This window comes from Hippoglossus stenolepis, chromosome 5 (genome assembly GCF_022539355.2).
Source record: "Hippoglossus stenolepis isolate QCI-W04-F060 chromosome 5, HSTE1.2, whole genome shotgun sequence".
Taxonomy (NCBI): Eukaryota; Metazoa; Chordata; class Actinopteri; order Pleuronectiformes; family Pleuronectidae; genus Hippoglossus; species Hippoglossus stenolepis.
Genome location: NC_061487.1, coordinates 1038428 through 1099375, shown reverse-complemented (window position 1 = coordinate 1099375; position 60948 = coordinate 1038428). Strand labels below are relative to the sequence as shown.

General features: G+C 40.6%; 2 protein-coding genes across 2 annotated transcripts; one reads left to right on the top strand and one right to left on the bottom strand.

The window, feature by feature from the left end:
* Positions 1-1914: 1914 nt before the first annotated feature.
* Positions 1915-36433, top strand: pard6a (par-6 family cell polarity regulator alpha). Its single transcript, XM_035157734.2, has 6 exons — positions 1915-2300; positions 15284-15506; positions 27985-28274; positions 28416-28541; positions 29553-29752; positions 30417-36433. The coding sequence occupies exons 1-6, from the start codon at positions 2172-2174 to the stop codon at positions 30727-30729; spliced, it is 1281 nt and encodes a 426-aa protein (XP_035013625.2). The 5' UTR covers positions 1915-2171; the 3' UTR covers positions 30730-36433.
* A 2808-nt stretch (positions 36434-39241) lies between these two features.
* LOC118110231 (spexin prohormone 1-like) lies at positions 39242-42900 on the bottom strand. Its single transcript, XM_035157921.2, has 5 exons — positions 42820-42900; positions 41735-41809; positions 41598-41646; positions 40765-40842; positions 39242-39333 (listed from the first exon to the last, which is right to left on the bottom strand). The coding sequence occupies exons 1-5, from the start codon at positions 42898-42900 to the stop codon at positions 39242-39244; spliced, it is 375 nt and encodes a 124-aa protein (XP_035013812.1).
* Between the last annotated feature and the right edge of the window lie 18048 nt (positions 42901-60948).

The following is a 60948-nucleotide window of genomic DNA, read 5'->3' as shown; positions in this document are numbered from 1 at the left end:
GTGAATGTTAGTGAAGGAATCGTACATTATTTTCCTGATGGATAGTGATCTGTCTGTGGTCATGAAACCAACATCCAACCCCATGTATAGCAAGTTGTTCAGCCCCCTCTGGAACCCCATAAATTCCATTGCCACTAGTTGGTTGCTTCTGAAACCTAAAGTATAACAGTTTCTGATCAGCAATCATTTACACAGATATTTTATTTTTACATATAAATACTCCATGAAGAATTACCTCAACCAATTCAAAGTCTCAATTCCCTTACTGTGGTCTTGAAAGGAGTGGGTTGACTATTTGCTACTGTATCCTGGAAAGAAAAAAAATATTTTTATTGTATCACAGTAAAATTTGAAGAATGGATATGGTATATTAGTTGGCTCTCCAGATGATGTTTCCTGGAGGATGCACTTTATGATTTTGTCCTGTTGATGTTGGGAGGCAAGCTGAGGCCGGTTGACTGCATGGCATAAAAATGTATCTGCATAGGAATTTGTACATTGATCAGTTTTGTCCAATCAGCTATGTCTATGTATGCAATTCCAGTAAAAACTGTGGCTGTAGTTATCAGTAAATATCTTTTTGCCATCCCTCTTCTTGACATGACACTCACTTCTTGAATGTCCATTTATGCAGTTCCATTGAAATTTATTTTGGCTAGAAATTGTTTTAATTGTTTTCTCCTCTATGAAACCGCCATGTTGATTTAATAATTTCATTAAAGTTCTTTCAGCTTGGATTCGTACACCAGCCACTTTTTTTCTGCCCATCCTCTTGTAGTTTCTTCATTGAAGCCTCCTTTTCCAGAACCAGGACCAGATTCTGTGCCAGAAAATTGGTGGTGCTGGTTGGTGAATAGCTCATGTCTGCAAGGTGCAGTGCTTTGACCGAACTGTTTGCGTCCATGTTTCAGATGGTGAGCCTGTGTACACTCATCCTGTTTTGATCTTGCAGCCTGCATTTTGGAACTAGGGGGGTATATATTTTGTGTGTGTTTGTGGATTTTGGATTAAACAAGATTCATAATGAGGGTGTACCTGTTTAATTATTTTCCTTATAGAAAATGTTTTAGGTAAATTACTAGGTATAGAACTACAATAAGTACTCTAACCTGCACTTATTGGGCAGTTCTAAGACATTTAGGCTCTTTGAGGTTGGGGCAACTTGTACGTGTTTAGTTTAAACCATAGCTCCTAGTCCCCATGTTGATACCCTCAATTGCGCTTGATGATGTACCATAGCTGTGTCAATGCGTGTTAGAAAAGAGTTATGTAAAGAAAATGCACTGTATGAGAGTGTGTGTTTGTGAATAGATGAATGTGATCTGCAATGGTCAACAAAACCACTTGCTATATTACTGCATTCCATTTTACACCCATGAAGGGGTTTGGGGTTCAGTTCACACATAAACTCCAAATCTGAAGAAAAGTGGGTTTCCCTCTTAGGTAGCAGCTAAAAAAAATGTATATGATGAGTTTAAGTTAAGTTTTGCTTTTTCTTCAACATGTTTGTTATTGCAGTGCTCATCCAATTATTTGCATGTATTGTAAAGGAGTATCTGTAGTGATGACTCGACAGTTAAAAGCAAATGCTGAATATGCTAAAATAATTTTATTTGCATTGAAAATGTTTGAGATGTTTCAAGAGAAATTGTATTTCAGTTTGGTCCATTTTCTACTTTTAATATGTAAGTAATCCAAAAGTATTCACGTAAGATCACTTTGTGTTTTTATAATCAAATGCATTGTGTTGTTAATCACAAACATTGGCGTGCCATTTCTTTTGAGTGACAAGGTTTGAAAATAGTCTGACCCAACCCTGAGAAGGAACGTACAGTAACAGTGGTATGTCCCGCCCCCGCTGGTTGTGTCGTCCAGTCCGGGCAGGTGGGAGGAGTAGAACGGGTTACACTGGCACCTCACATTCCAGACTGGATTTACCGGACTCCACCTGTCGCGAGCTCGCGCTCTGTTGTTTAGTGTCTTTATCGCAAGCGGACAAAACAGCCACTCTGACATCGGACTGCACGAGACACACATACTGGAACGAGAGCTGTCTGTGTCGACATGAGAATAACAAGCGCTCCAGCTCCCGCCACCTGTTTTACGTTCTGAATGTTTTTTTTTATTTTACCCGACGACAGAGGAGGGAACAACAAGCAAAATTCTGGTTGATGGTTTTATCCGCAGTGCCTCAGCCAACCAGCCAGCCGGGGAGCAGTATGTCAAGCAGGCAGCAGCAGCAGCAGCAGCAGCGGACGCCGTTAAAAGTCACCGACAGCGTGGTGGAGGTCAAGAGCAAAGTGAGTACCAATCTAACGGGCATGTTTTTATCGTTAATTTAAGCGGTAACGAGAGGATATGGGTCTGGTTTAATGGTGTACGAGTGTACCGACACGACCGACATAACCGTCTGCTGTCGTTCAATCATCCGCCGTGATGTCTCTCTCTTCAAGCAAACACACTTACGCCTTAGCGCCCCACAGCTGTAATTCAGAGGAGATATTGTCCTGTACGTCGTGTGGTGCAACTGACAGGCGGCCTGGGTGTTGCCTGCACCGGGAGCAGGCTGCCACATCCTAACCACTGCCCAACCACAGCCGAGCCTGCTGTTTCCGCCGCGCCGCTCAGTTCCGCATTCATCCCCCCCCCCATGAAATCACTCTGCTGTTAAACCTCCTCCTCTCACTGTTTGGATGGTCCCTTTCCTCCTTTGCTCTCATCCAATTAATTTTCCCAGGAGGTTATGCTACTCTATTACTGCAGCATATCCCATCTACAAATACAAACTCATCTGCATGCCAAGTGTCCTTGGGCAGGATGCTGAACCCCGAATGGCCCCTCAAAGACATAAGTGCTGCCCATCATATGAATGAGTAAGTGACTGGCAAACTGTACTGTAAAGCGCTCTGAGTGGTCATCAAGACTAGAAAAGCATTATATATAAATATTATGTATATATATATATATATATATATATGTGTATATATATACACTACCGTTCAAAGGTTTGGGGTCACTTAGAAATGTCCTTATTTTTCAAAGAAAAGCACTGTTTTTGTCAATGAAGATAACATTAAATTAATCAGAAATACACTCTATACATTGTTAATGTGGTAAATGACTATTCTAGGTGGAAACGTCTGGTTTTTAATGAAATATCTACATAGGTGTATAGAGGCCCATTTCCAGCAACTATCACTCCAGTGTTCTAATGGTACATTGTGTTTGCTAATCGCCTTAGAAGACTAATGGATGATTAGAAAACCCTTGAAAACCCTTGTGCAATTATGTTAGCACAGCTGAAAACTGTTTTGCTGGTGAGAGAAGCTATAAAACTGGCCTTCCTTTGAGCTAGTTGAGTATCTGGAGCATCACATTTGTGGGTTCGATTATACTCTCAAAATGGCCAGAAAAAGAGAACTTTCATGTGAAACTCGCCAGTCTATTCTTGTTCTTAGAAATGAAGGCTATTCCATGCGAGAAATTGAGAAGAAACTGAAAATTTCCTACAACGGTGTGTACTACTCCCTTCAGAGAACAGCACAAACGGGCTCTAACCAGAGTAGAAAGAGAAGTGGGAGGCCCCGGTGTACAACTCAGCAAGAAGACAAGTATATTAGAGTCTCTAGTTTGAGAAATAGACGCCTCACAGGTCCTCAACTGGCAGCTTCTTCAAATGGTACCCGCAAAACGCCAGTGTCAACGTCTACAGTGAAGAGGCGACTCCGGGATGCTGGCCTTCTAGGCAGAGTGGCAAAGAAAAAGCCATATCTGAGACTGGCCAATAAAAAGAAAAGATTGATATGGGCAAAGAACACAGACATTGGACAGAGGAAGATTGGAAAAAGTGTTATGGACAGACGAATCAAAGTTTGAGGTGTTTGGATCACACAGAAGAACATTTGTGAGACGCAGAACAGGTGAAAAGATGCTGGAAGAGTGCCTGACGCCATCTGTCAAGCATGGTGGAGGTAATGTGATGGTCTGGGGCTGCTTTGGTGCTGGTAAAGTGGGAGTTTTGTACAAGGTAAAAGGGATTTTAAATAAGGAAGGCTATCACTCCATTTTGCAACGCCATGCCATACCCTGTGGACAGCGCTTGATTGGAGCCAATTTCCTCCTACAACAGGACAATGACCCAAAGCACACCTCCAAATTATGCAAGAACTATTTAGGGAAGAAGCAGGCAGCTGGTATGCTGTCTGTAATGGAGTGGCCAGCGCAGTCACCAGATCTCAACCCCATTGAGCTGTTGTGGGAGCAGCTTGACCGTATGGTATGCAAGAAGTGCCCATCAAGCCAATCCAACTTGTGGGAGGTGCTTCAGGAAGCGTGGGGTGAAATTTCTACAGATTACCTCAACAAATTAACAGCTAGAATGCCAAAGGTCTGCAATGCTGTAATTGCTGCAAATGGAGCATTCTTTGACGAAAGCAAAGTTTGAAGAACAAAATTAATATTTCCAATAAAAATCATTATTTCTAACCTTGTCAATGTCTTGACTATATTTTCTATTCATTTTGCAACTCATTTGATAAATAAAAGTGTGAGTTTTCATGGAAAACACGAAATTGTCTGGGTGACCCCAAACTTTTGAACGGTAGTGTATATATATATATATATATGTATATATATATATATGGTGTGTGTATATATATACCATTTACCATTTATTGTATATCTCTGTAACAGCATCACGATTACATAAGTGGTCAGCAGTGTTTGGAGTCAAACATTTAAAACTTGGTAGAGTCGTTTAAGATATTTATAGTAACCCATCAATACATACAGACTTAGAAAATTTGAACATGAATGTAACTGTAAATCTAGATGAATAGATGGAATCTGAGGAAAAATGTAAAAGATGGAAGAAGCTCCTCATATAAAACCTTTATAGTTCTTGTATAGGCATGTAATGGGGTTTCATCCTGCTTGCAGACATGCACTGAACTCTGCAGTTCCTTCCTATTTTGTCTGGAGGAGGTCCATGTGTGGAGGCAAATGTCGCAGTTTTTGCGGACTTGCCTGGCCTCCTGGTACGCGTAGAAGACACCAACGAAGATGATGACAATCAAATCATGTGATCTCCGCAGCAGAGTTAATACATCACTTCCTGCCTCTGCCTGCTGCACCTCTCGCCTGAAAAATGTGGAGGATTCGTTGCTGTTTTGAACCTGTCTGTGCAGAGAACCTCCTGCTTTGCATGTGTGAAAGGCAAACTGCGGGTAAACTCTGTAGCCAATTCTTCAGATTTTACCCGCCGGTCTGTCTGAAAATGGCTTGATTCAGTACTTTCAGTGTGGAGCATCTAAATCTATACTTGGCCATAAGCTATATGTGGCAACTGTATCTTGTGGATGTGGAAACAGACTTTTCAACCCCGGTTTCTATCACTTTCTGGCTTCACCTTCTTTACCTGATGAAGCTATCTTCTTTTGAGTTCTTTTGGGTTTCCACAGTAACTTTGGTTGTTCCACTACCTGGGGAAAGCTATTGAAAGCTACCAGGGAAAACAGCAGTGCGGTCCTCAATCTATTTTGGTGGTGCAGTATCAGATATTTTGTTTTTGCCATATATTTTTTGTCTAATTGAAAAGACAGAAGAGAAACTGACCCACTAGGAACAAATCTTGTGATATTATTTGTAATATCAGCATGTACTTCTTAATGACGTGAATGAAGTGAAATTATAAGAAATGTTGCCACTCTAAACTTATTTCAAAATTTAGAAAAATTAACTAGGATTGCGTTTCCTATAGGGCTGCACGATATATCGAAAATGTATATGTCATCGCAATATCAACATGCACGATATGCTTATCGCAAAAGACTGCTTGAAAGTGGAGGTTTATTTACATTGTCTTCACTCAGTTCTCTTACATTTACTCTTATTCTGTTGTTATTCGTCGGTGGAGAAGGTTTTTACACCTTTACTGATGGTTTGTTTAATTTAGTTTTTTGTTCACCAGGATTAAGGCTTGTTCTTCAGTAACAACAGACACAGAGGAGCTGATATCCAGTTTGTTCAGTGAGTAAACTCTTATTATGTGTTATGTAACATTTTAATGCAGGGGCGGGAACCCTTTTTCTATCAAGGGCCATTTAAATCGTTCATAACTTCCTTAGAGGCCCATACTAAATTATTGTTTATCATTAACACATATCACACCAGGGCTCCAGACTTAGTTTTTACATTGGTTGCCCTTGTGAATCTAACTTTTTCATTCAGGTGCACCAGCACGTAATTTAGGTGCATCCAAAAATTTTCCCATTTCCCAAATCAATTCATTTCCGATGCACAAGGTTTCGATTCGATATCAATTCAGTATAGTACCATACCATTTTACTTGGATATGACTAACTGTGCAAGGAAACCTCACTTGGTGCATTATTAAAACTATTAAGGTAGGCCTGTCATAATTCTTTTGGACAACATATATTGTCCCAGAATATATTGTGACAAATTATATTATTGTCATCATTTTTAAACCATTTTATACCACTGATATACTGATAATGTAATAGCATAATCGTGCAAGTTCACGCTTTCAAAGAGCAATGAACTTAACTCTTAAGAATATTCAGTCTGACATTTGAATTAGAATAAAAAAAAGTATTTAAATATCCTATATATATATATATATTATGTAAAATAAGCCCCACACAACCAAAACAATATATAAAATCGACTCTCTGGCTCTGTTTTGTAAAATTGCTCTTGAATAAATAGCCCTTAGGATAAATAGATATTTTTGGCCATTTAAGTTTTCTTTTTTTATAATTTTGGCTGTGTTATGCATATGGCTTGAAATTTTCCGATGGTGTGTATTTTTTTGGCATTTTCTGAAATCTGATGCAGAACTCATGTTGTGACGGAACTAATGTTTAACGTCGGAATCTTTTTTTAGTGCGTTCCGCACAATTTGTTTACTGTTCCAGTAAACAAATTGTGCTCTCACCGTAGCTATAGTGTTCGGTCAGCGACGTGTATGAAATGGACAGATTTGACAGGGACGAAAAGGAAAACAAGCGATGCTTCCGAGACAAACAAGACACAGTGTTCAAAAATCAAGTTGAAAAGAAAGTATGACGAATCCTATCTTGCTCTTCGGTTCACAGTGAATCCGGTAGGAGTTGAGGAGCGACCAGTGTGTATTTTATGTCTGAAAACTCTGGCAGCTGACAGTATGAGACACAACAAATTAAGAAAAGACTTACAAAAGCATTACACCCCAGTCACATTAATAAGCCACTCAAGTTTTTTCAGAGAAAACTTGATGAATATCGTCAGCAGGAAGACTGCGTTAGAACATAAAATCATGCATTCCACGTTTTTATGCTTTCATTCTGAGGTCCTGGCTTTATTATTTAACAGTGTGTGTGTGTGAGTGAGTGAGAGGGGTGTGTGTGTGTGTGTGTGTGTGAGTGAGAGGGGGGTGTGTGTGTGTGTGTGAGTGAGAGGGGGCTGTGCGTGTGTGTGTGTGTGTGCAGTTATGACGGTATCCAGAAGTAGACAAATAAGAGAAATTATATTGTGTAATATTATAATTCGTCTCTCTCCCTCTGTCTCTCTCACACACATGCATACATCATCACCAAGCTTTCAGTGTGTGTGTGTGTGTGTGTGTTTGTTTGTGTGTAAATGGTAAATCATCTGTATTTATATGCACTTTTATAGTCTTGATGACCACTCAAAGCGATTTACAGTACAGTTTGTGTGCTGTTATAATCTAAAACAAATATTGTCGCACTTCACAGATTTTTGGTCGCAAGTGCATGTGTATTTTTGGCGGGGAGGTTTTGTATTCATGAATTGCCTCACGGGCCGGATCAAACAATCTTGCAACCCGCATAGGACCCGGAGGCCGGATGTTCCCCACCCCTGTTTTAATGCAACAGTTAATTTCAGAAAATGTAATGACATCTTCGCAATAAAAAATAGGCACCAAATGTGAAAATGTACACATAGGGGATCAGCTGGTTCAGGTTTCTTCCATCTTATTTAGTCCAATTTATGCAGACTTTAAATTGTTTAGAGTTGTATACCTTTATTTTGTCAGCCCCTCTTCATATACAGCATTGCTGAGAATGCTTTGCTTTATTTTGTCTTGAGTGTGCATCTAGTGTTGACAACAACCACAGACTTTGCAGCCACGAGATGGGGCAGGACCTAATCGATTAGATACCTTGATCCATTGCAATTGTTCATCGTGCGGATAGAGGGTTCTAAGTAGCATGATTTCCATTCCCACCAGAAGGGTAAAGCGTATGTATAAACTCAGTTTATATACATGTTCACCCTCAAACTGCAAACAAATTCTTTGTCTGGAAACATTTTTGCCATTAACCGTGCCTACATGGAATGCTTAAGGTAGGGAGAGCGGCAGCAAGACCCCCAAAGGAAACAGAACAGAGCAGGCATCAGTGACAACAGAAATGACACTGAATAAATTAAACACAGTGTGAAAAGGGAGGAGCTGGGGTGGAGGTGGGTTGCAAAATAGATTGCAGAGGAAGCAGCATTGGTGGGCAGGTTGAAGCTGCTTAAATAAGGTGCCTTGTTTGAGCTTTGCCAATGAATGGGGTGGGTCCTGGCATTATGGAAGACATTGTGCATTATCCCACTCCCAAAGAATTGGTGTGTCTGCATGACTTCAGACCAGTTGTTCTAAAATTACACATAATGAAGACTAAGGCTGCACAATATATCAAACAGCTATCGTCCTCATGATATCAATGTTCGCGATAGACGTATCGTAAAAGATGGCAAAAACTGCGATAAATGGTGTTACTTGGTGGCTCTGTGGCCGGGCTGTGTGCCTTCTCCCGGCTGGGGGGCTGTCTGTGGTCTCACAGTCCGTAGCCAAGGACTGTTTAAGTTTATTTATCACAAGTCATATTGTCATCGCAATATTAAACAATGTTATCGCATATCTCAAGTTTTCCTAATATCGTGCAGCCCTAATGAAGACCTTGGAGCGGCGTGTAACTCCAGGTCCGCCTAGCACTCGACACACTGCCGTTTGCCTACCAGGAGAAAGTAGGTGTGGAAGCAAACATCCTCTTTCTGCTACACACGGCTTACCATCACCAAGACCAGCCATTCCCAAACTGAAGAAAGCCGCGGCCCAATTTGAAAACTGACAAATTTGTGCGGCCCAGCCACACCTTTAATCACAATATCACAACACACAATACTAGAATCAATTATTTCCATACATATTATTTATTTCAAAGCCAGAATAATTGTATATGAACATGGGCATATGCAGTGCAAATCCAATAACAGGACAAACAAAGCGCTGTCTCAAAAGTTAAAAAAAATTGTCCGTAATAATCCATCCACATTAGCGTAACAATTTGCAAAGCAACAACTGTAAAACATTAAGTGCAAATAGTGGATTGTTAAACATATATTATTGCTGTTTGTGTAACAGAGCACTTACACATTACCTTTCACAAAAATAATAGCAGGAAGAAGAAAAACACATTTACGGCGTAACCAAATATACTTGAGGCGTTTAAGGCCCCACGGAAAATAACCACTCACTCTCAATAAACAATTGATTTCCTCCAGTCTGATATACTGCATATTGAATCACACATCGCTCAAACCTTTTTCCACCTGTAACTCACCTAATGAGAGGGGTGATGATGCCGCATAGCGGCTGTCCAAGTTTTGATGTCCGGCTGAATGGAAGTCAACTTCAGTCGGAGATCAGGCCCAACATCCAGTCTGTTCCTGTACTTTGTCTTTAAAGCCACAAGTGCTGAAAATCTAGTGTCACACAGATAAGTTGTGGCAAAAGGCATGAGAAACATCAACGCCTTCGTAGACAGATCAGTATATTCCGAGTACACATGCATCCAGAAATGTTTCAGGTGCGTTTGTGAAAAGATCAGCTTCAAAGCAGTATCACAAGATAAATCTTAAGATAAAGTCTTTCCTGCTCCCTGGAACTGAGGCCTGCAATAACATCCTCGTTATGGGAGGCAAATGGGTTCTGGATACAGCTATTCTGCTCGCTGAGTGCAGGGAAATATCTCCGGAGCTGCGTCTTCAGGGTCCGCAGGTGCTCCTTGATGACACCTGCCACGGAGGTCGGGATCTGCCTCTCCTCTTTGTTGAGAAACTCACACAGGTTGTCGTAGTAAGGACTCGTAGTTTTTCTGGACCACTCTTCTGTCCCATAGCTCGAGGTTCCTTATCGTAGCCTCTATCTTTCCATGGACATGAAACATGGTAAAGGCTTTTCCTTGGAGGGATAGATTGAGGCCATTTAAGGAGCTGAAAATGTCGGCTAAGTACGCCAACTTACACAGCCAATTGAATTCACAGAATCGATCTGACAGTTCAAACCGGGAGTCCACAAGAAATGTCCGGACCTCGTCACGCAGTTCAAAAAGTCGAGTGAGCACCTTACCCCGCGACAGCCACCGCACTTCATTGTGCAGGAGAAGCTGCCTGTGATCGCTCCCCATCTCCGCGCATAATATGGCAAACAGGCGTGACTGCAGAGGTCGACTTTTGATGAAATTTACTGTTCTCACTGCTTCATCCAAGACGGTCTTTAAATCCGCAGACATCGTTTTTGTGGCCAGTGCCTCTCTGTGGATACAGCAGTGGACCGCAGTAACAAGCGGAGCCACTTCTTTGACCCTTTTCACAACTCCTGTTAGTTTTCCCACCATGGCCCGTGTCCGTCGGTGCTGAGCCCCACACAATTTGTCCAGTCTATATCATGGGAAACCATGAATGTATTCAGAGTCTCACAAATGGTCCCTGCTTTAGTGTGTGAGGGTAAAGGTTTGCAAAACTTCATGTATTTCTCCATCATATTCATATCTAACAAAAGCAAGCAAGTTTGACAAGCTTGCAATGTCGGTCGACTCGTCGAGCTGGAGAGCATAAAAGTTGCTTGCTCGTATTCTGCTCACAAGCTGCTTCAACACATCTTCAGCCATTTCATCAATGCGGTGCCTCACTGTGTTATCCGACAGGGAAATCATGTTCAGTTGTTTAGCTGCTTTCTCACCAATCACCACTCCAACCATCTCTTTGGCGGCAGGCAGGATTAAATCTTCCCCAATGGTGTGTGGCTTCCCAGTTTTCACTATCATCTTAGCTACGCGGTATGATGCCTCCACTGCCTTGGCATTTTCACTCCGAGTGACACATGTGGATTCGATTGATTTCATTTGGCTCAGATACTCTCTCAGCTTATTTTCAAAAAATTCTCGCGGCTTGGATCAATATTGTCCATGTTTAGTTTGTAAATGGCGGCGCAGTTTGCATGGTTTCAGGGCCTCGTTAGCTAGCATCTCAGAGCATAGCACACACACAGGCTTCGGGTTGTCCTCTGAGCCAGCACTCTTAAATCCCAGCGACAGGTACTCACTTGAGTACTTTCTGCGAGTCCTCTTTTTTGATTTTCTGAAATGATTCAGTTTGATTTTCTGATTCCCCTTCTTCATTAACAACTTGCCTCTTTCTCCCTAACAGCCACTGCTCCATCTTGCTCGACCCAGCACATCTCAAAGTTTTCCCTCACCTATGATTCCCCACTAATGATGCATGATGCGTTCAGGTGTTAATGTGACGGTCATCAAAAACAATGACACCTGTTATATAGGTCAGATAAAATAAGAATGGAATTTGAATCTCATGGCTTTGTTTCCCTACCTGTGATGATTTTAGTTGTTAAAATCAATCATAAATATTTCGTGGTAATTTAATGCTTACTTTCAACTTTGAAACTTTTTTATGCAATTTATGCAATGTTTGATGACCTCTCACGGCCCACCTGCAGAGGCTTCACGGCCCACCAGGGGGCTGCGGCCCACACTTTGGGAATGACTGACCTAGATAAAGGGAGCAGTACTGCAAGGATTATGTTCTTTTGTTAGTTTTTCCAACGCCTTCAAAACCATCCAGCCCCTCTTACTGAGAGAAAAGCTAACAGAGATGAGGGTGGACACACAACTGGTAACCCCGATTACTGACTACCTCACAGGGAGACCACAGTATGTCAAACTGAGGGACTACATCTCTGAGATTGTGGTCAGTAGCACTCGTGAACTGCAGGGGACTGTGCTCTCTTCTGTCTTGTTCACCCTCTACACCTCAAGAGAGTGTAGAGTGTTTTGTTTTTAGAACTTTGGACTCTTTAAGTGTAGCAACAATAACATTGAACATTTTCAGTCAAACATTTTATTATTCAGATCATAAGGAGGGGTGGGCGATATAGCCTCAAAATTGTATCACGATATTTCAAGGAAATTTGTGATATTGATATGTATGACGATAAAGAAAAAACAATACTGAACAACGTTTTCCAGTCGTTGTCGATGTATTGCACGGTCAGGCTGATGTATGGTTCCGTGCTTCGGGTTTACCGCAGGTCCATGGTTTTGGAAAAAAACTCCACCGACGATAGTGTAGCTGCTAGTTTGTCGCGGCATTCTTCATACATCACAGGCAAGGATATGTAACCACATCAGTACTTTCCATCCACCGTTTGCTCTTCCTGTCATATGGAGCGCAACCAGGTTTGGTCGTTTGTTTACTTCTGGGCTGCACATCACCAGCTGCTAGCGTCTCCTCCTTGCGTGCCTTTATAGCCTGGTTGTACTCGACGGTGTGTTTTCGGTTCAAGCAGTGAAAGAAGTTCATTGGGTTTCCACCATTAACAGTAACAGTTTTCTTGTATATTTTGCAATTTATTGTACTTTGTTGGAGGTCTGACCTCTTCTAGCCAAACCACTTCCACACTATTGAAGTAGCTCCTTTTTACGGAAATCGTCATCGGAGGCAGACACACTGCTGTGTTCTCATACATGTTTGGGCTTGCGACGTTGTTGTGCGCTAAGGAACGTAAATGCGTCATACGTCATTGAGTAGCTATATCATTAATATCGCAATATGACACTTTTTTAGAAAATTTATACCGGTATTATCGTGGATGGTATAACATATGGCACAGCCCTAATCATAAGTTTGTTTTTGATTGTGGAAAGTAATATTTGACTATAGACCTACAGAACTCACTCGTGGTAAACTGATGTGAAGAGCACTATGAGCATGATTCAGCAGATTTTTTTTGGGCCTCTTTAATGTGATATCGCAAGACTGCTTGAGGAAATTTCTTCAACTTTTTACCTCTTGTCACTTGGACTCAAAGATAAGGGGGTCAGAGGTCACAGTGGCCTTATATGAATCAGGAAAAAAAGTATGGAGAAATATGTACACAGAAACTGCACTGATTGGCCAAGGTATACAGCCACAGTGCAGTAATTCTTGCTTATTCATTATATTTTATGTATAATTTTTTTACATTTTTATATTTTGTATAGTGTGGTGTCTCTCTGATACTTTGCTGCTATAACACAGGAATTTCCCAGTTTGGGATCAATAAAGCATATTTACCCCATCATCATAAGCATTAGCATTCACATTCACCCAGGGTCATCATCATTTATTATGTTTGGCTTACTATGCTTCTGCTCATTCAGTTGGTAACAAATTTCACCATAATAATTCTTTGTAAGAGAGATTACATTACAAGGCCTATTTAACGTAGCTCTAAACAAACAAACAAATCAGGATGCAGTGTAATTTCTATGCCTCTGCGCCAGCGATAGCCAGTGGCCGGTGGTTGTTTTGGTGGTCAAAGGTCAAGGTCACTGTGACCTCACAAAGCACATTTTTTTCCTTGCAAAGGTAATGGCTTTGGAACGGCGTGAACACATTTGGTACAAACATTCACTCGGACTCAAGGGCTAACGTTAACGTGTGCTGCAGGCCAGGTTAACGTTTATAATAACTGTTTAATACTTCAATGTTGTTAAAACGGGTGCTTTACTCAAAATTTCAAAACATAAAAATTCCAGTGTCAACTGGGGAGCTATACAGGGTGATGGGGATAGGTTGGGGTTGGCTCTTCCTGAATTCTACAATCATATGCGCTGTTTTGAGGCCGTTGAACTCCAATTTGTCTCTAAATGGTAAATTTCCAACCTGTAAACAGCATCATCCCCACTGTGTCTCCATATGTTAAAGGGATAGTTCACCGAAAAATGAAAATTCACTCATTATCAACTCACCACTTTGCCGATCGAGGAGTGAAGTCTTTGAGTCCACAAAACACTTTTGGAGTTTCAGGGGTAAATAGTGTTGCAGCCAAATGCAATATAATTGAAGTAACTGGCGACCACATCTTCAAACGTAAAAAAACAACAGAAACAAAACATAACATGCCTCCTGTGGTGTCATCCAACCATCCGTAAGCCCCGACATTCAAATTCGACTGGAAACCGCGTCATTTACATTATGTTTTTAGGCTAAATGTCCTCTGATATCCTCCTCAGCGTTCACACGTTCAAATCACACACTGCACACTAGCTCTCTCCCAAGGGTGTGCGTGGTGTGTGTGGGAGCATTGCTAGTTCCGGTAGCATCGCTGCAGTTACTTATGAGTATCGCTGATGCCGTCACGTGCCCCTTGGGCGAGAGCATAGAGGTTTGAGCTTGTGAGGTGTGTGCGCACGTGAATGTAAACGTGGCTCCAGGCAGGAGGATAACAGTGGACATTTAGGCAAAAAATATGGTGTAAATGATGCTGTTTAGAGGGCTGAGAGCACAACACAATTTGATGACTGTGATTGAGATAGCAGTTTATATTTATTTGTTTAATTATTTCAAAAATTCATGATTAATTTATTGATTTAGTCTTTGATTGTAGTCTGGCCTGCCAGCTACTGGCTTAGCAAAAAATACTTATTAGCCCCTGTTACACAGCACAGAAGAAATAAGAAAAGAACCTCATAACCAAAATGTAAGAAAAATACGATTGGGGAAGGACAAGATGGGGTGTTTGACATTTTGGGGAATGATTTATGTCAACATTAGTAAAACGCACTTGACTCATGTAATGCAAATTATTATTATAATTCCTCAATGGGCATAATGTCACAGCCTTCACCTGAACTAAAACATGATGCTGAGCAAGAATGGAGAACTGAAAAAAATGATTTGAAAAGCATATGTTGTTCTTGATGATATGATTGTATTCATGTGAGAATACTTTTGTTAAAGGCACAAAATGTTAACCCCAAATTAACCCTACCCTAACCCCTAACCCCTTTGATGTTAGTGGTGACAGCAGCCAGACACACTTAAAATGTCAAAAAGAAATTAAAGTGAAAATAATAATATCAATCCAGTTTGTCTGAGAAATATCTGAGGAAAACTAACACTTAATGAATGTGTTGTTCACTTTCTGCAGTTTGAGGCAGAATACCGTCGCTTCGCACTAAAGAAAATTGGCCAAGGTGACTTCCAGGAGTTCTACCGCCTCCTCCAGACCATCCATCATATACCTGGTGTTGATGTGCTCCTGGGATATGCTGACATCCATGGAGACCTCCTTCCAATCAACAACGATGATAACTTCCAGAAAGCTGTCTCGTCAGCCAATCCACTGCTCCGTATTATTATAACCAAGAAAGGTAAGATAGTGAATGGACTTTATTTTCCTAGCATTTTTTCAGTCTCATTGGTCACCTTTACAAGGGCTTTGCAGTAAGCTACATTCCCCCATTTTTAAACACACATACACAACTTTCATACGCTGTCGGCAAAGCCGAGGAGTAATTTGGGGTTCAGTATCTTCTCCAAGAAATGCAGAATGGAGGAGCTAGGGATTGAACCACTGACCACCGACCTTCAGACGCCCACAAGAGAAGAAAAGTGTAGCTTAGCATCGCCGTTTCTGTCTTTGTGTTTGGTGCCACTTGCCAGAAATGACTCTATTTCCGCGATTGCAGTTCCGCGCAGTTGGAAATTGTAGCCAAAGAGTTCAATCTTCGTTTCATCAGACCAGAGGATTTTGCTTCTTGTCGTCTGACAGTTGTTAAGGTGCTTTTTGGCAAACTCCCAGTGGGCTGTCATGTGCCTTTTAGTAACGAATGGCATCTGTCTGGCCCCTCTACCATAAAGGCCTGATTGGTGGAGGGCTGCACTGATGGTTGTCCTTCTGTAAGGTTCTCCCATCTTCACAACGTAACTCTCATTCATAGTGACCATTGGGTTCTTGGTTACCTGTCTGACCAAAGCCCTTCGTCCCCGATTAGTCAGTTTGGCTGGGCGGCCAGATTTAGGAAGATTGTTGGTGTTTCAAAATCTTTTCCATTTGAGAATGATGGAGGCTTGCTCTTGGGCACTTTCAATGCTGGATAAATGTTCTTGTATTACAATCCTGTCTCGCAGATCTACAGACAATTTTCTTGACCTCATGGCTTGGCTTTCACTCTCACATATACCATCAACTGTGAGACCTTATATAGACAGGTCAGTGCCTTTCCTAATTATGTCCATTGAATTCAATTAGACACAAGTGGACTCCAATCAAGTTGTAGAAGCATCTCAAGGACCATTGATAGAAGTAGGAGGCACCAGAGCTCAGTTGCAAGAGTTATAACAAAGTGTCTGAATACTAATGTAAAAAGGATATTTCACTCTTTTATTTTTAATAGATTTACAAAACACTCCAAAAACTAGTTTTTGCTTTGTCATTGGGGAGTATTTTGTGAACATTGATGAGAAGAGAATGAATTGAATGCACTTTAAGATGAGTCTGAAACATAACAAAATGTGGAAAACTTTAAAGGGTCTGAAAACTTTTAGGATGCACTGTATATTCTGGAAAGCATGGTAACTAGATTGAGAAAAAAATGATTATAATAACCTAACAGAACTAACTATTGACCTTGTATAAATGCACATTGTTTTTTGACATCAACTAGTACAAGACTCTGGACTTTTTGATTGCCATGTTTTAAATCATAGACCGTAGACATAGAAGACATTACAGCAATAAAATAAAAGTCAAATAAATTGTTTCCAAAGATAGTTCCCATCATTTTTATTGTACTGATGTATTTTCAAAGGTTATTTTTTCTTGTAAGTTCCCTCTTAATTAGTCAGTTGATGCTATAAAAACATGGTGAAATGGTATAATTGACAGCTGAGACTGACTCGCATTGGTTGAGCATGCGTGATCCCGCAGCTCCACTCGATGATCACTGCTGCAAGATGGCTACTCCTGTATCTGAGATATTTTATGATCAGATTTAAATTCAACACCTGGACTGATACTGGCTGTAATGATCTTAACTTATGAAATTTACAATTTGAATACCAACTGAACATCCAAGTCTATAGTTTAACAGACGACAGCTCAAATAATGGAGAATCTGTAACTGGGGCTGTGTGTGGACAAGATTGCAAATAAAGGATGGCAATGATCAGTTGTGTGGAAACATCTACAAAAGAACACTAATTTCCCCATCATCTGAAACACTATGTCACAATATGAATTAAGTGCATTGAGAATGCACAGCCAACATCTGTTGCTGAATTACGTAACACAATAAACAATACCCTTCTCCCTACTACCCCAACACACAGGGTACTTAAAGGGCCCATATTGTGTAAAATACATTTTCTGGGCTTATACTATCCGTAATTACTTGAAGGTTGTCAGTAGGGATCCTCAAAGTATGAAAACAGTTACTTCGCGGACTTTGTCACTCAGTCCATTCTAAGAAATATGTTATCAAAGCGTCTCATTTTGTACTTCCTTTCCGTATGATGGCATTCGGGATCGCACTCGTCTCTCAGCCCCACCCAGCCAGTACCAGTATGGAGTAACGTAGACGTTACTCCGTACTGAAACTCCGTTGTGAAACTCTGTACTGTAACTCAGTACGTTACTCCTACATTGGCCGACTGTCCTGCTAAAACTCGAACAAACATGAGGACGGTGTAACTTACCGTTCAGAAACATCCTGTTGTAACCGACTGTAAATATGTGGCTGGTCTTCTATAGCATAGAAGTATCGTATCCAAACATAACGTGTCTTTCAGCTGTGTTTACCATCGTAAATGCGCCAGAATGAGACCGTTGATAGGCCTGATCGCGTGTCACTCAAAGTGCAGTCAGCCAATCAGAGGAGGGGCTCAAGAGGCAGGCGAAAACAGCCTGTTCTGTCTGCAGCTCCAGAGAGAGGCAGAAGAGACGACATGGAAATACACATTGCAGCAGTTTTTTCGACTTTAAACCATCTTGGGGGGACCAATACCTCAAATTAAATCCCAGAAAGGTGTAAAATATGGGCCCTTTAAATCATTATATTCAATTAGATTCAAGATTCAAGAGTTTAGTGTCATATGCACAACGATAACATTAAGCAGTCGCTTGCAATGAAATGCTTGGGTCACAGGCTCTCTTATAACAATGCTCAATCAAAATTTAAACTAAAATATACGTATCTAAAATATATATATACACCTAAAGAAAAAAGAAAAACAATAGTGCAAGTGTGTGCAATGGTGCAAATATGCAATAGTGCAAATATGCTAAGGTGCAGAGTTATGACAGATTGGAGGAGTTTAAAAGTCTTATGGCCTGGGGGATGAAACTGTCTCTGAGCCTGGTGGTGTGGGCCCGGATGCTGCGGTACCGTCGGCCAGACGGCAGCAGGCAGAACAGTTTATGGCTGGGGTGATAGGGATCTTTAATGATCCGGTTGGCCTTCTTCCTACACCGCTGGGAGTAGAGGTCCTCCATGGATGATAGCTCCGTCCTGGTGATGTGCTGGGCAGACTTCACCACCCTCTGTAAAGCCTTACGGTTGAGGGCGGTGCAGCTGCCGTACCAGGCGGTGATGCAGCCAGTCAGGATGCTCTCTATGGTGCACCTGTAGAAGTTGCAGAGAATCCTGGCATCCATGTTGAGCCTCCGCAGCCTGCGGAGGAAGAAGAGCCGCTGTCTGGCCGTCTTCCTGATGGAGTCTGTGTGGTTGGTCCAGGTCAGGTCATCACTGATGTGGACCCCGAGGAACCTGAAGCTGCTGACTCGCTCCACCGTAGTCCCGTTGATGGACAGGGGGGCGTGTTCTACTCCTTGTCTCTTCCTGTAGTCCACGATCAGCTCCTTTGTTTTGCTGACGTTGAGATGGAGGTTGTTGTCCTGGCACCAAGATGTCAGGGCTCTGACCTCCTCTCTGTAGGCCTTCTCATCGTCGCTGGTGATCAGGCCTATGACGGTCGTGTCATCAGCAAATTTAATGATGGTGTTGGAGCTGTGGGTGGCCACGCAGTCATGCATGAACAGGGAGTACAGGAGAGGACTGAGTACACAGCCCTGGGGGGCACCGGTGTTTAGAGTCAGGGTGGAGGATGTGGTGCTGCCTATCCGCACCGCCTGTGGTCTGCCCATCAGGAAGTTCAGGATCCAGTCACGGAGGGCGATGTTGAGCCCAAGGTCTCTGAGCTTGGTGACGAGCTTCAGGGGCACGATGGTATTGAACGCTGAACTGTAGTCAATGAACAGCATTCTCACATATGTGTCCCTCTAGTCCAGGTGGGAGAGGGCAGTGTGAAGGGTGAGGGAGATGGCATCTGCAGTCGACCTATTTGGCCTGTAGGCAAACTGAAGAGGGTCCAGAGAGTCAGGGAGGGAGGAGGTGATGAATGGTTTGACTAGCCGCTCAAAACACTTCATGATGGTGGAAGTGAGTGCTACTGGGCGGTAGTCGTTCAGGCAGAGGGTTTTTGTTTTCTTGGGAACAGGGACAATGATGGTCTCCTTGAAACATGCGGGGACTACAGACTGGAGCAGTGACAGGTTGAAAATGTCTGTGAACACATCTGCCAGCTGATCTGCACACACCTTGAGAGCTCGGCCAGGAATGCCATCAGGTCCAGGTGCCTTGCGTGTGTTAATCCGCTGAAGTGATCTCCACACATCTGCCCTGGATATTACAGGGGGGCAGCGGTCCTCCTGGGCCTCTTGGATCTCCACAGTGGTCCGAGTCACCGGTCTGTCACGTTTGAGTTTCTGCCTATAGGAAGGCAGCAGCAGAACTGAGACGTGATCCGATTTGCCGAATGGGGGGCGGGGGAGGGCCTTATACGCATCCCGGAAGGGAGTGTAAACATGGTCGAGCGTGTTCGCTCCGCGCGTAGGACAGCTGATGTGTTGGTGGTATCGCGGCAGGACTTTCCTCATCTTGGCGTTGTTAAAATCACCGGCCACAATAAACGCAGCCTCGGGCCGTGAGGTCTCTGTCCTGTCGATAACCGCATGCAGCTCGTCCAGTGCCTGATTCGTGTCGGCATGTGGCGGAATGTACACCGCTGTAATAACGACCGATGTAAACTCCCTCGGGATGTAATAAGGTCGGCATCTGATCATGAGGTGCTCCAGGTCCGGAGAACAGTCCGAAGAAATAATCTCCACATCTGAGCACCACAGATTGTTCACCATGCAGCAGACACCTCCTCCCTTGCTCTTCCCCGAGTTTGTTGTCCGGTCCTGGCGGTGAATGGAGACCCCCTCGGGAACAATGGCGGAGTCCGGGATCGAGGGGTCGAGCCAAGTCTCCGTGAAAACCATCACGTTACAAAACTTAATGTCCCGTTAAAAAGCCATCCTGCTACGAAGTTCGTCCAGCTTGTTATCCAGAGACTGAACATTAGCCAGAAGAATACTTGGTAGTGGAGGCCGGTTCTCACGTTTCCTCAGCCGGACTAGGACGCCGGCCCGCGACCCTCGTTTCCTTCGTCGCCTCCGTGCTCCAGGTACGACAGGTAAACAGCGCCATGGGTATTCTCCTTTGTTTGCTGGTGGCGGTGAAAAAGTGTTTTTCACCGTCAACCCGATGAGCAGAAGTTGTTCTCTATCATATAGTATGATAGGGCTCGCTTTGTCAGAGTGCACAATGCAAAATAAAGTAGAATAAATAACAAAAAAACTGATAAAAGAGAAAAAAGAGCAGAGCTGTGGGGGAGCTTGAGACACGGCAGCCTTCCTCGGCGCCATCGTAGCGATCACCTTTTGCACACATGTTTTGGACCAGAGAAAAAGTAAGAGCTTGTCTAAAATGGGAGTTCATGGATGGGACATTTGTTTCAGACGATGCCATTCTAAACATTCCAAGATAAGGCCAGCCATTTAGGAGCAGCAACATAATGTTGCTCAGAGTTTGAGTGTAACACTCGATTAAGGGACAGGGAAAAGGAAATATTCTTTTATCAATTTACTGTGTGCATGCATGCACATGTGTGAGGTTTGAGGGTGCTTAGCAGTGTCTGTACCTTCAGGGTTTAGTCCAGCCCTTTTCGGTGAGGTCTCTGGTCTCTGGAAACACACTCTCCAAATGGAGACTTTATGTATGTATCTGATGTGTGTGCATTAGTGTGTTATTTTCTTTGCATTGGTCGATACTGCTTCTCAGGGTGAGCTAATGTACACCCACACACACATGCACATGCAGGGAGTGAAACAGCATGTTTTACTGAAAGACTGTTGTGTGATGTGTGTTTGTCTCCAGCAGAGAAGCCCCCTTCACTTGTCCAACTAAATAAAAACCCACTACGATATTTGAATGTGCGACGTCATGATCATCATCTATTTGCAGCCGGCTTCTGTTCTGTTCATGAGCTTAAGCCATGTACCCTGCAGTTCTGGTCACATCCTGATCAGTGACATCACAGAAAGTGTTTTCCATCAACTGGCATGGGCAGAATTTATTTAGATAGTTTACAAAGGCTGGCAAGTCGATGGGTATTACTGACATTAGTGCTGAGCAATTAGCCGAAAATGTATCTAAACCAACATCTTTAACCTTTGCAAAAGATAAAGTACAAAGAAGAAGTGTTAATAATGTGATGGAGAAGAGGAAAGAAAAGCTCCATGTGTCATGTGTCATTTTAAGCCTATAGTGGGATAAATTAGAGCTTGTCCAAGACATAGCAGAACCAGTTCTTACTATAAGCTTTATCAAAATGGGTTTTAAGGCCTACTCTTAAACGTACAGATGGTGTCTGCCTCCCAAACTGAAACTGGGAGATTATTCCACAGAAGAGGAGCTTGATAGCTGAAGGCTCTGGCTCCTACTCTACTTTTGGAGACGTGATGAAAAGTAAGCCTGAATTCTAGGAGTGCAGTGCTCTATGGGGGTGATATGGTATTATGAGCTGCCATATCATAAAGCTTTATAGGTAAGTAGGATAATTTTAATTCCATTCTAAATTTAGGAGGAAGCCAGTGAAGCTAATACAGGAGAAATGTGATCTCTTTTCCTGGTTCTTGTCGGGACACATGGAGCCTGATAATAAGGAGTTACAATAATCTAGTCTAGATGTAACAAAGGAGTGGACTAATTTTGGAAACCTCTTACTCCATTTATAACACTACCATAAACTGCAGTACAAAGAGTGTGGTAAAGTTAGTGCCGCCATTCCTGCAACCCAGACCACAAAACCCTTATAGCTTGAGAAATATTTTTTCTTGAAATAAAGCATGTACCTGTGGTGTGAAATATGAAAAAAGGATTTAAGCTAATTTAATAGACAAATTGAATTAAATCAATCTAATTTTATTTGTATAGCCCATATTCACAAATCTCAATTTGTCTCATAGGGCTTTAACAAGGTGTGACATCCTCTGCCCTTTACCCTCAACAAGAGTAAGGAAAAACTACAAAAAAAAAACCTTTTCAAAACCTCAGAGAGAGCCACATGTGAGGGATCCCTCTCCCAGGACGGACAGAAGTGCAATAGGTGCCACGTGTAATGGAGAACATCAGAAAGATAAGAGTATTTGCAGCATTGATCAGAAAAAACACTTTGTAGCATAATGGAAGGTCAATGAATTGATGGATTATTGTCAGTAATGGTCGAGTATCTGAGGAGAAATATTGTATATCAAGCAGTCCTGTTGTAATCATAGTCCATGGTCAGCAGCCACCACGATCATGATCCACCATCAAGATCGGATGCCACTATAGTCCACAGTCATTGTCCACTGCCGCCATCAGGATCCACCATCAGCTGCCACCTCAATTGTGGTCCACCACCACGTTTTAAGCCTACTCTTAAACGTACAGATGGTGTCTGCCTCCCGAACTGAAAGAGGGAGATGATTCCACAGGAGAGGAGCTTGATAGCTGAAAGCTCTGGCTCCTACTCTACTTTTAGACACTTTAGGGACGACAAGTAAGCCTGAATTCTGGGAGCGCAGTGCTCTAGTGGGTTGATATGGTACTATCAGCTCTTTGAGGTATAATGGTGCCATATTATTAAGGGCCTTGAAGGTGAGGAGGAGAATTTTTAATTCTATTGTAGATTTAACTGGAAGTCAGTGTAGCGAAGCTAATACAGGAGAAATGTGCTCTCTTTTCTTGGTTCTTGTCAGGACACGTGCTGCAGCATTTTGGACAAGCTGCAGAGTCTTTAACGACTTACTGCTGGAGCCTGATAATAAGGAATTACAATAATCAAGTCTGGATGTAACAAAGGCGTGGACTAGTTTTTCTGCATCTTTTTGAGAAAGGACATGTCCGATTTTTGAGATGTTACACTGGTGAAAGAAGGCGGTCCTAGAAATTTGTTTTAGGTGAGAACAAATTGGGATCGAAGATCACTCCCTAGTTCCTGACTGTTTCATTGGAGGCAAGGGCAATGTCGTCTAGCGCAGCTATATCATTAGATAATGTATCTCTAAGGTGTTTAGGGCCAAGTATTAGAACCTCTGTTTTATGAGTTTTATAAGAGAAAATTGCGGGTCATCCAGGTTTTTATGTCCTTGAGACATGCTTGGAGTTTAGTTAATTGATTACATTGTTCAGACTCATCATTAATTTGCAAGTATTGGAATCGATCGGAAAAATAGGATTTAAACCAGTTCAGGGCGGTTCCTTTAATGCTAATTAACTGTACTAAGATCTAACAGAACGAGGACAGACACAAATCCCTGATCTGAAGCTATTAGAAGGTCATTAGTGACTTTTGCAAAGGCTGTCTCCGTGCTGTGATGAGCTCTAAACCCCGACTGAAAGTCTTCATATACATTACTTTCCTGGAGAAACTCACACAGCTGATTGGATACAACCTTTTCAAGGATTTTAGACAGGAAGGGGAGGTTAGATATCGGTCTGTAGTTGGCTAAAACCTCTGGTGGAAGGGGTTTGATTACAGCTAGTTTAAATGACTGTGATACATATTTGGAGTAGTAGGCAGCTCTTGCTTTGTGGAGGGCATTCTTATATGCTTTAACACTATTTTTCCAGGCTAGGTGATTTTCAACACGGTTGTTGGAGCGCCACTTCCTTTCTAGTTTTCTTGATGCTTGTTTTAATTCATGTGTGTTGGAATTATACCGTAATGACTTTAAAGAGCTATCGACAAGATGTTCAATCTCAGTGGAGCTAGGGTTTTTAAAGAATGCGTTGGTTACATCAACGGGTAATACGGGTTTAAATGTAATTGGAATTATTTCCTTAAATTTAACTACAGCACTATCAGGTAGACCAGTGGTTCTCAAATGGGGGTACTAGTACCCCTGGGGGTACGTGATATTTTTTTTAAATATATTTAAAATAAGCATCCATTCAAAAAATCCTTTAAAAATTGTTATTTCATAAATATTCAATAAAATATTAGTGTTTAATAAATCAGACACTGATGGCACAGCGCTGTGTATTACATCTTTTTTTGAACCAAAAATACTGGTTAGGGGGTACTTGGCTGAAAAAATATTTCACAGGGGGTACATCACTGAAAAAAGGTTGAGAACCACTGAGGTAGACATCTAGAAAAGGAGTTTTTTATTAGTCACATATATTCTGAAAATTAGAAATCAAAGGTTATTAAATTATGGTCTGATAGAATCGGATTACGTGGAAGTACTATTAGATGTTCAATTTTGACACTGTATGTGGTCAAGTGTGTGGTTACAACAATGAGTAGGTTGGTGTACACACTGACTGAAACCAATTGAGTCTAGTACTGAAATAAATGCTACGCTAAGGCTATCATTATTATTGTCAACATGAATATTAAAGTCACCGACAATAATCATTTTATCGGTTTTTAGGACTAGGCTTGATAAAAACTCTGTTAAAAATTCAGAAAAGCCCCAGGAGCACGGTAAACTACAGCAAATATGATTGGCTGTTGGAATTTCTTGGATGGGTGTGGAAGACTAAGAACAAGACTTTCAAATGAGTTGTAGTTTAGTTTAGGTTTAGGATTAATTGATAGACTGGAGTTAAAAATAGCAGCAACTCCACCTCCTCGGCCAAAGTCTCGGGGAACGTGTGAATTTACATGACTGGGGGGAGTAGATTCATTTAGACTGACATATTCATCTGGATGCAGCCACGTCTCAGTGAGGGACAATAAATCTATTGTCAAATCTTTGTTTCTTGAGTTGTTGCAGAGGTTGTGATAATTTGTATTAGTTTTTTGTGTCGAATTCTCCCTCTGTCATTGTTTGATTTAAATAATTTAATGGGACGGTGGACAGACACAGTCTCCATGGGTTTGTGGTTGTGTGACTGATCCAGAGGGAGCGCAGAGAAGTGTGTAGCACTGCAGCTCTGCGTCCTGGTCCCAACTCTGGGTTGTCATTTTATAGACTGAGTAATATTCCTAGATAAGAGAGCTGCCCCATCCCAAGCGGGATGAATGCTGGCTCTCCTAAAAAGACCAGGTTTCCTCCAAAAAGTTTGCCAATTATCTACAAAGAGATGTTGAAAGAAAGAAAGAAAGAAAGAAAGAAAGAAAGAAAGAGAAAAATAGAGATGTGAATGCTGTAAAACAAAGATTTATGAATTCCCCTGCACATACAGTCAGAGTAATGTATACATATTAAATCTGATACAGAATAATATTTTTGGACCACAGAGACAAAAATGAAGAAAAATATTCACATATACTGCTCAACCTGATTGGATTATATAGATAAACTTGTTGGTATGTGAATATACATTTTTCCCTTTATCACTTTGTCATTACTCATTTGGTGTTTACCTCTTCCTGACCTCTCTTTGAATGACTACTGTAGGTTCCCACAAATTCACATCAATTTTTTATTCCAATTAATTAGTCTCAAAAACTGCACTTATTTTAAACCATGTGCATGCATGTGATAGAAGTGCACAGAACAGTATCTGTGAAAGCAATACTGCTTCGCATGGAATTCTAAATGGTCTGTTTTTTATATAGCGCTTTGCGAATCTTTGCCGACCACTCAAAGCGCTATACAGTATCTTTATTTTATTTTTTGCCATTCACCCTTTCACACACACGTTCATACAATTCATACAGTGAATCTATGGGCAGCACTTTTTTCTATGAAGGGCAATTTGGGGTTCATTATCTTGCCCAAGGACACTTCGGCCTGTGATCCCATGAAAATGGGGCTGTAATGAGTGTGAGCCGGACTCTCCCTGCACACTCACTACTCACGACACTGACTCTGAAGGTGGGGACACTTGCTGAGGTCTCCACTCTCCTCATTGGTCACTTGACATACTGACGATGGCCTTTGATGATAGTTTGGTATGATCACTTACATGCATGATCTCCAGTTTCACACTCCAGTCCAATTGGTGTCGGTTACAGTAATGTGCTAATGTTTAAACAAACCACACTCCTCTCTGTAATCTCAGGTTAAATACCAAATAACATTTCTCTCAGAAAAAACTGTTTTCTCACTGGTCGGGATTGTATTGCAAGATACAACTAGTCAAAATTTATTATAAATTATGTCTTCCTAGTTAAAAAATTACATTTCATATATGCACAATTCTTCCTATCCATAGGTCTATCATAGATATTCACAACAAAATGCTTCCGAGGATAGATGAAATGAGGTATTTTATATTCCAAATATCCACAATTAGATTTTTCATCTGCAATGGAAATCTTACTAGGAAATATCTACAATCCACTTGTTACTTTTCATGATTCAAAACAGATATTCAAAATGAAAAACTTTCCAGAGATCCATTATGTGATTGTTTATGTATAAAAACTGCAGTATGTGTAGGAACATTGTGATCATGGCCGTTATCCTGGCTAGAGATTGCACGCGTTGAAAGTGACCAATCAAAAGAGCGAAGACAGCAACCAGTGTCCTCTTCTCCAAAGCTTCAAAACTTAAGTGAGCCTTGTGAATGTGTGGCGTTTTGTGTGGCGTTTTGTGTGCATGTTTTGAGGCTAATTAATCACCATAATTTTGATCAGTTGTATAAAATAGGTATTTCAGAGAGGGTCCACTCTCAGTGTGTCTTTAGTTTAGCAGCTTAAAGGGATAGTTCACCCAAAAATAAACTCACCACTATGTTGATGGAGGGGTGGGTGAACTGTTTGAGTCCACAAAACACTTTTGGAGTTTCAGGGATAAACACAATACAGCCAAATACAATACAATTGAAGTAAACATAACATGCCTCCATACTGCTCCTGTGGTGTCATCCAAGTGTCAGTAAGCCCTGGCATTTAAATTCAACTCGAAATAAGGTCATTAAGACAATGTTTTAACCCTAAATGTCCTCTGAGATCCAGGCGTGAACGCAGTTCCAGAGGAGGATATCAGAGGATGCCTTATTCCCTGGGAAATCTGTGAAAATGTAAAACAAAAAACAATGTTAAAAAAACTTGGATCTGCCTCTCTGTTCAGATCTGCCGCAATATTGAATGGGTTCTTGGTCCATGTCCTATCCTTACACAAAGTTTTGTGGAAATCCGTTGACTATTGACAAGTGACAGGGTCAAAAACCATAACCCCCTCTGCAAAGGTAAAAATATGGGAAGCAATCTCTAATCAAGAGTAACATACACGAGGTCTCCATATTTGAATTACACTTAGTAATTCAGGCTAGATGTGTGAGTGACTACGAGTACATTTTTTAAGTAACTGGTTCATAAACACCATTTCAGTGTGAAAATATACTGCAAGAAGATTTTTTAATAACCCAGATAAATAGACATATTTTAAGATATTATGAGTGATTACAGAACTATCTAGAGTAAACTAGAGTAGAGAAGAGTAATCATAGTACTGATTCACAGACACATCTAAATACAAATAATGAAATGTTCTCTTTGTCCTTGTATGTTTCTCTTTTTTAGAGGATGAACCTGTCATATTTGCCACCAACTCCCTCCAGAGGCGTAAAAAGGGTCTGGGTTTAACTGGGCTGCGCACCACAAGCTCAGGCTCCACCCACTCAAAGAACAAACCAGGTCTTATGATTGGCCTCCCACAGAACTTCAGACAGATCTCTTCCATCATTGATGTGGACATCTTACCTGAGACTCACCGACGTGTACGACTTCATAAGCACGGTACCCACAAACCACTAGGCTTCTACATTCGTGATGGGGTGAGCGTGAGAGTGACGCCACAGGGTGTAGAGAAGGTGAGATCAGTTACTTCATTTCAACCTTCTTAACTTTGAGGATAAAATTCCACCTTGCAAGCTGACCAAGTTGAAGATAAATTGAATATGATACAATGATGTAGAAGATTAAACATGTGAAACTGTTTCTCTGTCATGTAGGTTCCAGGAGTGTTCATATCTCGTCTGGTACGTGGTGGGCTAGCAGAGAGTACAGGGCTGCTTGGAGTTAATGACGAGATCCTTGAGGTGAACGGCATCGATGTAGCAGGGAAATCTTTGGATCAGGTAAATGCAGAAGAGAATTCCCAAACCAAAGCAAAAGCTAAAACTTGTCACAATAATGTTTTTTTCAGTTTGTGTTTGCTGTCTCCAAAGCTGCTTATGAGATAGATTTAATAATTTCTAAGAAAATTACTCAGAGCGCACACCTCTACTAGTCCCCTTAAATTCTGTCAACCTGCGCCAAATTTCACACAGTAGTAGAAATGAGTCCTCTATATGTGCCTGTTTTTTTCATCAACATCCATCAATTATTCTCTGGGAAAATTGTGAAAATATTGAAAAACACCATCCATTCCAATGAAAAATAACTTGGCACCACAGTTTAATAAATTCTTCTCTGACCCACACCGAATACTGAACCCCGTTTTGTGAAAATCTGTTTACTTGTTTTTGTTTAATCTTAAAACCCCCAAAAATAGCTAACACACAACGGGACAGGAGTGAAAATGTAACCTCCTTGGGAAAGGTGATAATGAAAAGACTTTGCAGGGCTACCTTATGCTGATTCTACTGAGAAATCATCCATAGCATATACACAGTTTAACCTGACTAAAGAATTTTTAAGTCTGGGCTTGTCTCACAACAAATCAGTATAATTATTTTAACTTTAAATAAACATTACATGGTCAAACTACATTTAAGACCATATTTATAGTCTTTTTTGTCAAATTGTAGCTTTACTGATTTGGATGCATGTACATTCAACAGTGAATACACTTTATTTGGCTATTTGCTTATGGCACTTGGAGCCTTGAAGTCTGTCTTTTTATTTTATATGGGTCTGTATAAAATAATACATGCCATACAGCCAGGAAAGCTAAATTAAAAAGGGGAAGTAAACTTAATACTATATCAAAAGAGAAGAAAAGAGCAACAAGAAGAAAACTATGTCTTCCAAGTGTAATCTTTTTCAAATTTATGTGATTAACTTTGTCTTCTTTGGGCAATAATCAAACTATTGATCAGATTATGTTCTCTCCTTCCAGTGTTAAGACCCTCTGTCTGTCATTTCAGGTTACAGACATGATGGTGGCCAACAGTCACAACCTAATTGTGACTGTGAAACCAGCTAACCAGAGGAACAACGTCCTGCATCGTGGGAGTAAGACCTCAATGGGGAACTCTGGTTCTGTAGGCTCAGCTGGATCTACTGGTTCGGCTTTGTCACATGACTCACCAAGCCCTGCCTCTCAGAGCAACCCCATTACTGCAAGGTATGATATGGACAGGGCAGAATGACTGAAAAAAAAATGCTGTATGTTGCTGTTTTGCCAAAGTTGCAAGAAGAACATTCACAATAGATGGACTGAAGAGTTTGCAGTGTTTTCACAGAATTTAATGTGGTAAAAACCTTTAAAACAGCACTAAGTCCATTTTGAGACTGGATTGTAGTGGCAAATTTAGCCAAAAGCAAGAGTGACAAATGGGCAAGTAGTCTAGATTAACAAAAATATATTGTAGGAAACAAATTGACAGCAAACAGATATATAGCATTTATGTAGAATGACATACAATGTATTTTAATTCTTCAGTGACTCTGATCAGAGTAAAATGAAACCCAATTTTTCTGCTTCAACGTCTCAAAGATTTTTAAAGCAAAGGTGCATGATCACTTGTTGAGTGAGAAGATTTATGAGTATCAGTCTAATAGTGACTAACAACTATTGTTGCTATTTTAAAAATGTGTTTGAACCCAAAGCAAAACATGTAGATGAATACATGTCATTGACATGTATTAATCACCTCTGGACTGAATTTTTCATTTAAATTTGTAATTTGCTTTTTTTCACAAAACAAACTGCTTAATGTCTGTATCACACTGTATCTCCAAGATTGATTCTATAACCATTATTTTCATGTCATGTGTTGTTACCATAGCAACAGCATTGCAGAGGGTGACAGTGATGATGAAGATGATGATGGCGACATCATTCTGGAAAATGACTGTCTGACACCCTGCGACTCCCACAGAGTAAACAACAGTAACAACACCAACCTCAATAGAGACTTACCTACGAACAGGCAGCACCCCTCCTCCGTGGTGAGGCCCCTCCCACAGAGCATCTCATTGCCCAATAGTGTTGGAGCATCCTTGAGTGACAGCTTTATGATGACGTCCATTCACAACGAGAACACAGCCAGCATCAGTCAGGAGAGCATGAGAGAAGACGGCAACATAATAACACTGTAATCATGATGACACTGACAGCTACACAGTAGCAGTGAGGACTTTGGGATGTTGCAACCACAGAGTGCTGTATCCATTTCAACAACAGCTAACTGTGCTCCTTGTCAGCCAGATGTCAAACTCAGCAGCAGCCCCTCTGACAGTTTTTTCCTGTTGACTCATGCTGATCATCTTTTTGAAGAGGCTGAAACCTGAGTCTTATAGGTTAGACTCACTAACAACATCACACACCGCTGCTTCTTTCTTTGCTTCAAGCATCGACTTTTTATATGTGTGCTACATGTGGCTGATGGTATGTACACAGCTGCATTGTCTTTTTCTGCAAGTAAAGAAAAATTCACTCTAGGGAAATGATTTAAATGCCATTATGTATTAACTGGTCAGTATACTTATAGAGAGCAGCATAATCAAGAAATAATTCTAAATATTCTTGTTAAAGCCAAAGCTCAGTTTGATCTCCACATATTTAGGAAATCATCTCCACCCCAAAATTCTGCTGCTGTGCTTGGTGCTCAATTGGTTGTTACGGTGGTTGCCTAGCAGCGGTGTTGTCACGATGTAAGTAACGTCGTGACAACACCGCTGCTAGGCAACGGAAACATGGATGCCGCAAAGGCTAACATATGGTACTTGTTGTCTGATTTGTTGAGTACAACAAGACAATAACAAAACATTACGATTTGATCAAAGCCCATTTTAATGGCAACAGTAGGACCAACACACAGCCCATTAAATATTCTTTGCTTGTCTGGGTGGTATTTTGGTACCACAAGTGCACCATTCATTCAGATGAGGTGGTGTAAAGTGAATTGTTGGTGTTTTTGAGTTTCTCCACTGGCAATCTGGTGATTTGTACCAAAAAATATTCTAGCTTAGTTGTACTTGCATCACAAGTAGAAGCTTGAATGCAAAATACAAGTTTAATGTGATTATAGCCAGTTAGTCAGAGTGCACCTGCAGAGTTCTTCCTACAGTATCTGTATTCCACAGCTGCTTTAAACCGTATGAAAACGTTCTCCTTCAGTTCATTAAATCCCTGCAGCACCTGAAGGCAGCAGTACAAATGTTGATAAATTGGCCTGATTGGAGATGTGTTGCTCAGAGCAAAGATAGTTTTTTAGCTATGAGAGCAAGAGTGCACCCCCAGTCTTTCCACTCTTTGCACTGCTGCATCTGCATGACCAAAAATGCAGATGGACGTGCTCAGTCTATGAGCCCAAGTTCTACCAATGGTCATAGTAATTGTAATGGTAAATTAATGCCCCAAAAAGTACTATACCTTACAATACACAAAAATATAGACCAGACAGCAGAAAACAGAAAAAGGTTCAAACTTGTTAAAAGTGATGTGAAAACTTCACATTTTTTTCTCTCTTTTAAAATATTTTGTAATTATTTTGATTATTTTTTTCATTAAATCATTTGTTATAGAATATGATACATTATTCATCTCATGGGTTTTAGTAACGGATCAAAATACTGAAGGGATTTTTCTAAAACATGTAGAATTCAAAGACGGTGATCATTTGGTTTTACAACGCAAATTACTGAATGAAAATGGTAATAGATAATATATAGCAATAAGCATTTACAGTCTGGCATACAAATATAGAAACACATTCGCTGTGACTCGTATAACGATTTTTTATTATTTTCTGCAACAGTTTGGGGAGGAGGAGAGAATGTCAAATAAACTCCAATAACATACACACTTCCACACATGGACACAATCACACATCAACCATTAGGAGAGGGTGTCAAAATAAGGAGATAAGTCATAAGTCTTTTTTTACAGATAACACCAAAATACCTGTGGTGTGACAGAATCACAATATGAAAGTAAGGCTTTACGGTAACATTTACTTTACTTTAAGTTAAATAAATGTTTACTATTTTAATTTTAAAAGTTTTCAAAATCCTGCTTTGTTTTCATCCATGAGAAGCTTAACTATAGCACTGTTAGAGGTCAGAAACTCAATTATGGTCAATTTGAAGTAGCATTTTTACTTTTAAGCACATACTAAGTTAACTAAGTAACTCATCAGTGATTCAAGCCGGTCTAGTGCCCACTGATTTCTATGTCACTGATCCTGTTTTGTTGATGGGATACCTTGTTCACAGCTGGATTTGTAGCAAGACATCTATGAAATATAATGAGGCGGCTGTGGCTCAAGAGGTAGAGCGGGTCATCCTCTAATCAGGTCGGCGGTTCCATTCTCCCCCATTCTGCATGCCGAAGTGTCCTCGGGCAAGATACTGAACCCCAAATTGCCCCTGACGGCTGTGCCGACGTTGTGTGACTGATGTGCAATAGAGACAGTGTTTCACATGGATGCACTGTATGAATGTATGAAGCACATACTGAGTAACACCGTATTTAGGTGTGTGTGTGTGTGTGTGTGTGTGTGTGTGTGTGTGTGTGTGTAATCTATAATAGCGCTATTTATAGAAATACAAATCATTTATTCTCACATTAAAATGGCAAAAAGCCTGGAAGAGATGGACACATTTTGTTCAAGTCCACTCATAGAAATAATGACTCCAACAAAAATGTTTCTTTGATTGTCTTCAAAAAACGTGTTAACTATTCATTTGTAAGAGAATGAAGCAGTTAGTGAGACCTGTTATTTCTTACATGATGTTTAAACAAAAATGTTATTGCCACAGTTTAATCAATCAACAGCTTTTACAGGGGAAAACAATTTCAAAAACCACAAAACTTGATCTTCAACCCATGAAAGATACAAATATTGGTGTTTTAATCTCCTGTTTTACAGGTGACATTTGTATATTGGGCCAGTGAACACACATTAAACTCCTGTTGAACCCATTCCATATACTTCACAGCTAACCTGACAAATGGCACACAATATCACTGAATAATTACCACATTTAAGGTTAGGCATTGTTTCTGTCCAGTCGCAGACAACGAATTGCCAAACTGGCCTGACTTGGATTGGGGTTACGGTTTGCATGAGTCTGTGTGTTTCTGTGTGTTTACAGTACAGCCTCATTTAACTGTCTCCTGCTATTTTACAACTCTGTTAAAATCATCAGCTTTCCTGGTAAACAGAGCTGCCATGGACCTCAGAGTAGACAGTTCAGTTTACTGATGCTGTTCAATGCCAGGAGAGATAAATCAAGTCTGTCCGACCAGAATATATTTTGGCAGAAGTTTGATGTCAGCAGTAGTTGAACACACACACACACATATAACATATTCTTTTTCACTTTAATATATGTTAATGTAAATGTAAGATTATGAAACAAGGGAGATTTCATTAGCAGGGAGATGTTTTTATGTAAGAGAAGATTTTATAATATGTATAATATTGAGAGTATTTTTCTTATTCTTGTAATTTTAAACTACATGAGAGGAGATGAGACAAAGATGAACACTGTGCAAGTGTGTTAACATGAAGTGTCTGTAGCTTAAGTAAAGATGGTCTTTTTCAGAGACCAGTGTTTCCCAGTTCTAGTTCAACTTAATTTCTTCTTTCATTTGTAATGAATGCATGTTTACATGTTCCATGTTAATCATGGAAATATTGGAGTGGTTTCCCATCTGAAGTACCACTGGTGTGCATGTCCATCATTCCAACGTTCACATGCTATAATGCTAACAAGCCCTGACAGGTTATGTGACTTACATTTTTCCCCTTACTAACAAGGATCGAGATAATGGAGACAACTGAGTCTGGGCAAATCTGACCAGACCACCTGTAGCCCTGAAGGCCCCAGCCTCAGTGTGTGGCAATGTTGGTGATATGATTAATTGTGAGTTTGTTTGGAAATATGCACCAATACAATAATATAAAGTGAAATGAGAAGGGTAATGAAAGTTAAGTGGCTCTTGCTCTTAGACCTTACATTAAGGTAAGGACCCAGCATCAATGTTGTTTAAAAACCTAATATTTCCCCTATTATTAATACAACACTGGCTGTATTCTTTAGGAAATCTTTGTAAAGTCAAACTATCTTGAATAGTTACAGTAGGGTTGCTTAATAGACACACAAAGCCAATCATTAAGGTAACAGTCCAATAGCGTTTCAGTGAGTGGAGGCAAATACACAGACCCAGGACATGTTTATCCCAGCTCAAAGAATGGAAGGAAAGTGCTTGTCTAGCTTCAAATCTGATCTTTAATCTCATATTCATACATTTAATTTATTATTATTAGATTATGAAAATAACGAAGTCTGTTAAGAAGCTGTTAGCTGAGGTATTTCTTAACCAACCACCTGTTGCCAGGTGTACAGTAACTATATTTGTACTACAATCTGTATCCACTTACTATTAATGCATACTGAACATTCCCTACTGCTTTATATTAAAAGCATTTACGTGCCAAATTAGTGCTCAGCACTTCCTGCATCAGTCATCCAATGTAAATGCAAAACAAGACATTGGTAATTTTATTAAGTTAAAACTGATTAGTTTGAAGGTGTCAGATTGTAGTTGGATTTTCAGTAGCAGCTGTACTTAACCAGCTCCTTTCACTGTGCCCTACTGTTCTTCTTAGGCTTTTATTATGTTGCCACCTTTCCTTCCTTGTAAGCTCATCTTAGCTACTGCCTACATTATGTAACACCTAATTCTAACAGCGGTGGCATTTTATATATTTTGATAATCAATCAATCAATCAATCAAATTTTATTTGTATAGCCCATATTCACAAATCACAATTTGTCTCTGTAGCTTGTGATATTGAGATCTTGCCGGCTTCCATGTTGGCTTATTAAACTTTGATGGTAGTTTTGTCAGAACTGCAAAAGTCACTTAGGCATTTTGTATTTTTCAATAATAATCTTCAATGAAACTTTAGTTTACTCATGTCAACAGTCATGCTAAGATATCTCAGATGAAATTACTGATCTCCTCATCTGAATCTGGATAACCTGTCAAAACAAATAGACTGTTTCTTAATGATTGGTACTGTGATGGAGTAAATGTAAAGAAATATTTTCTTTATAAATAAACTGTTTAAATATGAAAAATGTGATTAAATCCACTTTACATTGGTCTTCCCTTAACCACAGCCTTTCTTGAAAAGCAAAACAGCACATTTGCAAGAGCAAGCGGAAATCCACATTTCCAGCCGTCAATCTATGTGCTGGCAACTACAGACATAAATGTGACATTAAGTAAAATGATTTTTAAATGTGGCTTTGGAAGTTGGCCCCACCTGTGAGTATTTTTGAAAGCGCCTGGCCCTTTCTAAACAGTCTCCACAGATGACCTACCAGACTGTAAAGCAAACTATCTTGTGGGTCAGTTTACCAATGTGACATCTCCCTTGATCCACATTGCTGTTGTGTGAACAGTCTGATCCTGATCATGTCAATGTCATGTCACTGTGCTGCTGTTTGTAGCCTGTTTCCATCCTGACAGCAGGTCAGTGCAGAGACATCTTGGTCACTGTCCTCTGACTGTACAAGCTTTTAGAAAACAAATGAAGTGCCTTTCTGAAGTAAGGATATTTGTGTTAAATTGGATGTCATGACCTGTGTGATGTGCAGCTGAAGCACCTCAGTGCAGACGTTTGTGTCAGATGATGGACCACAGCAAAACTAACACTGCACTGAACTTCACACAGCTGGTTTCTATGGGATTCTGTAACTTATCTATTAATGTCATTTGAGATGAAATATGATGATTACATAATTATTATATAAGGTAATAAAAAATTACACGGTATAAAGAGGATAATGTTGTTTCTGTCATTCTTACCATTTGCCTTTTTTCTTTTTCTACTTCTTATTCTCAATTTTTTCTTTCATTTCACTCCAAGATTAAATAACGACCTCTTTATTAATTACATTCTTAAAGTCTTCATATATTAAATGAGCCCAGAGAGACATGGATGAGAACTGCAGCTTGATTGGTTAGCATACAAGTACAACTGCAAGATAGCAATTTTTGTTGTTACTTTCTTCCCTTACTCATTTTACCTGTATACAAAAAATTTACAAAGTTCTGCTCTCTCCATATAAGTGACACAACACTGCGTCATAAATTAAATAATGTCCATGGATTGGACATAGGCCTATAGCAGCATAACTAAGGGACGGTTCAGGACTCACCTAATCCAGCCCTAACTATAGGCTTTATCAAAGAAAAACGTTTGAAGTCTAACCTTTAATGTAGATATGGTGTCTGCCTGGTTCCACAGGAGAGGAGCCTGGTAGCTGAAGGCTCTACCTCCTTTTCTACTCTTACAGATTCGACGAACCACAAGAGAACCTGTATTATGGGAGCGAAAGTGATCTATTGGGAAAATGCGTTATGAGCTCTTTAAATAAGATGGGACTTGATTATTAAGGGCTTTGTATGTAAGGAGCAGGAATTTGAAATATATTCTTAATTTACACGGAGCCAATGCAGAGAAGCTAAGACAGTATTATAGTGATCTCTTCTAGTTCCTGTCAGCACTTTGAATCAACTGGAGGCTTTTTCACAGACTTCCTGGGACATCCTGATGATGAAGAATTACAATAATCCAGTCTAGAGGAAGAAATTCCTTAAAAGTATAGTCCAGATAGGGTCTAATAGACAAGTGATAGTTTGGATGAAAAGACCAGTAAAGTCAGCTCAGAAAGCTCTATTGAAGAAAGGTGGTCTAAATATAACATACATATATATAAAATTACAATTTATTTGTAAAGTAGCTCATGAAATCATTGCACCTCAGAGTTAAAGGAACAGATGGATCAGTAGAGCTAAGACTCTGTCAGCCTGGCTACAGTGCTGAAGAGGAACCTGGGGTTGTTCTAATTTTTTCTATTAATAATGAATAATAGGAGTTTCTGGCATTTCGGTGGGCTTTGTTGTACATTATTAGACTGTCGTTTCACGGAAAGCGAAAAGCAACCCGATTGGTTGAAGGTCTATTTTAAAGCATGTGTTTGAGAATTATACCATGGAGCTAATCTCCTCTGATTTACTTTCTTTTTTTTCAGCAGGGCAGACAGTGTCAAGGGTTGTTTTTAATTAGGCTGCTGTACAATTAACAAAGTTATCAACTAGTGTGGGAGGGAAGTTCTGATAACTTTCCCGTATTGTACTGACACATGGATGTGAAGGAATTGTCAGAGGAATTAATTCCTTAGATGTGTTTACAATATTATCTGATAAACACCAACTATAATAGAATTGCTGTCCAGAATCAGTGTAGTAAAAAACTTTAAATTCAAATGTAATTAAAAAATGGTCAGACAGAATAGGGTTCTGTCAGAACAAGATCAAGACTGTGATGAAAACAGTGAGTGGGTTTATTCCCATGTTGAGTAAAACTAATTCATTCTATAAATGAAGTAAATGCTGAGCTAAGACATTGGCAACATCTACCTCAGTGTTGAAATCACCTACTATAATTACTTTATCTGTCCTTAGAACTCGTTCAGATAGAAATGCAGAGAATTCAGATAAAAATTCTGAGTAAGGGGTAGGTGAACCATATATAATAACTAGATGAACAGTTTTTTGTGATTTCGAACTTGGATCTATGAAGCTGATGATGAGACTTTTAAATGAGTTGTAACTACCTTTAGGTCGAGGGTTGATAGATAAGTCAGATTTAAAGATTGCTGCGACACCTTCATGCTTTGAGGAATATGAGTATTAATATGGATGCGGGGTGTCGCTCCAGGTTTCGGTTAGACACAGTAAATTATTAAATTGATGGCTGAGTAGGGATTTTAGATTGAGTGTCCTAATATTTATAATTTTTATGATCATTTTCAGGAGTTGCAAGAATCCCTAAAGAATCACATGAATAGAAGACAGAGGGGATATCCATTACAGGATGAGCTAAACCAAGCTTTGCTGCTGTTTGTTTAACTGGGGCTAATAGAAACTGTTTATAAGGATGTGGAAAAATGGGGCTTTGAGTGGTAGAGGTTGTGAAGAGATTTTACAGCAATGACATCAGCGATTACACATAGAGTGCATCTATGTTCATCACCCAAATTCACATAGAATTACCTTAACATTGTAAAGGTCCACAGGTCAGTTTAAAGCTTTAATAACACCAGAGCTTAACTTAACGCTTTACAGTACAGTTTTTTGCCCTTCACTTATTTAAACACACATTCATAAAGTGCATCCATGGGCCTAGGACACTTCAGCATGCACAATGGATAAGACTGGGATTGAAGATCCACAGCCACAGTGTTAATCTTGCCAACCGGGTGATTAGCTGTCACCAACTATGATAGTAAGATTCTTCAATGTTAACAGCTAAAACAACTGATCCAAATATACTGTAGATATGCTGCCAGGGCCCATTTGGACTCTGGAAGATGTGTATATGTTTAGCCCAGTGTTGCTTTTGTTGTTAATTTAATTTAAGAAAAGTGTTTGATGCAGCTACAGAGCACATAGAGCTATTCCTGCAGTGTACTGCTGTCACCTGGAGGACAAAATGACACACTGCAGTGAGAGGTTTGGACACAATAAAGATGCAAAGAACTTTCATTATTTATTCAGAGTGTATAGACAGTGACCTATGATGTCTCATCTCTCCTTGAGGGAGTGGATGAGGACTTTGTCTGAGCTCACCAAGTGACTGGGTTTACTGAGCTCCAGGGACTGCAGCCTCTGGGTGCCTACACACACACACACACACACACACACACACACACACACACACACACACACACACACACAAAAATACACCCAGAAATGTTATCTAAACAGTTTACACATCATTATTTGTTTTAATATTATTAAATAACATTAGTTCAAAATAGAAAAGTACGTAATTCCATATATCATTGTGGAGGTGAGGGGGCTGGGAGAGCCCCTTCACCTGTACCAGAGGATCAATCAGCACAGGTGAGAGCTGTTATCTGAATGATCCTTAGGTTTAAAAGGCAGCGGCTGAGCTGACTCAAAGATGGACAGAGACACGTTGTGAGAGACACCGAAGAGAGCAGCAGAAACTGCTGGCACTTTAATTTGACATTCAGTGAGTTGTTTAATTTCATAAAGATGCTGAAAAGCAACACCCTTGTCTCTGGCTGTGTGTGGGAGAGCCCTGTGGCATGGTCCACTGCCACAATCGTATTCATCACACAGAAAACACTGATGTGTGTCCTTCAAGCTTGGGTCCTCTACTAGAGGCCTGGGAGCCTGAAGCTTTCTGTGCATAATCTTAGCTGGTCCTAGGGCTGCGATCTTCTGGACAGAGATCTCAGATGTTCCTGGAATCTGCTGAACCCACTCTTTCAGAGTTAGCTGACATCGCTACATCTATCACCACTGCCTTCTTTTCGCCTGTGTGAGTGTGTGCGTGCTCTGGATCCCAGTCAGAGTAATTATCAGGTTCTTGGTCTACTCTGTTACTTAGGGGCTCCTCCCTTGATTACGCCATATGGCAGCCAGCTATAGTAAGGGTGCTGATTGCCCCAGGTGTCTTCCTTTAATAAATATGATTATGTCACTGCTGCTTTTATGAAGCTGTAATAAAGGAGAGGTTTTTATTCTTCCCGCTGATCTGTGCTTTGTACAGTCTCATCTCAGAACCTTGCAGGCAGCTCATTCCACCTCATGACTTGGTGTTAGCTCTGGTATGCAGCTGTATGACAGGTGTGTGTCTTTCCCCATCACATCCAATGAATATGTGAATTTACAACAGGTGGATTTCATCTCAAAGATGATGAAGACATATAGGAGACTTAATTCTTAAGTGATATTTAAGTTTACAATACATTTACAAATATTTTTTAAATTATGTATCCACTTTGTCATTATGGAGTACAGAGTGTAGATTGATGAGGGAAAACTATCTTTTTCATTTAAGCATTTGATTGAAAAAAGTATAAGTGATAGTAATAGAAGGTGTTTATATCTTTGATGAAAACTTGGTGCTGGTTGACTTACTACATCTATAAAAAAGATTGTGCACATACGTCTGTGTCTAGTGTTGTAGTAAATTCATTGTTTAGCAACTTTACATAAATTGCAGACCATGTAATACTAAGAACAAAAATGTTCAGTAAGTTTGTTATAAGCATGAAGATGATGTGTTACTGTACCTCTGATTAATGCATACCAGCTCTGCAGAGCCTGCTTCTGTACACTGTTGTCATCCTCTGATACAAACCTCCGGCCATCTGAGTTAGAAAACAGAAATAATCTGAGAAGGTACTGCGATAGTGTCCACCTCCAATACTAAGGTCTGTTAATACATCAATCCCTTTGGTTTTCACCAAACCTGAGTCTATTTCAGTGACACATTAGATTTGTGTGTGCACATTTACAAAGACTGCATGACTCCATCTGGGTTGATTGTGTGTTTCAATGGAGACATTTTAACTGCAGCTGCGACTCTTTCACAGACAAAGTGTAATTTATTCTATGAATTTGTTCTTCAGATAAAGCTGTGATCTGACCTTGGAAACACATGGAACTGTTCAGTGCACAGTTTAAACTGACTGGTGACAAAGCAAACGGCTCACGATTAAAATAAAAACTCTGACGTTTAACAGCTACTGTCTGTCACTATTGATTTTACAAGGTTTTTTATAATATGTAATCATATTAGTAACTTAATGGGACAATTTATTCAGTCTTAAACTTTCACAAAATCCCTTGTGAATTTCCCATAGTTTACAAATTTACAAAATTGTTTAACATTTGTGTATCAAATGTGTAGCAGTGCTTTAACTGCAGATACATCTGTACTTGCTGTAGCAGGATCTACAGTATCTTCATTGTATTCTAATATACTGACACAGATAAATGTGTTTTGATTAGACTTGTAGATTTGACTGTATGTAGACATGATCATCTGATCATCTGATTTTAGTTCAGTTCACTTGTTTTAAATCGGAGGGACAGTAGAGAGTCTGCTTTGCAGTTTACTTACATTTGCCCTTCAAGTACATCATGGACTGGGGACCCCAGTGGATGTGCAGCTGAGGGGAGAGATAGGGTGACAGTTTGTTTTGGGAAGAAGATATTTTACAGGAAAGCGGTGGATAACAAGGGACTGCTGAGTTTTACCTTCTGTGCATGACAGGAGTCCACCAAAAGGGAGATGACTAAAGTACACGTCCAGGCAACTGTGGCTTTTACCTTCTGTATTAAGAAATATCAATTAATCAAATTTTATTTTTATGGCCCATATTCAAAAAACACAATTTGTCTCATAGGGATAAACAAGCAAACACTTCAGTCAGAATAGACTGCTCATCTTCCACAGTAGCTTAAAAATCCACTGTGGAACACTAAAGCTCGAAAACTCTCTCTACACATGTCTTATTTTTTTAACTGGAAGGAAAAAGAAAAATTTGCTAACACTTGTTCTGTAGTGTTGAACATGCTTTTAGGTGTTTGTTGAAAAGGAAAATACTCACATCTTTGGATTATGTCAAGCTTAATCAATCAAACCATTTGTGTGACATACAGTATGGACAACACACTACACAAAACAATGAGGTGCCAACTGCACAAATTAATTAAAAAAAATGCTTTTTTAACAAAAATGTATTTATTATTAATTTATAACTAATTGATATTTTACACTGAAGTTTCCTGTAGGGCTTGAATGCACACACATAACTTGTGCTAAAGATTTGTGTAGATTCCTCTGAGTCTGAGAGCAGCAATATTAAAAGAGGCTTTTAAGCACCTGCAAACATTTGAGCCTTGAATCTGTTAGTCGTCTTTAAGCTTTTTGTGCACATTTGTTCCTTTCTTATACCTGTAAATGCAGCACTTTTATCCTGTTTTCATTGATTCTTTGGGTTTTGAATGCTTTATTGCAAAAAACACTTAATAATTATAATTACAGTACACTTGAGAAGGGATTGCTCTTTGTAATGTGAATTAATTATTTGGCAAATAAATACATACATTTTCTTAAATGATTTGGTCAATTCTACATGATAGAATTCAAACAATCCCACATAGATACATTCCAAATGTAGTTATTTTATTTAACAAGTTCTTTAGAAAAACTAAAGTTAGAATAATTAGACGTATCTGCACTGCCACAATTTTGAAAGACAAAAACACACATTTGATTGAACAATATGTAATGAAATGTAACAATAAAAGGTAAAAAAGATGCACTTCTTTCTACTTACCATGTCTGCTTCAGTGAGAGCAACCAGTCCAGTCACAGCATGTGTTTCACAGCAATGTTCAAGGCTGCTTATATCCCCCATCAGTAACAGCTGCAGTAACACGTTCGATCGTGCTCACCGTAATGCCTGGTAGGACTCCTGTTTACTAGAGGCTAAAAAAACAGCACAAAAACAAAGGCTGACGTCATGAACATGATCTGCTGTGAGGAACATCAATAGTATCAACCTGCTGTGTCATTCCTACAAATGGTGGTCTTTATGTTTGTGTGTGGTATTGGCCCAGTGAGTGACAGAGATAGGTATTTCATGTTGCAGCTGATTATGTTTCCATCAGAGGTTTTCCAGTGTCAGGTAATCACATTTGTGAAAACTCATAACATGGAAGTGCTGGGCATCATTGGTTATCAGCCTTCATAATTAAGTGGGTCAAATTCATTATGCTCTATTGTACTGTACAGTATATTCAGTTGATATGAAGCATACAGCCTTTTTCTAGGCCCTGGGACAAACATTTAGTGCTGGGCATATAATTATCTAACAACACTATGACGAGTAAGGTATTGACACAGGGCCCACTTTCCAGACGGGATCATAAGTAAATATCCAGTAAATAGTAAACTGTCCTTATTTATATAGCGTTTTTCTAGTCTTGATAACCACTTTTAGTGCTTTACAGTATTTTTTCCATTCAACTGTTCACTCTCACTCCACACACACTTTCTCTGTCATACATCACTCACACACTGTTGGCATAGCTAGGGAAATCTGGGGTCCATTATGCAATATAGGGGTGACTGGGAACAACTTTCCAAACTTCTGGTTAGTGGACAGCCCACTTTAACTCCTGAGCCACAGACCCCAGGGATGGTATGCAGTTTGCCCAGTTGGTCATCCAGCTTTAAGGGGGAAAACACTTTTAGTATAAAGAACAACTTTGCTCATTTTTTTAATCAATTAGTATTAAAGTACTTTTTAAAGTGTGTGTGTGTGTGTGTGTGTGAAAGGTGCATTTGGGGAAAACACCTCCTCTTTTCCAGCTTGTGGACCCCCCAGTGTTTGTCGGCAGCTGTTTGTGGGCCAAAAATGGTGTGTAAGTGTGATCTGCTGACACATGGCCATATACCCATCTGATCAACATGTATACACGCTATATGTATATAAATTTACTGTACATTTGTATGCAAAGGTTTGACCACCCCTGACAATTCTGTTGATTTGTAGGATAAGAAGCTAATCTTACTCTCACAGCTGATATTCTTCAAATGCTAATGCCCTGTCACTGTCACACACCTGTACTGAAACTAAATTAATTAATTATGAGAAGCTTGTGCCCCTTAGCTTGTGACACTTTTTATCCCATAAGAGTCTTTCTATTCCTGACTGATGTATTTTCTCTTCCTGCAAATCACTTCTGGTTCTGACATATTTTTACATTTGTCGAGATGCCTCTAAGTTAATCATAAAAAAAATCTTACTGATGAGAAAATTAAAAGCTGCAAGCAGCACTGAACGGGCCCTCGCACACTCCTTGCCCGTTGGGGGTACACACAGGACACAGGTAGACACAGTGATGTGTGGTCACTACCACTATGCAAATAAGTGCATAGTGATTTTGTCACTCAACAAAATCACTGTCCTGGCTCCTAAATGGTGGAACGATCTCCCTAATGACATCAGAAAGCAGAAAGTCTACACATCTTCCGTCGAAAACTAAAAACACATCTCTTCCGACTATAACTTGAATAAATAAATATATACAATAATAATAGTAGCGATTTAGTAGCACTTATATGGCACTTACCCACAGCACTGTGTAGTTTGGCTTTCTTGAAGAAAATTGTACTTTCTGGATTCTTGTTGTTCTGGGTTTGTACCCTCATGGTTGAATGCACTTATTGTAAGTCGCTTTGGAAAAAAGTGTCAGCTAAATGAAATGTAATGTAATGAGTGAGAACATGAAACAAACATGCACTTTGTTGCTGTGTAAAACATGTAATTTCTTGTTTCCAGTGGGTGCCACTATAACTTTAACTAAATATTGGCATGAAGGTGTTTTCAGGCCAAGACTCTTATCAGACATGCACATTTAGGGATGAATAGACAATTTATATGTGAGTTAGAACCATTACATTTAAATGGCAAAGTAATAAAATTCGTCATGCTGCCATGAACAAACCTTTTGATGAAAAATCATAAATTTCACAATTAGTGTTCATTAAAGTCTTAAGGATTTCCTAGTTTGAGGTGGATGTGATTAACCTGCTTTGATGAATAAAATAAGAATTAAAACATGTAATTTCTGTTGCCAGTAGGTAGCGCTATAACTTCAACTGAATTCTGATATGTAGATGTCTTCATGCCAACTCTCTTCAATCAATCGTTCGTCACAATTCGAAATTTAGCGTTACAAAGTTCTTAAGATTAGACTGAATTAATTCTCTAGGTGGAGTTCATTTAAATATGACACCTCCAAATAGGAGAAAACAATGTTTCCATGACAATAAGTGGATCTGTACAGTACAGAGCAATATCAACACCTACCTAAAAAAATAATGTTAAATATTAAAACATCATCAGAACATATTACGTCATTAAAACACCACTGTTTGATGAAACCATCCATGTTCTTCATTTCTTAAAAAAATGTAAAAATGTAGATTTTACTGCTGCTGTAGATGGACAGTTTGGCTTCTCCTATTATCCAGTTTAATAATTGCCACTTACAAATGTTGGATTTTTTATATCCAACTCCTAGAATGAAGGCACTCTTACTCCATGGCTCATCAAACTGTTTAAAAACATTCTGAAGTCTTTTACAATCATAAAAAGCATGAAAAACTGTTTCTGCTTCCCCACAAAATGGACAATTGCATGTGACTGTTGGTTTGTTGATCGAAATAAAATTGTTAACCGCAATGACACCGTGTAAAATCCTCCATTGCAGGTCACCAGTCCTTTTCTTTAAAGGTGGTTTGTATAAAACCCTCCATACTGGTTTGACATTGCTGCCTACATCCAGTCGTCACATCCAGTTTACTTTTGTTCAGGGTTAAAACACAACATTCATACATGGCTCTCCCTTTGGCTGTGTACAGGTCTACCTGTTTCCAGTCTGTTTTATTTAAAAAAGAGATTATTTTGGTATCGTTCATTAAAAACAGGCAGTTAAAATGTTGCAGGATGCACCGGGATAGAGGTATCCATGAATGAACTGGAGGCAGAAGGCAGCGCCTCTGCTGGCCAGATGGACCAGGCCCTGCCCCCCCTCCTCCTTAGGAAGGAAAAGGACACTCTGTTGGATCCAGTGCATCCTGCCCCAAAAGAAATCTATTAAAACCCGTTGTACCTCTGCCAGGAGAGAAGGTGGAGGATCGACACAGGCCAGCCGGTGCCACAGGGTAGATGAGACCAGGTTATTTGCTATTAGTGTCCGGCCTCTGTACGACATTTTTGGCAACAGCCACTTCCATTTTAACAATCGACCATTAACCTTCTGTAGAACATTGTCCCAATTTTTTCCAATTTGGGTCTCATCTCCCAGGAAGACTCTGAGGTATTTGAGTCCTCCCTTCTTCCAGACCAGACCTCCAGGCAGCCTGAGCCGATTCCCCAGCTTCTCTCCAACCATCAGAGCCTCGCTCTTCCCCCAGTTCACCTTTGCAGAAGATATAAAACCAAAGTTATTTACAGTGTCAGATAAAATATCAATGTCTTTTTGTGTATTTACAAGGACGATGAGATCATCTGCATACACTGATAATTTAAAAGATACACTGCACTGAGGGAAACACACACCTTTTAAAACTTTTCTTAGCTTATGGAGCAGCGGCTCGATGGCCAGAGAGTGCAACATACCAGAGAGAGAGCAGCCCTGCCTCACCCCTCTCTTGATGTTAAAAGGAGCACTCAGCAATGTCTGAATAGAAAACCCGGATCATGGCTATAAAGCCTGGGTTGAACCCAAAAGCAGCCAGAGTCTGCCATAAGTACTGGTGTTCAACCCGGTCAAAAGCCTTTTCCTGGTCTATGGAAATAAGACCAGTCTCTATTGCCAATGAACTGGAGAGGTCCAAAACATCTCGAATCAAAGTGACATTGTCACTTATGAGCCTGCCGGGCACACAGTAAGTCTGGTCAGGGTGGATGACGGACGCCATTACCTCCCTCAGTCTGAGGGCCAGAGCTTTGGACAGGATTTTGTAATCTGTGCACAACAGAGAGACCGGCCTCCAGGTTTTCCTACTCTTGTAGGTCTCCCTTCTTTGGCAGCAGGGTGATGACGGCCCTCCTGCAGCTCAGAGGTAGCCTTCCATTCTGTAGACTGTCATTGACTACCTCGAGCAGATCCTGTCCTAAGATGTTCCAGAAGGACTTAAAGAAATCAGCAGGAAGGCCGTCTATCCCTGGAGCTTTGCCGCTCTGCAGACTCATAGTGGCTCTGTGCAGCTCTTCCTTTGTTATATCTACAGCTTTTTTATTTTTATTTTTTTTATTTTTTTCTTTAAATACACATTAACATGAATCCAACATATAGTAGCAAACGGATAAATGGAGGCAGAAGACGTTATCTTTCAGTCAGCAATGCACACATTCAGCGACACACAATAATAAAAACATGAATATATGAACTTGTGTATTATTTGAATAGCTTAGTATTGAATGCACAATAACAGGGTAGCTATGTTTATACATGGCACTAGGCCCAGTTTAATATAAAACACTATTTTATACAATATATATAGTAGGGGGTCCCTGCTCCATCTCTCCATCAGTTTGGGGGTCCTTGGCATGAAAAACGTTGAAGACCCCTGATCTAAAATGTTTAAAAAGTCCATCCTGTCCACCCCATTAGTGGGCGCATAGACATTTAAAAACACCAGCTTGACATTCTCATATTCAGTTTGAACCTTTAATAAAACACCTGGAATGATCTATTCTACATTAAAGGAAAGTGGTAAAAAACTCCTGGCAAAAAGAATCCCGCCTACTGCAACTGGACTTGTGGCTTAAAATCGTTTCCCCATTAAAAGCCCTCCTCCAGTCACTCTCAATGTCTTCGGTGCTGTGGGTTTCTTGTAAAAACATCACATCTATTCTTTTAATTTCCATGAGTTTAAAAACAGCAGCTCTTTTAAAATCAGCTCTGGCTCCTTTCACATTTAAAATACTGATTTTAAAATCACACATGGATAAAAGAAAAAGAAAAAAATTTGAAAACAGGACAGTAAAAGAGAAGAGTTGTAGGAAGAGACGTCGAGAATGTTGTGAAAGACGACCAGGGGCCAGCGTGCGGTCATCCTCCTGCAGCTGTACGTTCTGATCACCTTTTCTAGGTTGTCCACGCCACCTTTGTTGCGGTTGTAGTCCAGGACGATGACCGGTTTCCCATCCTCGCGGTCGCTGATGTCGGCCTTGTGTGCTCAGGAGCACCACATTCCTGTTTTTCTTTGGGATGTAGGACACCAGAGTGGCGGTGGGCGTGAATGCGAACTTGGATGAGAACACCTCTCTTCCCTTGACCGCGAGCAGCCCGGTCGGGAGCTCGGGCTTGTTCTTCCGAACCGACCACGGTGAGCTTCCTCTCCAGGAGCTGCCGCGCGAGTTCGTAGGAGGTGAAGTAATTGTCGCACGTGACGTTACGACCGTGCAGTCCCTCCGTTACATCGAGCACTACCCGCAACCCCTGGTTCCGTTCTGGGCGTCAGCCGCTCGGCTTTCCGGTGTACACTTGATTTCGCATCGCAGGCCACCCACGACTTGATCCCGTATTTCGCCGGCTTGCTGGGCATGTACTGACGGAACGGACACCGGCCTAGGGAGAAGTTTTAGGGGCATCGTGGCACGAAATATCGCCGCTCTCGGCGTCCCACAGGCTGGCGGCGGCCTCGCCCCGGGACCTGTACACGCCCGCTAAGATCAGCAGCCCTACGTAGGCGCGCCGGTCGATCTTGTCCATCCCTTTCCATTCGTCGCTGTATTTTCGACGACCCTCCCAATTCGTCATCTCCAGGATGATGTTCTCTACTGTCGGTGTGATGAACAGGCGGAACGTCGAGGCTAGGTCACCGGTGCAGGACGTCGCGTGGATCGTGGGGCCCCGGGGGACCCCGCTTTGAGCCGCAGCAGAGGAGGAGGAAGAGGAGGAGGAGGAGGAGGAGGAGGAGGAGGAGGAGGAGGAGGAGGAGGAGGAGGAGTGGCCCTCCTCTCGGCTGTACGCCCTCGAGGACCATGTTATTTCCCCGTTTTCTTGACGGGAAGGTCTCTCTTTCCACGAGTCCGGTGGTGGTGGTGGTGGTGTCGCCGTGGTCTTGTTCTCCTTCTTCTTCTTCTTCTTCCAAGGATGAAGAATCTGCAGAAGCATCACCCACTGGGTCGTAGTCTTCGTCACCGTCGTCATTCCACATATTCAATACATCTCAAAGTCCTATCACAATTAATTACCAAACCTGTTCAGTAGAGCGAACCCCCTATCCATTAACTCCTGACTGTAAATTTTATTTTCGTTTGGTTAAGAGTTCAGCTGTTTACAAAGCTCTGTGTAGGTCAAATTCAAAATCATCCAAACACACTGAGTGTTTGAGAACCACTGATCTTGTCGATAGCTCTGTAAACTCATTACGATTAACATTACACTCCATAGCACCTCTAAAAAAGAAGCGTGTAAAACATAATATTGAGCTCCCTCGTACAATTCCAACTCGCATGAATTGAATCAAGTGTCAAGAAAACTAGAAAGGAAGTGGCACTCCAACAACCGTGTTGAAAATCTCCTAGCCTGGAAAGATAGCGTTAAAGCATATAGAAGGCACTCCACAAAGCAAGAGCTGCCTACTATTCCACATTAATAGAAACAATAAAAACAACCCCAGGTTTCTCTTCAGCACTGTAGCCAGGCTGACAGAGAGTCACAGCTCCACCTACACCTCTTTTAATGATAAAATTCTAAAATCTTACATCTCCTGCCCTCAGTTGATGCTAATACACCATCAAGAACAGAAATCTCAGAATCAGCTGAGAATCCTATCAATTATTTATACAGCTTCTCTCTGATCACCCTTGATCAGCTGACTTCAATAATCTCATCTTCTAAACCTGCAACTTGTATCTTAGATCCCATCCCTACCAAATTACTTAAAGGGGACATAGCATGCAAATTCCACTTTGTTAGTGCTTCTACAGGTTAATGTGGGTATCTGGCATGTCTACCAACCCAAAAACTCTGGGGAAAAAACACTCGCGCGTTTTGTTATAGTTCCTCTAAGTCAGAAACGTCATGCTTGAGCGACTCGATTGCGCTTCCTGGGTATTGTTTCGTAACAAGGAACTGGAAGTCTCCCTACATGGTCTTGGCCCCCACCTCACCCACCCCCCCGTCACGCCGTGTTTACACCGGAGGCAGCGAGGCTGCGAGGCAGCGCAGCGCCGTTCCCAAGCACGCAGCCGCCTGGCTGTTCACACGGGACGAGCATTTCTCCGCGCTGGTCAGCCCGCGATTCACTCACATGTGGCATTTGTCTGGATCGTTGGGACTGGGAGGCTGCAGCAGTTGCTCGGGAGCGACCGCTCGCTCTCCCATGCGTGAGCTGGAATTTGTGTCAGCGCCACACAGCCAGCAGTGTGGAAGACTTCCGCAGTGTTCAGCACTACTGTACGCCGGGTTACAGTAGTTACGCCGGGTTACACCGGACGCGGAAGCGCCGCTGCGAGGCAGCGCAGCGCCGTTCTCAAGCGCGCAGCCGCCTGGCTGTTCACACGGGACGTGCATTTCTCCGCTGGTCAGCCCCATAGACTGTGTATATAAGGTCATCCCGCGATTCTGCTTTCTCCGCTTGTTGGTGTACCCGTTGAATGTCGGGGTTCGGGGGTAAATGATGGTCTTCATAGCCCCCCCCACCCCTCTCTTTCTCTCTCTGTCTGTCTGCTTGTGTGCTTGTAGTGGATGGGCAGAGGGGGACATTTAATTGTGTGATTGGGAAAATTAAAACTCCAGGACAACAGAAGGGGAATACAGAGTATGGGATGCATATTTGATAATTTATATCATATAAAATATGTAATTTATATCGTTTAAAATCATGGGGGGAGAGGGGGGAGGGGGGAGCTGGCTCATTAGCATTTAAAGGAACAGGCACTCAAAACAGGTCACTCTGTGGAGGGCTGTTTTATACAGGGTAAAAAGGGTGCTGTTTGAAATGATCCTTGTGGTATTTTGACCAAAGTATGTTACAGACATTTCATTAAGACCCCAAGGAACCATATCAACTTGTGGTAAAATGGGCATGCTATGTCCCCTTTAAAGAAATTCTGCCCCTAATTGATAGTACGTTACTGAACACAATCAATCTGTCATTATCATCAGGATATGTACCACAGTCCTTTAAGCTAGCTGTAATCAATTACCTTCTCAAAAAATCCACCCTGGACCTGGAGGTTTTAGCCAACTACAGACCGATATCCAACCTCCCCTTCCTGTCTAAAGTCATCGAGAAGGTTGTAGCAGCTGTATCAGATTTGTGAGTTTCTCCAGGAAAGTAATGTATATGAAGACTTTCAGTCGGGGTTTAGAGCTAATCATAACATGGAGACAGCCTCGGCAAAAGTAACTAATGAGCTTCTAATAGCTTCAGATCAGGGATTTGTTTCTGTCCTCGTCTTGTTAGATCTTAGTGCAGCATTCAACACTATTTATCAAATTACAGAGACTATGTTTTAGTTAATAGGCATTGAAAGAACCGCCCTAACCTGGTTTGAATCCTATTTTCAGATCGATTCCAATTTGTGCAAATTAATGATGAGTCCATGGTGTTCCTCAGGGTTCTGTGTGATGCCCAATTTTATTCTCATTATATATGCTTCCACTAGGAAACATTATCAGGACACACTCTGTTAATTTCTACTGCTATGTGGATGACACCCAGTTATACTTGTCAATGAAACCAGAACATTGTTATCAATGAACTAAAATTCAAGTATGTTTCAAGGACATAAAAACCTGGATGACACACAATTTTCTCTTATTAAACTCAGATAAAACAGAGGTTCTAATGCTTGGCCCTAAACACCTTACAGATACATTATCTAATGATATAGCTGCACTAGACGACATTGCCCTTTCCTCCAATGAAACGGTCAGAAATTTGGGAGTCATCTTTGATCCTGCTTTGTCCTTTGATCCTCACTTAAAACACATTTCTAGGACCACCTTCTTTCACTTACATAACATCTCAAAAATGTCCTTTCCTAAAAAACATGCCGGAAAACTAGTCCACGCCTTTGTTACATCCAGACTTGATTATTGTAATTCCTTATTATCAGGCTCCAGCAGTAAGTCATTAAAGACTTTGCAGCTTGTCCAAAATGCTGCAGCACGTGTCCTGACAAGAACCAAGAAAAGAGACCACATTTCTCCTGTGTTAGCTTCACTACACTGACTTCCAGTTAAATCTAGAATAGAATTTAAAATTCTCCTCCTCACCTTCAAGGCTCTTAACAATATGGCACCATTATACCTCAAAGAGCTGATAGTACCTTATCAACCCACTAGAGCACTGCGCTCCCAGGATTCAGGCTTACTTGTCGTCCCTAAAGTCTCTAAAAGTAGACTATAAAAGTACTCTGACCTGCTCTCACTATAACTAATAAACACTCATCACTAGTAATCAGGACCTGATCAGTACATGAAGTAACTTAGTGCTTGTTTGATTCGCTCCAGAGTTTATGAGACTGCATTTAAACATCATGAAAAATGACTCGTAAACATGTTGTGCTCAGTACAACACGAGACGTGACGCAAAGTTAGGACTCAGTGTTAAAATGCCCGGAGCAACACGCATACATGATCTGACACCATCGATTAATAACTAAACACATGATCGTAAATTTGCCATCTAAATAATCCCAATAAAAAATAAAATAAAATGAACGTGAACTAGATCATTTTTGGAATCGTGAACTTAATTTAAAAAAATTAACTATGAACGTGAACTAGTTCATTTTAAGTGTGAAATGGCACAACACTTAGTATAATTATATATAAAACGTTATAAACTGTGTTATTAAATATGTTTTGCAGCTCCAGACAAATTTTATTTGGTGGAAGTAAAGGTGCCCGACCCCTGGTCTAGAATGTCGGGGGACACATGACACATGTAGCTTCTCTTTCCTCTTCTCCCTCCTTATCACATTAAATACATTAATGTCTCATCAATACATGTTACTGACTTGACTTCTTCCCCGGAATCCCTGTCCTTTATCGTTTGCAGATCTAGGGCCGCAGTTGCAGCCACATCCTGGATTATGAAGGTGGATCGCGAATCAGAGATTGTGATGGTAATGGCGGATCCTGTATCGTGTCGGCAGCAGGATGGTGGATCCTGACGATGGATTGTGGACTATGGTCGCATCCGATCGTGATGGTGGATCCTGATTGTGGTGGCTACTGATCGTGGACTATGATTATAACTAGACTGCTTGATATACAATATGTCTACTCAGATACTCTAACATTATTGACATTAATCCATCAATTCATTTACCTTCCATTATGCTACAAACTGTTTATTCTAATCAATAGTGTAAATACTCTTATTTTGCTGATGTTCTCCATTACACGTGGCATCTGGCACATCTGTCCGTCCTGGGAGAGAAATCCCTCTCTGAGGTTTCTATGTTTATTTTTTCCCCCTTTTAAATGGTGGTAGTTTTCCCTTACTCTTTCTGAGGGTTAAGGGCAGAGGATGTCACACCTTGTTAAAGCCCTATGAGACAAATTGTGATTCAATATCAGCAACAACAACCAACAATTAAGACGCTGATTGTTATTGCACATACAGGACAGAAACATGAGAGGATTGTGGTCTGAATACACAATGACCAGTGCTGAGCTCGAACCAACATAGATTTCTAAGTGCTGTAAAGCCAAAAGCAATGCCAGGACTTCATTCTCAATTGTGCTGTAATTCACCTGATGTTTATTGAATTTCTTTGAGAAATAGCACACAGGGTGATCAATACCATTATTGTCCGCCTGCTCCCCAAGCACTGGCATCTACATCCATCTTAAAGGGCCGAGCAAAATCAGGTGCAGCCAGCACAGGTGCACCACAGAGAAGAGCCTTGGCAGAATCAAAGAAGACCCGACACACAGTAGTCTAGAAAAATTGACAGGAAGGACTTACTAAACTAGTTAGTGGTGCCACTACACTCGCAAAATGTTTACAGAGACGACGATAATAGCCACACATTCTGCCGTGTTTCTGGCCCATGAAAATCCAGAATGGCCTGAACTTTGGCCAACAGGGGACACACCTGTCCCTGCCCTACTTGCTTTCCCAGGTACGTGACCACAGCTTTACCAAACTCACATTTTGCCAGATTCAAAGTCAAAGACTTACCCTCTAAACCAGTGGTGTCAAACTCAATCACACAGAGGGCCAAAATTCAAAACTGGGGGCCAAACAGGGTCAACATTTATTAAACATGATAGAAAGGATATTGGATAAAGTGCAAAAAGAAAACATGTTTAAGTAGGTTACATTCTTGTGTGCCAGAGCCAGATGTTTGGCTTCTTTTCTTGGCTGCCAGTTCATTAATGTTTGGCGGTAGGTTCTTTGCTGTGGAAACCCTCAAGATGGAGTAGAGGTGTGCATCAGACGACTCCTGTGTGGGTTTTTGTTCATCTTCATCACAGAGAAAAGTGTGTGGGTGAACTTGACGGGGCAGGCACTGGGATCTCTGGAATGCTGGAAAAATTATTTTATATCATCAAATACTTGGTGTTGTGTTTATTATACTTTAAGCATGACACCATTAAATGTTGTGCCTTTGGGCATTCAATAAATGTAGTTATCAGAAACATTTTGAATATTAATATAAAAAATATTAATATTGAATAGAAACTTTAATTGATTTAAGTTACCTCGGGGCACCACCCAATTTATTGATTAAGTCTCATGAAAGTACTAACTACAAATTTGGAACTCTTATTAATAATTAAATTAATAACTATAACCAAAATTACCATATAGGTAGTTAGCAAAGTTGGAGGATACGGAGTTCGTGACAGTGTAGAGGTTGTGTGTGTGTGTGTGTGTGCCTCATATCCCGCCCCCTACTCACCCACATTCAACCATAAATGGTCAATGCAAAGAACCTCATCAATGTTAAATAACCTGTCCCATTTGTCTTACTACGCATGTGTTGGTGTCGTGTGTGACATTTTAGAAGCTCCCTCTTGAGTCAATCTAAACTCGACGTTTAACAAGTTCAAAGCTCAATGGTAGGATGGTTCTTAATTGTTGTCGCATCCATCAGGCAGCATTAGACATGAGTGTTGCTGTGGTATTTATGTTTACAGCAATCAGACTGATTACATCAAACCTTGCCAAATTGATTGCGACAATCAGTGGTATCCTAACCTTCACCCTGGGACATTATTTGGAAATGCAAGTTTGAAAGTGAACACTGTTTATTCATTTTTTGTCAGTGATCTCCAGTGCGCTCTGTGCGCCTGACTGCACAGTCATGATACATGCACACGGCTAGAAGTTATTAAAAACTCTTAATTGCTCAGTTCTGCAACTCTGCTATTTTATGGATTCTGAGCGTAATTTGCTAGTTGTTTTATATCTTTTACAATTGAAGGTTCTTGCACAAGCACAAGTAACACTACTAGTTTTGATATTGAAGTAAGGTATAAAGTGGATCTATAATCTGGCTTCAATTCACCACCTCACATCTGTATCACCACTTACCATCTTGGTGGTGACTATGGTTTGATGCGAAAACCAAAAGTGATGCGAAAACCAAAAGTGTTTATCAGGTATGGGAAACTCCTCACTCTTTTAATTTTACAAAACGTTTTACCATGATTAATTCATTCAAATGCTTTAGATGCATTAAAAAACACACAAATATTGTGGCATTATGTCGTCCATACTAACAATTTCCTTGAGTGTATACACACACAAATTTGTATGTAAAACCAAATTGATTGTCAGTGGTTATTGTATATTCTTGAAGTCTATCCAAGAGAAGTTGTTCTAGTACTTGGATGCCATGGATTAGTAGTCCAGTAAAAAAAAAACAGCAAATAACACTGACACCTGTGGCCTGCATATTTCAGATGTTCTGCTCTTATTGGGTCAAGGCCACATGATTTGTTCATTGTCAATTTCTCAATGGCATAGCACACTTCAACAGGTCTAATAAATGGAGCGACCCCTGCGAGCTAGTTCAGGCAGCCAACTCGAGCTGCGCTGCTCCAATCATGTGATATACACCACATGACATACCTCACTCTCCACAACCACCTATAATACACACACACCTCATCAGGTGGTCTATTTAAGCAGAGAGAAATGTCCCATCATCCCCTTTGCTCACACTGCTGCTGCAGTATTGCTCCCAGTTGCTTCAGCCCCTCCACCACCCCAGCATCCACCTGTAGGCTCCGGCGGGGGGTTACAAGTCTTTGCTCATCACTCCCATCATTCCTGTGTAATCATATGGGGGAGTGATTAAGTTGGAGCCTAGACGCCAAACACTAAACCTGTTCTACCGTGCAATAAACGTTTGAACGTGAGTTGTCTGACTGAACTGTTAGAAACCTCACCTACATTAAATTCTTCACTCTTAAAACAATTAAAAATATCCCTGTAATGGTTTCTAATATAATTCAGCAATATTTATACAACCAGTGACCCCAGAAATACTAGAAGGCAAGGGCCTCTTGCTGTTGTTGACAACCTTAACTTCTTTGCAGAATTGAAAGACATTATTTCGCTGAGGCTTTTTGGCCATAGAGTTTGCTCTCATGGCCTACTCATTTCTTTTAATAAAACATATTGCATATTTAAACCTAGCGTTTGCATGTTTCATGTCTTCAAACTTGCTGCAGACAACAAGGATGAAGGTGCCAAGAGAAAGAGTGATGCACTGGAAAATCAGATCACAGAATTGTGGTTGACTATAAATATCAATTTTTTTTATTATTTGAATAATATGGTGCTTTTCATTTCTATGTCTTCATTTGCTAACATCAGGAAAAGAGATTGTCTTTTTAAATTTACCAAAACTCTGCTTTTTTATTAATATAGGTTGCACTGAATATGGAGACAAGGTGTTGAGCTGCTGATTTGGTGTCACAGAAAATCCTTTGAATTTTCTCTGCACCCTGGCATGGTCAAGACTGATATGGAGTCCCTCATGAAAGTATTGTGTCATTTCTTAAACTGCATAAAAATAAAACACACACACACATATGGGCCACCAGAAGGTTGCGGTTTGATCACAGTCTCCCCCATTCTGAGTGCTGACTGAATGAATGTAACTAGAGAAGCGCTATAGAAATCAGACAATTTATATATATATATATATATATATATATACATATATATATATATATATACACTACCGTTCAAAAGTTTGGGGTCACCCAGACAATTTCGTGTTTTCCATGAAAACTCACACTTTTATTTATCAAATGAGTTGCAAAATGAATAGAAAATATAGTCAAGACATTGACAAGGTTAGAAATAATGATTTTTATTTGAAATATTAATTTTGTTCTTCAAACTTTGCTTTCGTCAAAGAATGCTCCATTTGCAGCAATTACAGCATTGCAGACCTTTGGCATTCTAGCTGTTAATTTGTTGAGGTAATCTGTAGAAATTTCACCCCACGCTTCCTGAAGCACCTCCCACAAGTTGGATTGGCTTGATGGGCACTTCTTGCGTACCATACGGTCAAGCTGCTCCCACAACAGCTCAATGGGGTTGAGATCTGGTGACTGCGCTGGCCACTCCATTACAGACAGCATACCAGCTGCCTGCTTCTTCCTAAATAGTTCTTGCATAATTTGGAGGTGTGCTTTGGGTCATTGTCCTGTTGTAGGAGGAAATTGGCTCCAATCAAGCGCTGTCCACAGGGTATGGCATGGTGTTGCAAAATGGAGTGATAGCCTTCCTTATTTAAAATCCCTTTACCTTGTACAAAACTCCCACTTTACCAGCACCAAAGCAGCCCCAGACCATCACATTACCTCCACCATGCTTGACAGATGGCGTCAGGCACTCTTCCAGCATCTTTTACCACCTGTTCTGCGTCTCACAAATGTTCTTCTGTGTGATCCAAACACCTCAAACTTTGATTCGTCTGTCCATAACACTTTTTCCAATCTTCCTCTGTCCAATGTCTGTGTTCTTTTGCCCATATCAATCTTTTATTTTTATTGGCCAGTCTCAGATATGGCTTTTTCTTTGCCACTCTGCCTAGAAGGCCAGCATCCCAGAGTCGCCTCTTCACTGTAGACGTTGACACTGGCGTTTTGCAGGTACCATTTAAAGAAGCTGCCAGTTGAGGACCTGTGAGGCGTCTATTTCTCAAACTAGAGACTCTAATATACTTGTCTTCTTGCTGAGTTGTACACCGGGCCTCCCACTTCTCTTTCTACTCTGGTTAGAGCCCGTTTGTGCTGTTCTCTGAAGAGAGTAGTACACACCGTTGTAGGAAATTTTCAGTTTCTTCGCAATTTCTCGCATGGAATAGCCTTCATTTCTAAGAACAAGAATAGACTGGCGAGTTTCACATGAAAGTTCTCTTTTTCTGGCCATTTTGAGAGTATAATCGAACCCACAAATGTGATGCTCCAGATACTCAACTAGCTCAAAGGAAGGCCAGTTTTATAGCTTCTCTCACCAGCAAAACAGTTTTCAGCTGTGCTAACATAATTGCACAAGGGTTTTCAAGGGTTTTCTAATCATCCATTAGTCTTCTAAGGCGATTAGCAAACACAATGTACCATTAGAACACTGGAGTGATAGTTGCTGGAAATGGGCCTCTATACACCTATGTAGATATTTCATTAAAAACCAGACGTTTCCACCTAGAATAGTCATTTACCACATTAACAATGTATAGAGTGTATTTCTGATTAATTTAATGTTATCTGTTATGTTTGACCCCAAACTTTTGAACGGTAGTGTATATATATATATATATATATATATATATATATATATATATATATATATATATATATATATAAAAGAAATGTACACAAAAGAAATGCGGTGCTTAATCACTTAGTCAATACCACTTTAAATGTTTTCTGTACTCTCTCTCACTTGTTGTTTGGCAATTTTCATTGTAGTTTTTCTAATTAGACTACATTAGTTTTAATTGGTGTTAATTCCCAATGTACAGCCATGTAGTTGTGGCCTAAATTTGTTTATGGTGCAGTAGTAGAAACACAATGAAGACAGCTTGGATATGCTTCAGGGCTAATGTGGTGACTGGTTATGTTCATTATCATGTTACAGTGGAAGTCTTGTTCCTCTCACAGATGTTATGACCCTGAGGTCATGTGAGATGTCGTTTGCATCGCTGTATGTATTTTAATCTGCCATGTCTGTGTTGTGGATCTCTCTGCTGTGTAGGTTAGTATCCAGGGAGCTGATTGGTTCCAGCCTCCAAGCTTGCAGGTTAAGAGGACGGCTTTCCCCTGCAGCTGCGGTCTCTCCCTTTGCCACTGCCAGCCAGAATTGTAACTTGTGAAATGTGTTAAGATCTGTTGCTTGATGTACGACCCCGGTTTGGTAGGTGTGGGTAGCAATTTTGTTTAACCCTTGTTTTTGCCTGTTTTTGGATTAGGAGTTAGGTTAGTAACTTGTCTCTTATATCTTTAATTTGAGTAGGTAAGTTTAGGTTGTTCGCCTTAGGTGGTTTTTGTTTGTTGTTTTGCTGTTCGCCCACCCTGAAGCAAAAAGAGTTTTAATAAACCTTTAAACGAGCTGTAATAACTTGTAGCTGGTGGTTCTTCGGAGCTGAGAAGAGGCGAAACTCATTCATCACTTTGCGACTGGGTTTTGTCCATTCTTTTATTGTTTGCATTTCCGTTTCATTCGGTAAGTTGTGGCAGGTAACATAATTATTATTATTATCATTGTTCTTCTGGTTCTAGTTTTTTTCTTTGTATTGATAGGATGGAGTTTCAATTGGATTATTTTGCCACAGATCCCTCTGTAAAAAAAAAATTGGATAAGTGTAAAAAAGCAGATTTGTGGATTATTGCCCATTTCTTTGAGGTACAAGTGCCCTATAAATGCTTTAAAAAAAGCTGAGTTAAAGTGAATTCTGGTTGAAAAACTAGGGCAGAAGGGTGTGTTTCCTGAAAGTCATGTGGCTACTGGGGAAGATGTGGAGGGCAAAGCGATGCCACGTTCCCCACCTCACATGGATCCCATGATTAAGGCTGGCTGACGGTCGAGGAGCTCTAGTTGGTGCTCCGTATTAAGGAGGTGGAGGTGAGGAACAAAGAGTTGGAGTGGGAGACAATGCACCTATTGGTGTGAGCTCTAGAGCTGGAGCATGAACCACCCTTTGCATCTTCTACCCCCATTAGGGTAACATCACCTACTCTTTTCCCTCAGGATAGCTGAGGCAATGTGGCACTTGTTCCTCCATTTAGAGAAACAGAGGTTCATTCTTTCTTTTCTGCCTTTGATCGTTTTGCATCTACAATGCAAATTAGTAGGAAAAGCAGAGGAAGTATGTAATAGTCTTACTCTAGACCAGAGCCTAAATGCTGAGATGGTAAAATCATATGTTCTCCGTGCATATGAGTTAGTTCCTGAGGCTTATCGCCAGAAATTTAGGAACTGTAAAATAACTGTCAACCAAACTTATGGTGAGTTTGCACATGTAAAGAGCACATTATTTGATAAATTGTGTCATTCTACTGAAACTACGAATTTTGTTCAGTTGCGGGAACTTGTGCTACTTGAGGAGTTAAAGAAATGCTTGCCTTAAAATATTGTGGTGTACTTGAATGAGCAAAAGGTGTCGACCTTATTGCGAGCACCAGTGCTTGCCGATGAATTTGCCTTGACTCATAAGTACGTGTTTTCCTCATCTGTGTCCCCTGATGGGGCAGTTCTATGTAAAAGACAAAAATCACCCCGGAGTCCCTGGGGCTAGTCGGCAGTTTCCTGTGATAAGCGTGCCTGTTTTACTGTCATGAAATTGGACATTTGATCGCTGATTGTCCGGTACTACAGAAGATAGAACAGTTTAAAAGGTCAGAGGTAGCTCAGGTAGAACAGGAGGATGAAATTGACGCTGACTTTAAAC

Bases quoted from the DNA above. Each gene is read 5' to 3' on its own strand.
- LOC118110231 (XM_035157921.2), bottom strand. From the start codon at position 42,900: ATGGGGGATATAAGCAGCCTTGAACATTGCTGTGAAACACATGCTGTG. The intron at 41,647-41,734 runs GTAAAACTCAGC...CTCTCCCCTCAG, and splicing joins ACTCCTGTCATGCACAGAAG to CTGCACATCCACTGGGGTCC. The intron at 39,334-40,764 runs GTACAGTAACAC...GTGTGTGTGTAG, and splicing joins CTGGTATGCATTAATCAGAG to GCACCCAGAGGCTGCAGTCC.
- pard6a (XM_035157734.2), top strand. From the start codon at position 2,172: ATGGTTTTATCCGCAGTGCCTCAGCCAACCAGCCAGCCGGGGAGCAGT. The intron at 15,507-27,984 runs GTAAGATAGTGA...TCTCTTTTTTAG, and splicing joins TATTATTATAACCAAGAAAG to AGGATGAACCTGTCATATTT. The intron at 28,542-29,552 runs GTAAATGCAGAA...CTGTCATTTCAG, and splicing joins CAGGGAAATCTTTGGATCAG to GTTACAGACATGATGGTGGC.